The sequence below is a fragment of the Hesperophylax consimilis genome, chromosome 29 (genome assembly GCF_061612785.1).
Source record: "Hesperophylax consimilis isolate HC1 chromosome 29, BYU_Hcon_1.0, whole genome shotgun sequence".
Taxonomy (NCBI): Eukaryota; Metazoa; Arthropoda; class Insecta; order Trichoptera; family Limnephilidae; genus Hesperophylax; species Hesperophylax consimilis.
In genome coordinates this window covers 21,179,448-21,251,536 of record NC_142864.1, presented here as the reverse complement: position 1 = coordinate 21,251,536, position 72,089 = coordinate 21,179,448, and the positions used below count along the sequence as shown (strand labels likewise).

Genomic DNA, 72,089 nt, shown 5'->3' with positions numbered 1-72,089 from the left:
TTTCTCAGGCTTTATGGTACCAAATGGGCTAAAATATAGGAAAAGTGGTAAGAATCGTTGTACGAATCGAATGCAGTCACAAAATCTCCATAAAGTTTGATTCTTAGAAAAATCATCACTTTTTATGGACGCTCATTTCAGTCTTGGGTTCGAACTTTAGAAGCAGTTTTCTCAGGCTCTATGGTACCAAATGGGCTGAAATTTTCGAAAAATGGTAAGAATCGTGGTACAAATCGAATGCAGTCACAAAATCTCCATAAAGTATGATTCTTAGAAAAATAATGATTTTTATGAACGCTCATTTCAGACTTGGGTTCGAACTTTGGGAGCAGTTTTCTCAGGCTTTATGGTACCAAATGAGCTAAAATATAGGAAAAGTGGTAAGAATCGTTGTACGAATCGAATGCAGTCACAAATTCTCCATAAAGTTTGATTCTTAGAAAAATAATGATTTCAGACTTGGGATCGAACTTTGGAAGCAGTTTTGTCAGCCTCTATGGTACCAAATGGGCTGAAATAATGGAAAAGTCTAAAGAATCGTGGTATAAATCGAATTCAGTCATAAAATCTCCATAAAGTTTGATTCTTCGAAAAATAATGATTTTTATGGACGCTCATTTCAGACTTGGGTTCGAACTTTTGAAGCAGTTTTCTCAGGCTCTATGGTACCAAATGGGCTGAAATAATGTAAAAGTCTTAAGAATCGTGGTATAAATCGAATTCAGTCAAAAAATCTCCATCAAGTTTTATTCTTAGAAAAATCATCACTTTTTATGGACGCTTATTTCAGACTTGGGTTCGAACTTTTGAAGCAGTTTTCTCAGGCTCTATGGTACCAAATGGGCTAAAATAATGGAAAAGTCTTAAGAATCGTGGTATAAATCGAATTCAGTCACAAAATCTCCATAAAGTTTGATTCTTAGAAAAATCATGATTTTTATGGACGCTCATTTTTGACTTGGGTTCGAACTTTTAAAGCTGTTTTCTGAAAGCTCTATGGTACCAAATGGGCCGAAATTTTTGAAAAGTGGTAAGAATCGTTGTACGAATCGAATGCAGTCACAAATTCTCCATAAAATTTGATTCTTAGAAAAATAATGATTTTTATGGACGCTCATTTCAGACTTGGGTTCGAACTTTGGAAGCAGTTTTCTCAGGTTCTATGGTACCAAATGTGCTGAAATTTTGGAAAAGTGGTAAGAATCGTGGTATAAATCGAATTCAGTCATAAAATCTCCATAAAGTTTGATTCCTCGAAAAATAATGATTTTTATGGACCCTCATCCCAGACTTGGGTTCGAACTTTTGAAGCAGTTTTCTCAGGCTCTATGGTACCAAATGGGCTGAAATTTTTGAAAAATGGTAACAATCGTGGTACAAATCGAATGCAGTCACAAAATCTCCCCAAAGTTTGATTCTTAGAAAAATAATGATTTTTATGGACGCTCATTTCAGACTTGGGTTTGAACTTTTGAAGCAGTTTTCTAAGGCTCTGTGGTACCAAATGTGCTGAAATAATGGAAAAGTCTAAAAAATCGTGGTATAAATCGAATTCAGTCACAAAATCGATATAAAGTTTGATTCTTAGAAAAATCATCACTTTTTATAGACGCTCATTTCAGACTTGGGTTTGAACTTTTGAAGCAGTTTTCTCAGGCTCTATGATACCAAATAGGCTAAAATAATGAAAAAGTCTCAAGAATCGTGGTATAAATCTAATTCAGTCACAAAGTCTCTATAATGTTTGATTCTTAGAAAAATCATCACTTTTTATGGACGCTCATTTCAGACTTGGGTTTGAACTTTTGAAGCAGTTTTCTCAGGCTCTATGGTACCAAATGGGCTGAAATATTGGAAAAGTGGTAAGAATCTTGGTACGAATCGAATGCAGTCACAAATTCTCCATAAAGTTTGATCCTTAGAAAAATAATGATATTTATGGATGCTCATTTCAGACTTGGGTTCGAACTTTGGATGCAGTTTTCTCAGGCTCTATGGTACCAAATGGGCTGAAATAATGGAAAAGTCTTAAGAATCGTGGTATAAATCGAAATCAGTCACAAAATCTCAATTAAAATTGATTCTTAGAATAATCATCACTTTTTATGGACGCTCATTTCGGACTTGGGTTCGAACTTTTGAAGCTGTTTTCTCAAGCTCTATGGTACCAAATGGGCTGAAATTTTTGAAAAGTGGTAAGAATCGTGGTACGAATTGAATTCAGTCATAAAATCTCCCAATAGTTTGATTCTTAGAAAAATATTGATTTTTATGGACGCTCATTTCAGACTTGTGTTCGAACTTTTGAAGCAGTTTTCTCAGGCTCTATGGTACCAAATGGGCTGAAATAATGTAAAAGTCTAAAGAATCGTGGTATAAATCGAATTCAGTCCAAAAATCTCCAGAGAGTTTGATTCTTAGAAAAATCATCACTTTTTATGGACGCTCATTTCAGTCTTGGGTTCGAACTTTTGAAGCAGTTTTCTCAGGCTCTATGGTACCAAATGGGCTGAAATTTTCGAATAATGGTAAGAATCGTGGTACAAATCGAAAGCAGTCACAAAATCTCCATAAAGTTTGATTCTTAGAAAAATAATGATTTTTATGAACGCTCATTTCAGACTTGGGTTCGAACTTTGGGAGCAGTTTTCTCAGGCTTTATGGTACCAAATGGGCTAAAATATAGGAAAAGTGGTAAGAATCGTGGTACGAATCGAATGCAGTCACAAATTCTCCATAAAGTTTGATTCTTAGAAAAATAATGATTTTTATGAACGCTCATTTCAGACTTGGGATCTAACTTTGGAAGCAGTTTTGTCAGCCTCTATGGTACCAAATGGGCTGAAATAATGGAAAAGTCTAAAGAATCGTGGTATAAATCGAATTCAGTCATAAAATCTCCGTAAAGTTTGATTCTTCGAAAAATAATGATTTTTATGGACGCTCATTTCAGACTTGGGTTCGAACTTTTGAAGTAGTTTTCTCAGGCTCTATGGTACCAAATGGGCTGAAATAATGTAAAAGTCTTAAGAATCGTGGTATAAATCGAATTCAGTCATAAAATCTCCATCAAGTTTTATTCTTAGAAAAATCATCACTTTTTATGGACGCTTATTTCAGACTTGGGTTCGAACTTTTGAAGCAGTTTTCTCAGGCTCTATGGTACCAAATGGGCTAAAATAATGGAAAAGTCTTAAGAATCGTGGTATAAATCGAATTCAGTCACAAAATCTCCATAAAGTTTGATTCTTAGAAAAATAATGATTTTTAAGGACGCTCATTTCAGACTTGGGTTCGAACTTTTGAAGCAGTTTTCTCAGGCTCTATGGTACCAAATGGGCTTAAATAATGGAAAAGTCTTAAGAATCGTGGTATAAATCGAATTCAGTCACAAAATCTCCATAAAGTTTGATTCTTAGAAAAATAATGATTTTTATGGACGCTCATTTCAGACTTGGGTTCAAACTTTTGAAGCAGTTTTCTCAGGCTCTATGGTACCAAATGGGCTAAAATAATGTAAAAGTCTAAAGAATCGTGGTATAAATCGAATTCAGTCATAAAATCTCCATCAAGTTTTATTCTTAGAAAAATCATCACTTTTTATGGACGCTTATTTCAGACTTGGGTTCGAACTTTTGAAGCAGTTTTCTCAGGCTCTATGGTACCAAATGGGCTAAAATAATGTAAAAGTCTAAAGAATCGTGGTATAAATCGAATTCAGTCCAAAAATCTCCAGAGAGTTTGATTCTTAGAAAAATCATCACTTTTTATGGACGCTCATTTCAGTCTTGGGTTCGAACTTTTGAAGCAGTTTTCTCAGGCTCTATGGTACCAAATGGGCTGAAATTTTCGAAAAATGGTAAGAATCGTGGTACAAATCGAAAGCAGTCACAAAATCTCCATAAAGTTTGATTCTTAGAAAAATAATGATTTTTATGAACGCTCATTTCAGACTTGGGATCTAACTTTGGAAGCAGTTTTGTCAGCCTCTATGGTACCAAATGGGCTGAAATAATGGAAAAGTCTAAAGAATCGTGGTATAAATCGAATTCAGTCATAAAATCTCCGTAAAGTTTGATTCTTCGAAAAATAATGATTTTTATGGACGCTCATTTCAGACTTGGGTTCGAACTTTTGAAGCAGTTTTCTCAGGCTCTATGGTACCAAATGGGCTGAAATAATGTTAAAGTCTTAAGAATCGTGGTATAAATCGAATTCAGTCATAAAATCTCCATCAAGTTTTATTCTTAGAAAAATCATCACTTTTTATGGACGCTTATTTCAGACTTGGGTTCGAACTTTTGAAGCAGTTTTCTCAGGCTCTATGGTACCAAATGGGCCAAAATAATGGAAAAGTCTTAAGAATCGTGGTATAAATCGAATTCAGTCACAAAATCTCCATAAAGTTTGATTCTTAGAAAAATAATGATTTTTAAGGACGCTCATTTCAGACTTGGGTTCGAACTTTTGAAGCAGTTTTCTCAGGCTCTATGGTATCAAATGGGCTAAAATAATGGAAAAGTCTTAAGAATCGTGGTATAAATCGAATTCAGTCACAAAATCTTCATAAAGTTTGATTCTTAGAAAAATCATGATTTTTATGGACGCTCATTTCGGACTTGGGTTCGAACTTTTAAAGCTGTTTTCTGAAAGCTCTATGGTACCAAATGGGCTGAAATTTTTGAAAAGTTGTAAGAATCGTGGTACGAATCGAATGCAGTCACAAATTCTCCATAAAATTTGATTCTTAGAAAAATAATGATTTTTATGGACGCTCATTTCAGACTTGGGTTCGAACTTTGGAAGCAGTTTTCTCAGGCTCTATGGTACCAAATGGGCTGAAATAATGGAAAAGTCTTAAGAATCGTGGTATAAATCGAATTCAGTCACAAAATCTCCATAAAGTTTGATTCTTCGAAAAATAATGATTTTTATGGACGCTCATTTTAGACTTGGGTTCGAACTTTTGAAGCAATTTTCTCAGGCTCTATGGTACCAAATGGGCTGAAATAATGGAAAAATCTTAAGAATCGTGGTATAAATCGAATTCAGTCCAAAAATCTCCATAAAGTTTGATTCTTAGAAAAATCATCACTTTTTATGGACGCTCATTTCAGTCTTGGGTTTGAACTTTTGTAGCAGTTTTCTCAGGCTCTATGGTACAAAATGGGCTGAAATTTTGAAAAAGTGGTAAGAATCGTGGTAAAAATCGAATTCAGTCATAAAATCTCCATAAAGTTTGATTCTTCGAAAAATAATGATTTTTATGGACGCTCATCCCAGACTTGGGTTCGAACTTTTGAAGCAGTTTTCTCAGGCTCTATGGTACCAAATGGGCTGAAATTTTTGAAAAGTGGTAAGAATCGTGGTACAAATTGAATTCAGTCACAAAATCTCCCAATAAATTGATTCTTAGAAAAATATTGATTTTTATGGACGCTCATTTCAGACTTGGGTTCGAACTTTGGAAGCAGTTTTCTAAGGCTCTATGGTACCAAATGGGCTGAAATAATGGAAAAGTCTTAGGAATCGTGGTATAAATCGAATTCAGTCACAAAATCTCCATAAAGTTTGATTCTTAGAAAAATCATCACTTTTTATGGACGCTCATTTCAGACTTGGGTTTGAACTTTTGAAGCAGTTTTCTCAGGCTCTATGGTACCAAATGGGCTGAAATTTTGGAAAAGTGGTAAGAATCGTAGAACAAATCGAATTCAGTCACAAAATCTCCATAAAGTTTGATTCTTCGAAAAATAATGATTTTTATGGACTCTCATTTCAGACTTGGGTTCGAACTTTTGAAGCAGTTTTCTCAGGCTCTATGATACCAAACGGGCTGAAATAATGTAAAAGTCTTAAGAATCCTGGTATAAATTGAATTCAGTCAAAAAATCTCCATTAAGTTTGATTCTTAGAAAAATCATCACTTTTTATGTACGTCTATTTCAGACTTGGATTCGAACTTTTGAAGCAGTTATCTCAGGCTCTATGGTACCAAATGGGCTGAAATTTTCGAAAAGTGGTAACAATCGTGGTACAAATCGAATGCAGTCACAAAATCTCCCCAAAGTTTGATTCCTAGAAAAATAATGATTTTTATGGACGCTCATTTCAGACTTGGGTTCGAACTTTTGAAGCAGTTTTCTCAGGCTCTATGGTACCAAATGGGCTTTAATAATGGAAAAGTCTTAAGAATCGTGGTATAAATCGATTTCAGTCACAAAATCTCCATAAAGTTTGATTCTTCGAAAAATAATGATTTTTATGGACTCTCATTTCAGACTTGGGTTCGAACTTTTGAAGCAGTTTTCTCAGGCTCTATGGTACCAAATGGGCTGAAATAATGTTAAAGTCTTAAGAATCCTGGTATAAATCGAATTCAGTCAAAAAATTTCCATTAAGTTTGATTCTTAGAAAAATCATCACTTTTTATGTACTCTCATTTCAGACTTGGATTCGAACTTTTGAAGCAGTTTTCTCAGGCTCTATGGTACCAAATGGGCTAAAATAATAAAAAAAGTCTTAAGAATCGTGGTACAAATCGAATGCAGTCACAAAATCTCCATGAAATTTGAGAACTTTGGAAGCAGTTTTCTAAGGCTCTATGGTACCAAATGGGCTTAAATAATGGAAAAGTCTTAAGAATCGTTTTTATCAGGCTCTATGGTACCAAATGGGCTAAAATAATGAAAAAGTCTAAAGAATCGTGGTATAAATCTAATTCAGTCACAAAATCTCTATAATGTTTGATTCTTAGAAAAATCATCACTTTTTATGGACGCTTATTTCAGACTTGGGTTTGAACTTTTGAAGCAGTTTTCTCGGGCTCTATGGTACCAAATGGGCTGAAATATTGGAAAAGTGGTAAGAATCGTGGTACGAATCGAATGCAGTCACAAATTCTCCATAAAGTTTGATCCTTAGAAAAATAATGATTTTTATGGACGCTCATTTCAGACTTGGGTTCGAACTTTGGAAGCAGTTTTCTCAGGCTCTATGGTACCAAATGGGCTGAAATAATGGAAAAGTCTTAAGAATCGTGGTATTGATCGAATTCAGTCACAAAATCTCCATAAAGTTTGATTCTTAGAAAAATCATGATTTTTATGGACGCTCATTTCGGACTTGAGTTCGAAGCAGTTTTCTCAAGCTCTATGGTACCAAATGGGCTGAAATAATGGAAAAGTCTTTGGAATCGTGGTATAAATTGAATTCAGTCACAAAATCGACATTAAGTTTGATTTTTAGAAAAATCATCATATTTTACCAAAGTTCGAACCCAAGTCAAATGAGCGTCCATAAAAATCATTATTTTTCTAAGAATCAAACTTTATGGAGAATTTGTGACTGCATTCGATTCGTACCACGATTCTTACCACTTTTCCAATATTTCAGCCCATTTGTTACCATAGAGCCTGAGAAAACTGCTTCAAAAGTTCAAACCCAAGTCTGAAATGAGCGTCCATAAAAAGTGATGATTTTTCTAAGAATCAAACTTTATGGAGATTTTGTGACTGAATTCGATTTATACCACGATTCTTAAGACCTTTACATTATTTCAGCCCATTTGGTTCCATAGAGCCTGAGAAAACTGATTCAAAAGTTCGAACCCAAGTCCGAAATGAGCGTCCTGAAAAATCATCATTTTCTAAGAATCAAACTTGATGGAGATTTTGTGACTGAATTCGATTTATACCACGATTCTTAAGACTTTTCCATTATTTCAGCCCATGTGGTACCATAGAGCCTGAGAAAACTGCTTCCAAAGTTCGAACCCAAGTCCGAAATGAGCGTCCATAAAAATAATGATTTTTCTAAGAATCAAACTTTGTGGTGATTTTGTGACTGAATTCGATTTATACCACGATTCTTAAGACTTTTCCATTATTTCAGCCCATTTGGTACCATAGAGCCTTAGAAAACTGCTTCCAAAGTTCGAACCCAAGTCTGAAATGAGCATCCATAAAAATAATTTTTTTTCTAAGAATCAAACTTTATGGAGAATTTGTGACTGCATTCGATTTGTACCACGATTCTTACCACTTTTCCAAAATTTCAGCTCATTTGGTACCATAAAGCCTGAGAAAACTGCTTCCAAAGTTCGAACCCAAGTCTGAAATGAGCGTCCATAAAAATCATTATTTTTCTAAGAATCAAACTTTATGGAGATTTTGTGACTGCATTCGATTTTTTCAGCGATTCTTAAGAATTTTTTATTATTTTAGCCCATTTGGTACCATAGAGCCTGAGAAAACTGCTTCAAAAGTTCGAATCCAAGTCTGAAATGAGCGTACATAAAAAGTGATGATTTTTCTTAGAATCAAACTTTATTGTGATTTTGTGACTGAATTCGATTTATACCACGATTCTTAAGATTTTTCCATTATTTCAGCCCATTTGGTGCCATAGAGCCTGAGAAAACTGCTTCCAAAGTTCGAACCCAAGTCTGAAATGAGCGTCCATAAAAATCATTATTTTTTTAAGGATCAAACTTTATGGAGAATTTGTGACTGCATTCGATTCGTACCACGATTCTTACCACTTTTCCAATATTTCAGCCCATTTGGTACCATAGAGCCTGAGAAAACTGCTTCAAAAGTTCAAACCCAAGTCTGAAATGAGCGTCCATAAAAAGTGATGATTTTTCTAAGAATTAAACATTTAAGAGATTTTGTGACTGAATTAGATTTATACCACGATTCTTTAGACTTTTTCATTATTTTAGCCCATTTGGTACCATAGAGCCTGAGAAAACAGCTTCAAAACTTCAAACCCAAGTCTGAAATGAGCGTCTATAAAAAGTGATGATTTTTCTTAGAATCAAACTTCATATAGATTTTGTGACTGAATTCGATTTATACCACGATTCTTAAGACTTTTCCATTATTTCAGCCTATTTGGTACCATAGAGCCTTAGAAAACTGCTTCCAAAGTTCGAACCCAAGTCTGAAATGAGCGTCCATAAAAATAATTATTTTTCTAAGAATCAAACTTTATGGAGATTTTGTGACTGAATTCGATTTATACCACGATTCTTAAGACTTTTCCATTATTTTAGCCCATTTGGTACCATAGAGCCTGAGAAAACTGCTTCAAAAGTTCGAACCCAAGTCTGAAATGAGCGTCCATAAAAATCATTATTTTTCTAAGAATCAAACTTTGGGGAGATTTGAGACTGAATTCGATTTGTACTACGATTCTTACCACTTTTCCAAAATTTAAGCTCATTTGGTACCATAAAGCCTGAGAAAACTGCTTCCAAAGTTCGAACCCAAGTCTGAAATGAGCGTCCATAAAAATCATTATTTTTCTAAGAATCAAACTTTATGGAGAATTTGTGATTGCATTCGATTCGTAACACGATTCTTACCACTTTTCAAAAATTTCAGCCCATTTGGTACCATAGAGGTTTCAGAAAACAGCTTCAAAAGTTCGAACCCAAGCCCAAAATGAGCGTCCATAAAAATCATGATTTTTCTGAGAATCAAACTTTATGGAGATTTTGTGACTGAATTCGATTTATACCACGATTCTTAAGACTTTTCCATTATTTAAGCCCATTTGGTACCATAGAGCCTGAGAAAACTGCTTCAAAAGTTCGAACCCAAGTCTGAAATGAGCCTCCTTAAAAATTATTATTTTTCTAAGAATCAAACTTTATGGAGATTTTGTGACTGAATTCGATTTATACCACGATTCTTAAGACTTTTCCTACTAATATTTCAGCCCATTTGGTACCATAGAGCCTTAGAAAACTGCTTCCAAAGTTCGAACCCAAGTCTGAAATGAGCGTCCATAAAAGTCATTATTGTTCTAAGAATCAAACTTTATGGAGAATTTGTGACTGCATTCGATTCGTACCACGATTCTTACCCGTTTTCCAATATTTCAGCCCATTTGGTACCATAGAGCCTGAGAAAACTGCTTCAAAAGTTCAAACCCAATTCTGAAATGAGCGTCCATAAAAAGTGATGATTTTTCTAAGAATCAAACTTTATAGAGATTTTGTGACTGAATTCGATTTATACCACGATTCTTAAGACTTTTCCATTATTTCAGCCCATTTGGTACCATAGAGCCTGAGAAAACTGCTTCAAAAGTTCGAACCCAAGTCTGAAATGAGCGTCCATAAAAAATATTATTTTTCTAAGAATCAAACTTTGGGAGATTTTGTGACTGCATTCGATTTGTACCACGATTCTTACCACTTTTCGAAAATTTCAGCCCATTTGGTACCATAGAGCCTGAGAAAACTGCTTCAAAAAATCAAACCCAAGTCTGAAATGAGCGTCCATAAAAAGTGATGATTTTTCTAAGAATCAAACTTTATGGAGATTTTGTGACTGAATTCGATTTATACCACGATTCTTAAGACTTTTACATTATTTCAGCCCATTTGGTACCATAGAGCCTGAGAAAACTGCTTCAAAAGTTCGAATCCAAGTCTGAAATGAGCGTACATAAAAAGTGATGATTTTTCTAAGAATCAAATTTAATGGAAATTTTTTGACTGAATTCGATTTATACCAGGATTCTTAAGACTTTTACATTATTTCAGCCCATTTGGTACCATAGAGCCTGAGAAAACTGCTTCGAAAGTTCGAACCCAAGTCTGAAATGAGAGTCCATAAAAATCATTATTTTTCGAAGAATCAAACTTTATGGAGATTTTGTGACTGAATTCGATTTATACCACGATTCTTAAGACTTTTCCATTATTTCAGCTCATTTGGTACCATAGAACCTGAGAAAACTGCTACAAAATTTCGAACCCAAGTCTGAAATGAGCGTCCATAAAAATCATTATTTTTCTAAGAATAAAACTTTGGGGAGATTTTGAGACTGAATTCGATTTGTACTACGATTCTTACCACTTTTCCAATAATTCAGCCCATTTGGTACCATAGAGCCTGAGAAAACTGCTTCAAAAGTTCAAACCCAAGTCTAAAATGAGCATCCATAGAAAGTGATGATTTTTCTAAGAATCAAACTTAATGGAGATTTTGTGACTAAATTCGATTTATACCACGATTCTTAAGACTTTTCCATTATTTCAGCTCATTTGGTACCATAGAACCTGAGAAAACTGCTACAAAATTTCGAACCCAAGTCTGAAATGAGCGTCCATAAAAATCATGATTTTTCTAAGAATCAAACTTTATGGAGATTTTGTGACTGAATTCGATTTATACAACGATTCTTAAGACTTTTCCATTATTTCAGCCCATTTGGTACCATAGAGCCTTAGAAAACTGCTTCCAAAGTTCGAACCCAAGTCTGAAATGAGCGTCCATAAAAATCATTATTTTTCTAAGAATCAAACTTTATGGAGAATTTGTGACTGCATTCGATTCGTACCACGATTCTTACCACTTTTCCAATATTTCAGCCCATTTGGTACCATAGAGCCTGAGAAAACTGCTTCAAAAGTTCGAACCCAAGTCTGAAATGAGCGTCCATAAAAATCATTATTTTTCGAAGAGTCAAACTTCATGGAGATTTTGTGACTGAATTCGATTTATACCACGATTCTAAAGACTTTTCCATTATTTCAGCCCATTTGGTACCATAGAACCTGAGAAAACTGCTACAAAATTTCGAACCCAAGTCTGAAATGAGCGTCCATAAAAATCATTATTTTTCTAAGAATCAAACTTTGGGGAGATTTTGAGACTGAATTCGATTTGTACTACGATTCTTACCACTTTTCCAATATTTCAGCCCATTTGGTACCATAGAGTCTGAGAAAACAGCTTCAAAAGTTCAAACCCAAGTCTAAAATGAGCATCCATAGAAAGTGATGATTTTTCTAAGAATCAAACTTAATGGAGATTTTGTGACTAACTTCGATTTATACCACGATTCTTAAGACTTTTCCATTATTTCAGCCCATTTGGTACCATAGAGCCTGAGAAAACTGCTTCCAAAGTTCGAACCCAAGTCTGAAATGAGCGTCCATAAAAATCGTTATTTTTCTAAGAATCAAACTTTATGGAGAATTTGTGACTGCATTCGATTCGTACCAGGATTCTTACCACTTTTCAAAAATTTCAGCCCATTTGGTACCATAGAGCTTTCAAAAAACAGCTTCAAAAGTTCGAACCCAAGTCCGAAATGAGCGTCCATAAATATCATGATTTTTCTAAGAATCAAACTTTATGGAGATTTTGTGACTGAATTCGATTTATACCACGATTCTTAAGACTTTTCCATTATTAGCCCATTTGGTACCATAGAGCCTGAGAAAACTGCTTCAAAAGTTCAAACCCAATTCTGAAATGAGCGTCCATAAAAAGTGATGATTTTTCTAAGAATCAAACTTTATAGAGATTTTGTGACTGAATTCGATTTATACCACGATTCTTAAGACTTTTCCATTATTTCAGCCCATTTGGTACCATAGAGCCTTAGAAAACTGCTTCCAAAGTTCGAACCCAAGTCTGAAATGAGTACAAATCGAATTCAGTCTGAAAATCTCCCCAAAGTTTGATTCTTAGAAAAAAAATTATTTTTATGGACGCTCATTTCAGACTTGGGTTCGAACTTTTGAAGCAGTTTTCTCAGGCTCTATGGTACCAAATGGGCTAAAATAATGGAAAAGTCTTAAGAATCGTGGTATAAATCGAATTCAGTCACAAAATCTCCATAAAGTTTGATTCTTCGAAAAATAATGATTTTTATGGACTCTCATTTCAGACTTGGGTTCGAACTTTTGAAGCAGTTTTCTCAGGCTCTATGGTACCAAACGGGCTGAAATAATGTAAAAGTCTTAAGAATCCTGGTATAAATTGAATTCAGTCAAAAAATCTCCATTAAGTTTGATTCTTAGAAAAATCATCACTTTTTATGTACGTCTATTTCAGACTTGGATTCGAACTTTTGAAGCAGTTATCTCAGGCTCTATGGTACCAAATGGGCTGAAATTTTCGAAAAGTGGTAACAATCGTGGTACAAATCGAATGCAGTCACAAAATCTCCCCAAAGTTTGATTCCTAGAAAAATAATGATTTTTATGGACGCTCATTTCAGACTTGGGTTCGAACTTTTGAAGCAGTTTTCTCAGGCTCTATGGTACCAAATGGGCTTTAATAATGGAAAAGTCTTAAGAATCGTGGTATAAATCGATTTCAGTCACATAATCTCCATAAAGTTTGATTCTTCGAAAAATAATGATTTTTATGGACGCTCATCCCAGACTTGGGTTCGAACTTTTGAAGCAGTTTTCTCAGGCTCTATGGTACCAAATGGGCTTTAATAATGGAAAAGTCTTAAGAATCGTGGTATAAATCGATTTCAGTCACAAAATCTCCATAAAGTTTGATTCTTCGAAAAATAATGATTTTTATGGACGCTCATTTCAGACTTGGGTTCGAACTTTTGAAGCAGTTTTCTCAGGCTCTATGGTACCAAATGGGCTTTAATAATGGAAAAGTCTTAAGAATCGTGGTATAAATCGATTTCAGTCACAAAATCTCCATAAAGTTTGATTCTTCGAAAAATAATGATTTTTATGGACGCTCATTTCAGACTTGGGTTCGAACTTTTGAAGCAGTTTTCTCAGGCTCTACGGTACCAAATGGGCTAAAATAATGGAAAAGTCTTAAGAATCGTGGTATAAATCGAATTCAGTCACAAAATCTCCATAAAGTTTGATTCTTCGAAAAATACTGATTTTTATGGACTCTCATTTCAGACTTGGGTTCGAACTTTTGAAGCAGTTTTCTCAGGCTCTATGGTACCAAACGGGCTGAAATAATGTAAAAGTCTTAAGAATCCTGGTATAAATTGAATTCAGTCAAAAAATCTCCATTAAGTTTGATTCTTAGAAAAATCATCTCTTTTTATGTACGTATATTTCAGACTTGGATTCGAACTTTTGAAGCAGTTATCTCAGGGTCTATGGTACCAAATGGGCTGAAATTTTCGAAAAGTGGTAACAATCGTGGTACAAATCGAATGCAGTCACAAAATCTCCCCAAAGTTTGATTCCTAGAAAAATAATGATTTTTATGGACGCTCATTTCAGACTTGGGTTCGAACTTTTGAAGCAGTTTTCTCAGGCTCTATGGTACCAAATGGGCTTTAATAATGGAAAAGTCTTAAGAATCGTGGTATAAATCGATTTCAGTCACAAAATCTCCATAAAGTTTGATTCTTCGAAAAATAATGATTTTTATGGACTCTCATTTCAGACTTGGGTTCGAACTTTTGAAGCAGTTTTCTCAGGCTCTATGGTACCAAATGGGCTGAAATAATGTTAATGTCTTAAGAATCCTGGTATAAATCGAATTCAGTCAAAAAATTTCCATTAAGTTTGATTCTTAGAAAAATCATCACTTTTTATGTACTCTCATTTCAGACTTGGATTCGAACTTTTGAAGCAGTTTTCTCAGGCTCTATGGTACCAAATGGGCTAAAATAATAAAAAAAGTCTTAAGAATCGTGGTACAAATCGAATGCAGTCACAAAATCTCCATGAAATTTGAGAACTTTGGAAGCAGTTTTCTAAGGCTCTATGGTACCAAATGGGCTTAAATAATGGAAAAGTCTTAAGAATCGTTTTTATCAGGCTCTATGGTACCAAATGGGCTAAAATAATGAAAAAGTCTAAAGAATCGTGGTATAAATCTAATTCAGTCACAAAATCTCTATAATGTTTGATTCTTAGAAAAATCATCACTTTTTATGGACGCTTATTTCAGACTTGGGTTTGAACTTTTGAAGCAGTTTTCTCGGGCTCTATGGTACCAAATGGGCTGAAATATTGGAAAAGTGGTAAGAATCGTGGTACGAATCGAATGCAGTCACAAATTCTCCATAAAGTTTGATCCTTAGAAAAATAATGATTTTTATGGACGCTCATTTCAGACTTGGGTTCGAACTTTGGAAGCAGTTTTCTCAGGCTATATGGTACCAAATGGGCTGAAATAATGGAAAAGTCTTAAGAATCGTGGTTTAAATCGAATTCAGTCACAAAATCACCATTAAGTTTGATTCTTAGAAAAATCATGATTTTTATGGACTCTCATTTCGGACTTGGGTTCGAACTTTGGAAGCAGTTTTCTCAGGCTCTATGGTACCAAATGGGCTGAAATAATGGAAAAGTCTTAAGAATCGTGGTATTGATCGAATTCAGTCACAAAATCTCCATAAAGTTTGATTCTTAGAAAAATCATGATTTTTATGGACGCTCATTTCGGACTTGAGTTCGAAGCAGTTTTCTCAAGCTCTATGGTACCAAATGGGCTGAAATAATGGAAAAGTCTTTGGAATCGTGGTATAAATTGAATTCAGTCACAAAATCGACATTAAGTTTGATTTTTAGAAAAATCATCATAATTTACCAAAGTTCGAACCCAAGTCAAATGAGCGTCCATAAAAATCATTATTTTTCTAAGAATCAAACTTTATGGAGAATTTGTGACTGCATTCGATTCGTACCACGATTCTTACCACTTTTCCAATATTTCAGCCCATTTGGTACCATAGAGCCTGAGAAAACTGCTTCAAAAGTTCAAACCCAAGTCTGAAATGAGCGTCCATAAAAAGTGATGATTTTTCTAAGAATCAAACTTTATGGAGATTTTGTGACTGAATTCGATTTATACCACGATTCTTAAGACCTTTACATTATTTCAGCCCATTTGGTACCATAGAGCCTGAGAAAACTGATTCAAAAGTTCGAACCCAAGTCCGAAATGAGCGTCCTGAAAAATCATCATTTTCTAAGAATCAAACTTGATGGAGATTTTGTGACTGAATTCGATTTATACCACGATTCTTAAGACTTTTCCATTATTTCAGCCCATGTGGTACCATAGAGCCTGAGAAAACTGCTTCCAAAGTTCGAACCCAAGTCCGAAATGAGCGTCCATAAAAATCATGATTTTTCTAAGAATCAAACTTTATGGTGATTTTGTGACTGAATTCGATTTATACCACGATTCTTAAGACTTTTCCATTATTTCAGCCCATTTGGTACCATAGAGCCTTAGAAAACTGCTTCCAAAGTTCGAACCCAAGTCTGAAATGAGCATCCATAAAAATAATTTTTTTTCTAAGAATCAAACTTTATGGAGAATTTGTGACTGCATTCGATTTGTACCACGATTCTTACCACTTTTCCAAAATTTCAGCTCATTTGGTACCATAAAGCCTGAGAAAACTGCTTCCAAAGTTCGAACCCAAGTCTGAAATGAGCGTCCATAAAAATCATTATTTTTCTAAGAATCAAACTTTATGGAGATTTTGTGACTGCATTCGATTTTTTCAGCGATTCTTAAGAATTTTTTATTATTTTAGCCCATTTGGTACCATAGAGCCTGAGAAAACTGCTTCAAAAGTTCGAATCCAAGTCTGAAATGAGCGTACATAAAAAGTGATGATTTTTCTAAGAATCAAACTTTATTGTGATTTTGTGACTGAATTCGATTTATACCACGATTCTTAAGATTTTTCCATTATTTCAGCCCATTTGGTGCCATAGAGCCTGAGAAAACTGCTTCCAAAGTTCGAACCCAAGTCTGAAATGAGCGTCCATAAAAATCATTATTTTTTTAAGGATCAAACTTTATGGAGAATTTGTGACTGCATTCGATTCGTACCACGATTCTTACCACTTTTCCAATATTTCAGCCCATTTGGTACCATAGAGCCTGAGAAAACTGCTTCAAAAGTTCAAACCCAAGTCTGAAATGAGCGTCCATAAAAAGTGATGATTTTTCTAAGAATTAAACATTTAAGAGATTTTGTGACTGAATTAGATTTATACCACGATTCTTTAGACTTTTTCATTATTTTAGCCCATTTGGTACCATAGAGCCTGAGAAAACAGCTTCAAAACTTCAAACCCAAGTCTGAAATGAGCGTCTATAAAAAGTGATGATTTTTCTTAGAATCAAATTTCATATAGATTTTGTGACTGAATTCGATTTATACCACGATTCTTAAGACTTTTCCATTATTTCAGCCTATTTGGTACCATAGAGCCTTAGAAAACTGCTTCCAAAGTTCGAACCCAAGTCTGAAATGAGCGTCCATAAAAATAATTATTTTTCTAAGAATCAAACTTTATGGAGAATTTGTGACTGCATTCGATTCGTACCACGATTCTTACCACTTTTCCAATATTTCAGCCCATTTGTTACCATGGAGCCTGAGAAAACTGCTTCAAAAGTTCAAACCCAAGTCTGAAATGAGCGTCCATAAAAAGTGATGATTTTTCTAAGAATCAAACTTTATGGAGATTTTGTGACTGAATTCGATTTATACCACGATTCTTAAGACCTTTACATTATTTCAGCCCATTTGGTACCATAGAGCCTGAGAAAACTGATTCAAAAGTTCGAACCCAAGTCCGAAATGAGCGTCCTGAAAAATCATCATTTTCTAAGAATCAAACTTGATGGAGATTTTGTGACTGAATTCGATTTATACCACGATTCTTAAGACTTTTCCATTATTTCAGCCCATGTGGTACCATAGAGCCTGAGAAAACTGCTTCCAAAGTTCGAACCCAAGTCCGAAATGAGCGTCCATAAAAATCATGATTTTTCTAAGAATCAAACTTTATGGTGATTTTGTGACTGAATTCGATTTATACCACGATTCTTAAGACTTTTCCATTATTTCAGCCCATTTGGTACCATAGAGCCTTAGAAAACTGCTTCCAAAGTTCGAACCCAAGTCTGAAATGAGCATCCAAAAAAATAATTTTTTTTCTAAGAATCAAACTTTATGGAGAATTTGTGACTGCATTCGATTTGTACCACGATTCTTACCACTTTTCCAAAATTTCAGCTCATTTGGTACCATAAAGCCTGAGAAAACTGCTTCCAAAGTTCGAACCCAAGTCTGAAATGAGCGTCCATAAAAATCATTATTTTTCTAAGAATCAAACTTTATGGAGATTTTGTGACTGCATTCGATTTTTTCAGCGATTCTTAAGAATTTTTTATTATTTTAGCCCATTTGGTACCATAGAGCCTGAGAAAACTGCTTCAAAAGTTCGAATCCAAGTCTGAAATGAGCGTACATAAAAAGTGATGATTTTTCAAAGAATCAAACTTTATTGTGATTTTGTGACTGAATTCGATTTATACCACGATTCTTAAGATTTTTCCATTATTTCAGCCCATTTGGTGCCATAGAGCCTGAGAAAACTGCTTCCAAAGTTCGAACCCAAGTCTGAAATGAGCGTCCATAAAAATCATTATTTTTTTAAGGATCAAACTTTATGGAGAATTTGTGACTGCATTCGATTCGTACCACGATTCTTACCACTTTTCCAATATTTCAGCCCATTTGGTACCATAGAGCCTGAGAAAACTGCTTCAAAAGTTCAAACCCAAGTCTGAAATGAGCGTCCATAAAAAGTGATGATTTTTCTAAGAATTAAACATTTAAGAGATTTTGTGACTGAATTAGATTTATACCACGATTCTTTAGACTTTTTCATTATTTTAGCCCATTTGGTACCATAGAGCCTGAGAAAACAGCTTCAAAACTTCAAACCCAAGTCTGAAATGAGCGTCTATAAAAAGTGATGATTTTTCTTAGAATCAAACTTCATATAGATTTTGTGACTGAATTCGATTTATACCACGATTCTTAAGACTTTTCCATTATTTCAGCCTATTTGGTACCATAGAGCCTTAGAAAACTGCTTCCAAAGTTCGAACCCAAGTCTGAAATGAGCGTCCATAAAAATAATTATTTTTCTAAGAATCAAACTTTATGGAGATTTTGTGACTGAATTCGATTTATACCACGATTCTTAAGACTTTTCCATTATTTCAGCTCATTTGGTACCATAGAACCTGAGAAAACTGCTACAAAATTTCGAACCCAAGTCTGAAATGAGCGTCCATAAAAATCATTATTTTTCTAAGAATAAAACTTTGGGGAGATTTTGAGACTGAATTCGATTTGTACTACGATTCTTACCACTTTTCCAATAATTCAGCCCATTTGGTACCATAGAGCCTGAGAAAACTGCTTCAAAAGTTCAAACCCAAGTCTAAAATGAGCATCCATAGAAAGTGATGATTTTTCTAAGAATCAAACTTAATGGAGATTTTGTGACTAAATTCGATTTATACCACGATTCTTAAGACTTTTCCATTATTTCAGCTCATTTGGTACCATAGAACCTGAGAAAACTGCTACAAAATTTCGAACCCAAGTCTGAAATGAGCGTCCATAAAAATCATGATTTTTCTAAGAATCAAACTTTATGGAGATTTTGTGACTGAATTCGATTTATACAACGATTCTTAAGACTTTTCCATTATTTCAGCCCATTTGGTACCATAGAGCCTTAGAAAACTGCTTCCAAAGTTCGAACCCAAGTCTGAAATGAGCGTCCATAAAAATCATTATTTTTCTAAGAATCAAACTTTATGGAGAATTTGTGACTGCATTCGATTCGTACCACGATTCTTACCACTTTTCCAATATTTCAGCCCATTTGGTACCATAGAGCCTGAGAAAACTGCTTCAAAAGTTCGAACCCAAGTCTGAAATGAGCGTCCATAAAAATCATTATTTTTCGAAGAGTCAAACTTCATGGAGATTTTGTGACTGAATTCGATTTATACCACGATTCTAAAGACTTTTCCATTATTTCAGCCCATTTGGTACCATAGAACCTGAGAAAACTGCTACAAAATTTCGAACCCAAGTCTGAAATGAGCGTCCATAAAAATCATTATTTTTCTAAGAATCAAACTTTGGGGAGATTTTGAGACTGAATTCGATTTGTACTACGATTCTTACCACTTTTCCAATATTTCAGCCCATTTGGTACCATAGAGTCTGAGAAAACAGCTTCAAAAGTTCAAACCCAAGTCTAAAATGAGCATCCATAGAAAGTGATGATTTTTCTAAGAATCAAACTTAATGGAGATTTTGTGACTAACTTCGATTTATACCACGATTCTTAAGACTTTTCCATTATTTCAGCCCATTTGGTACCATAGAGCCTGAGAAAACTGCTTCCAAAGTTCGAACCCAAGTCTGAAATGAGCGTCCATAAAAATCGTTATTTTTCTAAGAATCAAACTTTATGGAGAATTTGTGACTGCATTCGATTCGTACCAGGATTCTTACCACTTTTCAAAAATTTCAGCCCATTTGGTACCATAGAGCTTTCAAAAAACAGCTTCAAAAGTTCGAACCCAAGTCCGAAATGAGCGTCCATAAATATCATGATTTTTCTAAGAATCAAACTTTATGGAGATTTTGTGACTGAATTCGATTTATACCACGATTCTTAAGACTTTTCCATTATTAGCCCATTTGGTACCATAGAGCCTGAGAAAACTGCTTCAAAAGTTCAAACCCAATTCTGAAATGAGCGTCCATAAAAAGTGATGATTTTTCTAAGAATCAAACTTTATAGAGATTTTGTGACTGAATTCGATTTATACCACGATTCTTAAGACTTTTCCATTATTTCAGCCCATTTGGTACCATAGAGCCTTAGAAAACTGCTTCCAAAGTTCGAACCCAAGTCTGAAATGAGTACAAATCGAATTCAGTCTGAAAATCTCCCCAAAGTTTGATTCTTAGAAAAAAAATTATTTTTATGGACGCTCATTTCAGACTTGGGTTCGAACTTTTGAAGCAGTTTTCTCAGGCTCTATGGTACCAAATGGGCTAAAATAATGGAAAAGTCTTAAGAATCGTGGTATAAATCGAATTCAGTCACAAAATCTCCATAAAGTTTGATTCTTCGAAAAATAATGATTTTTATGGACTCTCATTTCAGACTTGGGTTCGAACTTTTGAAGCAGTTTTCTCAGGCTCTATGGTACCAAACGGGCTGAAATAATGTAAAAGTCTTAAGAATCCTGGTATAAATTGAATTCAGTCAAAAAATCTCCATTAAGTTTGATTCTTAGAAAAATCATCACTTTTTATGTACGTCTATTTCAGACTTGGATTCGAACTTTTGAAGCAGTTATCTCAGGCTCTATGGTACCAAATGGGCTGAAATTTTCGAAAAGTGGTAACAATCGTGGTACAAATCGAATGCAGTCACAAAATCTCCCCAAAGTTTGATTCCTAGAAAAATAATGATTTTTATGGACGCTCATTTCAGACTTGGGTTCGAACTTTTGAAGCAGTTTTCTCAGGCTCTATGGTACCAAATGGGCTTTAATAATGGAAAAGTCTTAAGAATCGTGGTATAAATCGATTTCAGTCACATAATCTCCATAAAGTTTGATTCTTCGAAAAATAATGATTTTTATGGACGCTCATCCCAGACTTGGGTTCGAACTTTTGAAGCAGTTTTCTCAGGCTCTATGGTACCAAATGGGCTTTAATAATGGAAAAGTCTTAAGAATCGTGGTATAAATCGATTTCAGTCACAAAATCTCCATAAAGTTTGATTCTTCGAAAAATAATGATTTTTATGGACGCTCATTTCAGACTTGGGTTCGAACTTTTGAAGCAGTTTTCTCAGGCTCTATGGTACCAAATGGGCTTTAATAATGGAAAAGTCTTAAGAATCGTGGTATAAATCGATTTCAGTCACAAAATCTCCATAAAGTTTGATTCTTCGAAAAATAATGATTTTTATGGACGCTCATTTCAGACTTGGGTTCGAACTTTTGAAGCAGTTTTCTCAGGCTCTATGGTACCAAATGGGCTAAAATAATGGAAAAGTCTTAAGAATCGTGGTATAAATCGAATTCAGTCACAAAATCTCCATAAAGTTTGATTCTTCGAAAAATAATGATTTTTATGGACTCTCATTTCAGACTTGGGTTCGAACTTTTGAAGCAGTTTTCTCAGGCTCTATGGTACCAAACGGGCTGAAATAATGTAAAAGTCTTAAGAATCCTGGTATAAATTGAATTCAGTCAAAAAATCTCCATTAAGTTTGATTCTTAGAAAAATCATCTCTTTTTATGTACGTATATTTCAGACTTGGATTCGAACTTTTGAAGCAGTTATCTCAGGGTCTATGGTACCAAATGGGCTGAAATTTTCGAAAAGTGGTAACAATCGTGGTACAAATCGAATGCAGTCACAAAATCTCCCCAAAGTTTGATTCCTAGAAAAATAATGATTTTTATGGACGCTCATTTCAGACTTGGGTTCGAACTTTTGAAGCAGTTTTCTCAGGCTCTATGGTACCAAATGGGCTTTAATAATGGAAAAGTCTTAAGAATCGTGGTATAAATCGATTTCAGTCACAAAATCTCCATAAAGTTTGATTCTTCGAAAAATAATGATTTTTATGGACTCTCATTTCAGACTTGGGTTCGAACTTTTGAAGCAGTTTTCTCAGGCTCTATGGTACCAAATGGGCTGAAATAATGTTAATGTCTTAAGAATCCTGGTATAAATCGAATTCAGTCAAAAAATTTCCATTAAGTTTGATTCTTAGAAAAATCATCACTTTTTATGTACTCTCATTTCAGACTTGGATTCGAACTTTTGAAGCAGTTTTCTCAGGCTCTATGGTACCAAATGGGCTAAAATAATAAAAAAAGTCTTAAGAATCGTGGTACAAATCGAATGCAGTCACAAAATCTCCATGAAATTTGAGAACTTTGGAAGCAGTTTTCTAAGGCTCTATGGTACCAAATGGGCTTAAATAATGGAAAAGTCTTAAGAATCGTTTTTATCAGGCTCTATGGTACCAAATGGGCTAAAATAATGAAAAAGTCTAAAGAATCGTGGTATAAATCTAATTCAGTCACAAAATCTCTATAATGTTTGATTCTTAGAAAAATCATCACTTTTTATGGACGCTTATTTCAGACTTGGGTTTGAACTTTTGAAGCAGTTTTCTCGGGCTCTATGGTACCAAATGGGCTGAAATATTGGAAAAGTGGTAAGAATCGTGGTACGAATCGAATGCAGTCACAAATTCTCCATAAAGTTTGATCCTTAGAAAAATAATGATTTTTATGGACGCTCATTTCAGACTTGGGTTCGAACTTTGGAAGCAGTTTTCTCAGGCTATATGGTACCAAATGGGCTGAAATAATGGAAAAGTCTTAAGAATCGTGGTTTAAATCGAATTCAGTCACAAAATCACCATTAAGTTTGATTCTTAGAAAAATCATGATTTTTATGGACTCTCATTTCGGACTTGGGTTCGAACTTTGGAAGCAGTTTTCTCAGGCTCTATGGTACCAAATGGGCTGAAATAATGGAAAAGTCTTAAGAATCGTGGTATTGATCGAATTCAGTCACAAAATCTCCATAAAGTTTGATTCTTAGAAAAATCATGATTTTTATGGACGCTCATTTCGGACTTGAGTTCGAAGCAGTTTTCTCAAGCTCTATGGTACCAAATGGGCTGAAATAATGGAAAAGTCTTTGGAATCGTGGTATAAATTGAATTCAGTCACAAAATCGACATTAAGTTTGATTTTTAGAAAAATCATCATAATTTACCAAAGTTCGAACCCAAGTCAAATGAGCGTCCATAAAAATCATTATTTTTCTAAGAATCAAACTTTATGGAGAATTTGTGACTGCATTCGATTCGTACCACGATTCTTACCACTTTTCCAATATTTCAGCCCATTTGGTACCATAGAGCCTGAGAAAACTGCTTCAAAAGTTCAAACCCAAGTCTGAAATGAGCGTCCATAAAAAGTGATGATTTTTCTAAGAATCAAACTTTATGGAGATTTTGTGACTGAATTCGATTTATACCACGATTCTTAAGACCTTTACATTATTTCAGCCCATTTGGTACCATAGAGCCTGAGAAAACTGATTCAAAAGTTCGAACCCAAGTCCGAAATGAGCGTCCTGAAAAATCATCATTTTCTAAGAATCAAACTTGATGGAGATTTTGTGACTGAATTCGATTTATACCACGATTCTTAAGACTTTTCCATTATTTCAGCCCATGTGGTACCATAGAGCCTGAGAAAACTGCTTCCAAAGTTCGAACCCAAGTCCGAAATGAGCGTCCATAAAAATCATGATTTTTCTAAGAATCAAACTTTATGGTGATTTTGTGACTGAATTCGATTTATACCACGATTCTTAAGACTTTTCCATTATTTCAGCCCATTTAGTACCATAGAGCCTTAGAAAACTGCTTCCAAAGTTCGAACCCAAGTCTGAAATGAGCATCCATAAAAATAATTTTTTTTCTAAGAATCAAACTTTATGGAGAATTTGTGACTGCATTCGATTTGTACCACGATTCTTACCACTTTTCCAAAATTTCAGCTCATTTGGTACCATAAAGCCTGAGAAAACTGCTTCCAAAGTTCGAACCCAAGTCTGAAATGAGCGTCCATAAAAATCATTATTTTTCTAAGAATCAAACTTTATGGAGATTTTGTGACTGCATTCGATTTTTTCAGCGATTCTTAAGAATTTTTTATTATTTTAGCCCATTTGGTACCATAGAGCCTGAGAAAACTGCTTCAAAAGTTCGAATCCAAGTCTGAAATGAGCGTACATAAAAAGTGATGATTTTTCTAAGAATCAAACTTTATTGTGATTTTGTGACTGAATTCGATTTATACCACGATTCTTAAGATTTTTCCATTATTTCAGCCCATTTGGTGCCATAGAGCCTGAGAAAACTGCTTCCAAAGTTCGAACCCAAGTCTGAAATGAGCGTCCATAAAAATCATTATTTTTTTAAGGATCAAACTTTATGGAGAATTTGTGACTGCATTCGATTCGTACCACGATTCTTACCACTTTTCCAATATTTCAGCCCATTTGGTACCATAGAGCCTGAGAAAACTGCTTCAAAAGTTCAAACCCAAGTCTGAAATGAGCGTCCATAAAAAGTGATGATTTTTCTAAGAATTAAACATTTAAGAGATTTTGTGACTGAATTAGATTTATACCACGATTCTTTAGACTTTTTCATTATTTTAGCCCATTTGGTACCATAGAGCCTGAGAAAACAGCTTCAAAACTTCAAACCCAAGTCTGAAATGAGCGTCTATAAAAAGTGATGATTTTTCTTAGAATCAAATTTCATATAGATTTTGTGACTGAATTCGATTTATACCACGATTCTTAAGACTTTTCCATTATTTCAGCCTATTTGGTACCATAGAGCCTTAGAAAACTGCTTCCAAAGTTCGAACCCAAGTCTGAAATGAGCGTCCATAAAAATAATTATTTTTCTAAGAATCAAACTTTATGGAGAATTTGTGACTGCATTCGATTCGTACCACGATTCTTACCACTTTTCCAATATTTCAGCCCATTTGTTACCATGGAGCCTGAGAAAACTGCTTCAAAAGTTCAAACCCAAGTCTGAAATGAGCGTCCATAAAAAGTGATGATTTTTCTAAGAATCAAACTTTATGGAGATTTTGTGACTGAATTCGATTTATACCACGATTCTTAAGACCTTTACATTATTTCAGCCCATTTGGTACCATAGAGCCTGAGAAAACTGATTCAAAAGTTCGAACCCAAGTCCGAAATGAGCGTCCTGAAAAATCATCATTTTCTAAGAATCAAACTTGATGGAGATTTTGTGACTGAATTCGATTTATACCACGATTCTTAAGACTTTTCCATTATTTCAGCCCATGTGGTACCATAGAGCCTGAGAAAACTGCTTCCAAAGTTCGAACCCAAGTCCGAAATGAGCGTCCATAAAAATCATGATTTTTCTAAGAATCAAACTTTATGGTGATTTTGTGACTGAATTCGATTTATACCACGATTCTTAAGACTTTTCCATTATTTCAGCCCATTTGGTACCATAGAGCCTTAGAAAACTGCTTCCAAAGTTCGAACCCAAGTCTGAAATGAGCATCCAAAAAAATAATTTTTTTTCTAAGAATCAAACTTTATGGAGAATTTGTGACTGCATTCGATTTGTACCACGATTCTTACCACTTTTCCAAAATTTCAGCTCATTTGGTACCATAAAGCCTGAGAAAACTGCTTCCAAAGTTCGAACCCAAGTCTGAAATGAGCGTCCATAAAAATCATTATTTTTCTAAGAATCAAACTTTATGGAGATTTTGTGACTGCATTCGATTTTTTCAGCGATTCTTAAGAATTTTTTATTATTTTAGCCCATTTGGTACCATAGAGCCTGAGAAAACTGCTTCAAAAGTTCGAATCCAAGTCTGAAATGAGCGTACATAAAAAGTGATGATTTTTCAAAGAATCAAACTTTATTGTGCTTTTGTGACTGAATTCGATTTATACCACGATTCTTAAGATTTTTCCATTATTTCAGCCCATTTGGTGCCATAGAGCCTGAGAAAACTGCTTCCAAAGTTCGAACCCAAGTCTGAAATGAGCGTCCATAAAAATCATTATTTTTTTAAGGATCAAACTTTATGGAGAATTTGTGACTGCATTCGATTCGTACCACGATTCTTACCACTTTTCCAATATTTCAGCCCATTTGGTACCATAGAGCCTGAGAAAACTGCTTCAAAAGTTCAAACCCAAGTCTGAAATGAGCGTCCATAAAAAGTGATGATTTTTCTAAGAATTAAACATTTAAGAGATTTTGTGACTGAATTAGATTTATACCACGATTCTTTAGACTTTTTCATTATTTTAGCCCATTTGGTACCATAGAGCCTGAGAAAACAGCTTCAAAACTTCAAACCCAAGTCTGAAATGAGCGTCTATAAAAAGTGATGATTTTTCTTAGAATCAAACTTCATATAGATTTTGTGACTGAATTCGATTTATACCACGATTCTTAAGACTTTTCCATTATTTCAGCCTATTTGGTACCATAGAGCCTTAGAAAACTGCTTCCAAAGTTCGAACCCAAGTCTGAAATGAGCGTCCATAAAAATAATTATTTTTCTAAGAATCAAACTTTATGGAGATTTTGTGACTGAATTCGATTTATACCACGATTCTTAAGACTTTTCCATTATTTTAGCCCATTTGGTACCATAGAGCCTGAGAAAACTGCTTCAAAAGTTCGAACCCAAGTCTGAAATGAGCGTCCATAAAAATCATTATTTTTCTAAGAATCAAACTTTGGGGAGATTTGAGACTGAATTCGATTTGTACTACGATTCTTACCACTTTTCCAAAATTTCAGCTCATTTGGTACCATAAAGCCTGAGAAAACTGCTTCCAAAGTTCGAACCCAAGTCTGAAATGAGCGTCCATAAAAATCATTATTTTTCTAAGAATCAAACTTTATGGAGAATTTGTGATTGCATTCGATTCGTAACACGATTCTTACCACTTTTCAAAAATTTCAGCCCATTTGGTACCATAGAGGTTTCAGAAAACAGCTTCAAAAGTTCGAACCCAAGTCCAAAATGAGCGTCCATAAAAATCATGATTTTTCTAAGAATCAAACTTTATGGAGATTTTGTGACTGAATTCGATTTATACCACGATTCTTAAGACTTTTCCATTATTTAAGCCCATTTGGTACCATAGAGCCTGAGAAAACTGCTTCAAAAGTTCGAACCCAAGTCTGAAATGAGCCTCCTTAAAAATTATTATTTTTCTAAGAATCAAACTTTATGGAGATTTTGTGACTGAATTCGATTTATACCACGATTCTTAAGACTTTTCCATTATTTCAGCCCATTTGGTACCATAGAGCCTTAGAAAACTGCTTCCAAAGTTCGAACCCAAGTCTGAAATGAGCGTCCATAAAAGTCATTATTGTTCTAAGAATCAAACTTTATGGAGAATTTGTGACTGCATTCGATTCGTACCACGATTCTTACCCGTTTTCCAATATTTCAGCCCATTTGGTACCATAGAGCCTGAGAAAACTGCTTCAAAAGTTCAAACCCAATTCTGAAATGAGCGTCCATAAAAAGTGATGATTTTTCTAAGAATCAAACTTTATAGAGATTTTGTGACTGAATTCGATTTATACCACGATTCTTAAGACTTTTCCATTATTTCAGCCCATTTGGTACCATAGAGCCTGAGAAAACTGCTTCAAAAGTTCGAACCCAAGTCTGAAATGAGCGTCCATAAAAAATATTATTTTTCTAAGAATCAAACTTTGGGAGATTTTGTGACTGCATTCGATTTGTACCACGATTCTTACCAGTTTTCGAAAATTTCAGCCCATTTGGTACCATAGAGCCTGAGAAAACTGCTTCAAAAAATCAAACCCAAGTCTGAAATGAGCGTCCATAAAAAGTGATGATTTTTCTAAGAATCAAACTTTATGGAGATTTTGTGACTGAATTCGATTTATACCACGATTCTTAAGACTTTTACATTATTTCAGCCCATTTGGTACCATAGAGCCTGAGAAAACTGCTTCAAAATTTCGAATCCAAGTCTGAAATGAGCGTACATAAAAAGTGATGATTTTTCTAAGAATCAAATTTAATGGAAATTTTTTGACTGAATTCGATTTATACCAGGATTCTTAAGACTTTTACATTATTTCAGCCCATTTGGTACCATAGAGCCTGAGAAAACTGCTTCGAAAGTTCGAACCCAAGTCTGAAATGAGAGTCCATAAAAATCATTATTTTTCGAAGAATCAAACTTTATGGAGATTTTGTGACTGAATTCGATTTATACCACGATTCTTAAGACTTTTCCATTATTTCAGCTCATTTGGTACCATAGAACCTGAGAAAACTGCTACAAAATTTCGAACCCAAGTCTGAAATGAGCGTCCATAAAAATCATTATTTTTCTAAGAATAAAACTTTGGGGAGATTTCGAGACTGAATTCGATTTGTACTACGATTCTTACCACTTTTCCAATAATTCAGCCCATTTGGTACCATAGAGCCTGAGAAAACTGCTTCAAAAGTTCAAACCCAAGTCTAAAATGAGCATCCATAGAAAGTGATGATTTTTCTAAGAATCAAACTTAATGGAGATTTTGTGACTGAATTCGATTTATACCACGATTCTTAAGACTTTTCCATTATTTCAGCTCATTTGGTACCATAGAACCTGAGAAAACTGCTACAAAATTTCGAACCCAAGTCTGAAATGAGCGTCCATAAAAATCATGATTTTTCTAAGAATCAAACTTTATGGAGATTTTGTGACTGAATTCGATTTATACAACGATTCTTAAGACTTTTCCATTATTTCAGCCCATTTGGTACCATAGAGCCTTAGAAAACTGCTTCCAAAGTTCGAACCCAAGTCTGAAATGAGCGTCCATAAAAATCATTATTTTTCTAAGAATCAAACTTTATGGAGAATTTGTGACTGCATTCGATTCGTACCACGATTCTTACCACTTTTCCAATATTTCAGCCCATTTGGTAGCATAGAGCCTGAGAAAACTGCTTCAAAAGTTCGAACCCAAGTCTGAAATGAGCGTCCATAAAAATCATTATTTTTCGAAGAGTCAAACTTCATGGAGATTTTGTGACTGAATTCGATTTATACCACGATTCTAAAGACTTTTCCATTATTTCAGCCCATTTGGTACCATAGAACCTGAGAAAACTGCTACAAAATTTCGAACCCAAGTCTGAAATGAGCGTCCATAAAAATCATTATTTTTCTAAGAATCAAACTTTGGGGAGATTTTGAGACTGAATTCGATTTGTACTACGATTCTTACCACTTTTCCAATATTTCAGCCCATTTGGTACCATAGAGTCTGAGAAAACAGCTTCAAAAGTTCAAACCCAAGTCTAAAATGAGCATCCATAGAAAGTGATGATTTTTCTAAGAATCAAACTTAATGGAGATTTTGTGACTAAATTCGATTTATACCACGATTCTTAAGACTTTTCCATTATTTCAGCCCATTTGGTACCATAGAGCCTGAGAAAACTGCTTCCAAAGTTCGAACCCAAGTCTGAAATGAGCGTCCATAAAAATCGTTATTTTTCTAAGAATCAAACTTTATGGAGAATTTGTGACTGCATTCGATTCGTACCAGGATTCTTACCACTTTTCAAAAATTTCAGCCCATTTGGTACCATAGAGCTTTCAAAAAACAGCTTCAAAAGTTCGAACCCAAGTCCGAAATGAGCGTCCATAAATATCATGATTTTTCTAAGAATCAAACTTTATGGAGATTTTGTGACTGAATTCGATTTATACCACGATTCTTAAGACTTTTCCATTATTAGCCCATTTGGTACCATAGAGCCTGAGAAAACTGCTTCAAAAGTTCAAACCCAATTCTGAAATGAGCGTCCATAAAAAGTGATGATTTTTCTAAGAATCAAACTTTATAGAGATTTTGTGACTGAATTCGATTTATACCACGATTCTTAAGACTTTTCCATTATTTCAGCCCATTTGGTACCATAGAGCCTTAGAAAACTGCTTCCAAAGTTCGAACCCAAGTCTGAAATGAGTACAAATCGAATTCAGTCTGAAAATCTCCCCAAAGTTTGATTCTTAGAAAAAAAATTATTTTTATGGACGCTCATTTCAGACTTGGGTTCGAACTTTTGAAGCAGTTTTCTCAGGCTCTATGGTACCAAATGGGCTAAAATAATGGAAAAGTCTTAAGAATCGTGGTATAAATCGAATTCAGTCACAAAATCTCCATAAAGTTTGATTCTTCGAAAAATAATGATTTTTATGGACTCTCATTTCAGACTTGGGTTCGAACTTTTGAAGCAGTTTTCTCAGGCTCTATGGTACCAAACGGGCTGAAATAATGTAAAAGTCTTAAGAATCCTGGTATAAATTGAATTCAGTCAAAAAATCTCCATTAAGTTTGATTCTTAGAAAAATCATCACTTTTTATGTACGTCTATTTCAGACTTGGATTCGAACTTTTGAAGCAGTTATCTCAGGCTCTATGGTACCAAATGGGCTGAAATTTTCGAAAAGGGGTAACAATCGTGGTACAAATCGAATGCAGTCACAAAATCTCCCCAAAGTTTGATTCCTAGAAAAATAATGATTTTTATGGACGCTCATTTCAGACTTGGGTTCGAACTTTTGAAGCAGTTTTCTCAGGCTCTATGGTACCAAATGGGCTTTAATAATGGAAAAGTCTTAAGAATCGTGGTATAAATCGATTTCAGTCACATAATCTCCATAAAGTTTGATTCTTCGAAAAATAATGATTTTTATGGACGCTCATCCCAGACTTGGGTTCGAACTTTTGAAGCAGTTTTCTCAGGCTCTATGGTACCAAATGGGCTTTAATAATGGAAAAGTCTTAAGAATCGTGGTATAAATCGATTTCAGTCACAAAATCTCCATAAAGTTTGATTCTTCGAAAAATAATGATTTTTATGGACGCTCATTTCAGACTTGGGTTCGAACTTTTGAAGCAGTTTTCTCAGGCTCTATGGTACCAAATGGGCTTTAATAATGGAAAAGTCTTAAGAATCGTGGTATAAATCGATTTCAGTCACAAAATCTCCATAAAGTTTGATTCTTCGAAAAATAATGATTTTTATGGACGCTCATTTCAGACTTGGGTTCGAACTTTTGAAGCAGTTTTCTCAGGCTCTATGGTACCAAATGGGCTAAAATAATGGAAAAGTCTTAAGAATCGTGGTATAAATCGAATTCAGTCACAAAATCTCCATAAAGTTTGATTCTTCGAAAAATAATGATTTTTATGGACTCTCATTTCAGACTTGGGTTCGAACTTTTGAAGCAGTTTTCTCAGGCTCTATGGTACCAAACGGGCTGAAATAATGTAAAAGTCTTAAGAATCCTGGTATAAATTGAATTCAGTCAAAAAATCTCCATTAAGTTTGATTCTTAGAAAAATCATCTCTTTTTATGTACGTATATTTCAGACTTGGATTCGAACTTTTGAAGCAGTTATCTCAGGGTCTATGGTACCAAATGGGCTGAAATTTTCGAAAAGTGGTAACAATCGTGGTACAAATCGAATGCAGTCACAAAATCTCCCCAAAGTTTGATTCCTAGAAAAATAATGATTTTTATGGACGCTCATTTCAGACTTGGGTTCGAACTTTTGAAGCAGTTTTCTCAGGCTCTATGGTACCAAATGGGCTTTAATAATGGAAAAGTCTTAAGAATCGTGGTATAAATCGATTTCAGTCACAAAATCTCCATAAAGTTTGATTCTTCGAAAAATAATGATTTTTATGGACTCTCATTTCAGACTTGGGTTCGAACTTTTGAAGCAGTTTTCTCAGGCTCTATGGTACCAAATGGGCTGAAATAATGTTAAAGTCTTAAGAATCCTGGTATAAATCGAATTCAGTCAAAAAATTTCCATTAAGTTTGATTCTTAGAAAAATCATCACTTTTTATGTACTCTCATTTCAGACTTGGATTCGAACTTTTGAAGCAGTTTTCTCAGGCTCTATGGTACCAAATGGGCTAAAATAATAAAAAAAGTCTTAAGAATCGTGGTACAAATCGAATGCAGTCACAAAATCTCCATGAAATTTGAGAACTTTGGAAGCAGTTTTCTAAGGCTCTATGGTACCAAATGGGCTTAAATAATGGAAAAGTCTTAAGAATCGTTTTTATCAGGCTCTATGGTACCAAATGGGCTAAAATAATGAAAAAGTCTAAAGAATCGTGGTATAAATCTAATTCAGTCACAAAATCTCTATAATGTTTGATTCTTAGAAAAATCATCACTTTTTATGGACGCTTATTTCAGACTTGGGTTTGAACTTTTGAAGCAGTTTTCTCGGGCTCTATGGTACCAAATGGGCTGAAATATTGGAAAAGTGGTAAGAATCGTGGTACGAATCGAATGCAGTCACAAATTCTCCATAAAGTTTGATCCTTAGAAAAATAATGATTTTTATGGACGCTCATTTCAGACTTGGGTTCGAACTTTGGAAGCAGTTTTCTCAGGCTATATGGTACCAAATGGGCTGAAATAATGGAAAAGTCTTAAGAATCGTGGTTTAAATCGAATTCAGTCACAAAATCACCATTAAGTTTGATTCTTAGAAAAATCATGATTTTTATGGACTCTCATTTCGGACTTGGGTTCGAACTTTGGAAGCAGTTTTCTCAGGCTCTATGGTACCAAATGGGCTGAAATAATGGAAAAGTCTTAAGAATCGTGGTATTGATCGAATTCAGTCACAAAATCTCCATAAAGTTTGATTCTTAGAAAAATCATGATTTTTATGGACGCTCATTTCGGACTTGAGTTCGAAGCAGTTTTCTCAAGCTCTATGGTACCAAATGGGCTGAAATAATGGAAAAGTCTTTGGAATCGTGGTATAAATTGAATTCAGTCACAAAATCGACATTAAGTTTGATTTTTAGAAAAATCATCATATTTTACCAAAGTTCGAACCCAAGTCAAATGAGCGTCCATAAAAATCATTATTTTTCTAAGAATCAAACTTTATGGAGAATTTGTGACTGCATTCGATTCGTACCACGATTCTTACCACTTTTCCAATATTTCAGCCCATTTGGTACCATAGAGCCTGAGAAAACTGCTTCAAAAGTTCAAACCCAAGTCTGAAATGAGCGTCCATAAAAAGTGATGATTTTTCTAAGAATCAAACTTTATGGAGATTTTGTGACTGAATTCGATTTATACCACGATTCTTAAGACCTTTACATTATTTCAGCCCATTTGGTACCATAGAGCCTGAGAAAACTGATTCAAAAGTTCGAACCCATGTCCGAAATGAGCGTCCTGAAAAATCATCATTTTCTAAGAATCAAACTTGATGGAGATTTTGTGACTGAATTCGATTTATACCACGATTCTTAAGACTTTTCCATTATTTCAGCCCATGTGGTACCATAGAGCCTGAGAAAACTGCTTCCAAAGTTCGAACCCAAGTCCGAAATGAGCGTCCATAAAAATCATGATTTTTCTAAGAATCAAACTTTATGGTGATTTTGTGACTGAATTCGATTTATACCACGATTCTTAAGACTTTTCCATTATTTCAGCCCATTTGGTACCATAGAGCCTTAGAAAACTGCTTCCAAAGTTCGAACCCAAGTCTGAAATGAGCATCCATAAAAATAATTTTTTTTCTAAGAATCAAACTTTATGGAGAATTTGTGACTGCATTCGATTTGTACCACGATTCTTACCACTTTTCCAAAATTTCAGCTCATTTGGTACCATAAAGCCTGAGAAAACTGCTTCCAAAGTTCGAACCCAAGTCTGAAATGAGCGTCCATAAAAATCATTATTTTTCTAAGAATCAAACTTTATGGAGATTTTGTGACTGCATTCGATTTTTTCAGCGATTCTTAAGAATTTTTTATTATTTTAGCCCATTTGGTACCATAGAGCCTGAGAAAACTGCTTCAAAAGTTCGAATCCAAGTCTGAAATGAGCGTACATAAAAAGTGATGATTTTTCTAAGAATCAAACTTTATTGTGATTTTGTGACTGAATTCGATTTATACCACGATTCTTAAGATTTTTCCATTATTTCAGCCCATTTGGTGCCATAGAGCCTGAGAAAACTGCTTCCAAAGTTCGAACCCAAGTCTGAAATGAGCGTCCATAAAAATCATTATTTTTTTAAGGATCAAACTTTATGGAGAATTTGTGACTGCATTCGATTCGTACCACGATTCTTACCACTTTTCCAATATTTCAGCCCATTTGGTACCATAGAGCCTGAGAAAACTGCTTCAAAAGTTCAAACCCAAGTCTGAAATGAGCGTCCATAAAAAGTGATGATTTTTCTAAGAATTAAACATTTAAGAGATTTTGTGACTGAATTAGATTTATACCACGATTCTTTAGACTTTTTCATTATTTTAGCCCATTTGGTACCATAGAGCCTGAGAAAACAGCTTCAAAACTTCAAACCCAAGTCTGAAATGAGCGTCTATAAAAAGTGATGATTTTTCTTAGAATCAAACTTCATATAGATTTTGTGACTGAATTCGATTTATACCACGATTCTTAAGACTTTTCCATTATTTCAGCCTATTTGGTACCATAGAGCCTTAGAAAACTGCTTCCAAAGTTCGAACCCAAGTCTGAAATGAGCGTCCATAAAAATAATTATTTTTCTAAGAATCAAACTTTATGGAGATTTTGTGACTAAATTCGATTTATACCACGATTCTTAAGACTTTTCCATTATTTTAGCCCATTTGGTACCATAGAGCCTGAGAAAACTGCTTCAAAAGTTCGAACCCAAGTCTGAAATGAGCGTCCATAAAAATCATTATTTTTCTAAGAATCAAACTTTGGGGAGATTTGAGACTGAATTCGATTTGTACTTCGATTCTTACCACTTTTCCAAAATTTCAGCTCATTTGGTACCATAAAGCCTGAGAAAACTGCTTCCAAAGTTCGAACCCAAGTCTGAAATGAGCGTCCATAAAAATCATTATTTTTCTAAGAATCAAACTTTATGGAGAATTTGTGATTGCATTCGATTCGTAACACGATTCTTACCACTTTTCAAAAATTTCAGCCCATTTGGTACCATAAAGGTTTCAGAAAACAGCTTCAAAAGTTCGAACCCAAGTCCAAAATGAGCGTCCATAAAAATCATGATTTTTCTAAGAATCAAACTTTATGGAGATTTTGTGACTGAATTCGATTTATACCACGATTCTTAAGACTTTTCCATTATTTAAGCCCATTTGGTACCATAGAGCCTGAGAAAACTGCTTCAAAAGTTCGAACCCAAGTCTGAAATGAGCCTCCTTAAAAATTATTATTTTTCTAAGAATCAAACTTTATGGAGATTTTGTGACTGAATTCGATTTATACCACGATTCTTAAGACTTTTCCATTATTTCAGCCCATTTGGTACCATAGAGCCTTAGAAAACTGCTTCCAAAGTTCGAACCCAAGTCTGAAATGAGCGTCCATAAAAGTCATTATTGTTCTAAGAATCAAACTTTATGGAGAATTTGTGACTGCATTCGAATCGTACCACGATTCTTACCCGTTTTCCAATATTTCAGCCCATTTGGTACCATAGAGCCTGAGAAAACTGCTTCAAAAGTTCAAACCCAATTCTGAAATGAGCGTCCATAAAAAGTGATGATTTTTCTAAGAATCAAACTTTTTAGAGATTTTGTGACTGAATTCGATTTATACCACGATTCTTAAGACTTTTCCATTATTTCAGCCCATTTGGTACCATAGAGCCTGAGAAAACTGCTTCAAAAGTTCGAACCCAAGTCTGAAATGAGCGTCCATAAAAAATATTATTTTTCTAAGAATCAAACTTTGGGAGATTTTGTGACTGCATTCGATTTGTACCACGATTCTTACCACTTTTCGAAAATTTCAGCCCATTTGGTACCATAGAGCCTGAGAAAACTGCTTCAAAAAATCAAACCCAAGTCTGAAATGAGCGTCCATAAAAAGTGATGATTTTTCTAAGAATCAAACTTTATGGAGATTTTGTGACTGAATTCGATTTATACCACGATTCTTAAGACTTTTACATTATTTCAGCCCATTTGGTACCATAGAGCCTGAGAAAACTGCTTCAAAAGTTCGAATCCAAGTCTGAAATGAGCGTACATAAAAAGTGATGATTTTTCTAAGAATCAAATTTAATGGAAATTTTTTGACTGAATTCGATTTATACCAGGATTCTTAAGACTTTTACATTATTTCAGCCCATTTGGTACCATAGAGCCTGAGAAAACTGCTTCGAAAGTTCGAACCCAAGTCTGAAATGAGAGTCCATAAAAATCATTATTTTTCGAAGAATCAAACTTTATGGAGATTTTGTGACTGAATTCGATTTATACCACGATTCTTAAGACTTTTCCATTATTTCAGCTCATTTGGTACCATAGAACCTGAGAAAACTGCTACAAAATTTCGAACCCAAGTCTGAAATGAGCGTCCATAAAAATCATTATTTTTCTAAGAATAAAACTTTGGGGAGATTTTGAGACTGAATTCGATTTGTACTACGATTCTTACCACTTTTCCAATAATTCAGCCCATTTGGTACCATAGAGCCTGAGAAAACTGCTTCAAAAGTTCAAACCCAAGTCTAAAATGAGCATCCATAGAAAGTGATGATTTTTCTAAGAATCAAACTTAATGGAGATTTTGTGACTGAATTCGATTTATACCACGATTCTTAAGACTTTTCCATTATTTCAGCTCATTTGGTACCATAGAACCTGAGAAAACTGCTACAAAATTTCGAACCCAAGTCTGAAATGAGCGTCCATAAAAATCATGATTTTTCTAAGAATCAAACTTTATGGAGATTTTGTGACTGAATTCGATTTATACAACGATTCTTAAGACTTTTCCATTATTTCAGCCCATTTGGTACCATAGAGCCTTAGAAAACTGCTTCCAAAGTTCGAACCCAAGTCTGAAATGAGCGTCCATAAAAATCATTATTTTTCTAAGAATCAAACTTTATGGAGAATTTGTGACTGCATTCGATTCGTACCACGATTCTTACCACTTTTCCAATATTTCAGCCCATTTGGTACCATAGAGCCTGAGAAAACTGCTTCAAAAGTTCGAACCCAAGTCTGAAATGAGCGTCCATAAAAATCATTATTTTTCGAAGAGTCAAACTTCATGGAGATTTTGTGACTGAATTCGATTTATACCACGATTCTAAAGACTTTTCCATTATTTCAGCCCATTTGGTACCATAGAACCTGAGAAAACTGCTACAAAATTTCGAACCCAAGTCTGAAATGAGCGTCCATAAAAATCATTATTTTTCTAAGAATCAAACTTTGGGGAGATTTTGAGACTGAATTCGATTTGTACTACGATTCTTACCACTTTTCCAATATTTCAGCCCATTTGGTACCATAGAGTCTGAGAAAACAGCTTCAAAAGTTCAAACCCAAGTCTAAAATGAGCATCCATAGAAAGTGATGATTTTTCTAAGAATCAAACTTAATGGAGATTTTGTGACTAAATTCGATTTATACCACGATTCTTAAGATTTTTCCATTATTTCAGCTTATTTGGTACCATAGAACCTGAGAAAACTGCTACAAAATTTCGAACCCAAGTCTGAAATGAGCGTCCATAAAAATCATGATTTTTCTAAGAATCAAACTTTATGGAGATTTTGTGACTGAATTCGATTTGTACCACGATTCTTAAGACTTTTCCATTATTTCAGCCCATTTGGTACCATAGAGCCTGAGAAAACTGCTTCCAAAGTTCGAACCCAAGTCTGAAATGAGCGTCCATAAAAATCGTTATTTTTCTAAGAATCAAACTTTATGGAGAATTTGTGACTGCATTCGATTCGTACCAGGATTCTTACCACTTTTCAAAAATTTCAGCCCATTTGGTACCATAGAGCTTTCAAAAAACAGCTTCAAAAGTTCGAACCCAAGTCCGAAATGAGCGTCCATAAATATCATGATTTTTCTAAGAATCAAACTTTATGGAGATTTTGTGACTGAATTCGATTTATACCACGATTCTTAAGACTTTTCCATTATTAGCCCATTTGGTACCATAGAGCCTGAGAAAACTGCTTCAAAAGTTCAAACCCAATTCTGAAATGAGCGTCCATAAAAAGTGATGATTTTTCTAAGAATCAAACTTTATAGAGATTTTGTGACTGAATTCGATTTATACCACGATTCTTAAGACTTTTCCATTATTTCAGCCCATTTGGTACCATAGAGCCTTAGAAAACTGCTTCCAAAGTTCGAACCCAAGTCTGAAATGAGCGTCCATAAAAATCATTATTTTTCTAAGAAACAAACTTTATGGAGAATTTGTGACTGCATTCGATTCGTACCACGATTCTTACCACTTTTCCAATATTTCAGCCCATTTAGTACCATAGAGCCTGAGAAAACTGCTTCAAAAGTTCGAACCCAAGTCTGAAATGAGCGTCCATAAAAAATATTATTTTTCTAAGAATCAAACTTTGGGGAGATTTTGTGACTGCATTCGATTTATACCACGATTCTTAAGACTTTTCCATTATTTCAGCTTATTTGGTACCATAGAACCTGAGAAAACTGCTACAAAATTTCGAACCCAAGTCTGAAATGAGCGTCCATAAAAATCATTATTTTTCTAAGAATCAAACTTTGGGGAGATTTTGAGACTGAATTCGATTTGTACTACGATTCTTACCACTTTTCCAATATTTCAGCCCATTTGGTACCATAGAGCCTGAGAAAACTGCTTCAAAAGTTCAAACCCAAGTCTTAAATGAGCATCCATAGAAAGTGATGATTTTTCTAAGAATCAAACTTAATGGAGATTTTGTGACTGAATTCGATTTATACCACGATTCTTAAGACTTTTCCATTATTTCAGCTTATTTGGTACCATAGAACCTGAGAAAACTGCTACAAAATTTCGAACCCAAGTCTGAAATGAGCGTCCATAAAAATCATAATTTTTCTAAGAATCAAACTTTATGGAGATTTTGTGACTGAATTCGATTTGTACCACGATTCTTAAGACTTTTCCATTATTTCAGCCCATTTGGTACCATAGAGCTTTAGAAAACTGCTTCCAAAGTTCGAACCCAAGTCTGAAATGAGCGTCCATAAAAATCATTATTTTTCTAAGAATCAAACTTTATGGAGAATTTGTGAATGCATTCGATTCGTACCACGATTCTTACCACTTTTCCAATATTTCAGCCCATTTGGTACCATAGAGCCTGAGAAAACTTCTTCAAAAGTTCAAACCCAAGTCTGAAATGAGCGTCCATAAAAAGTGATGATTTTTCTAAGAATCAAACTTTATAGAGATTTTGTGACTGAATTCGATTTATACCACGATTCTAAAGACTTTTACATTATTTCAGCCCATTTGGTACCATAGAGCCTGAGAAAACTGCTTCAAAAGTTCGAACCCAAGTCTGAAATGAGCGTCCATAAAAATCAATATTTTTCTAAGAATCAATTTATTGGGAGATTTTGTGACTGAATTCAATTCGTACCACGATTCTTACCACTTTTCAAAAATTTCAGCCTATTTGGTACCATTGAGCCTGAGAAAACTGCTTCAAAAGTTCGAACCCAAGTCTGGGATGAGCGTCCATAAAAATCATTATTTTTCTAAGAATCAAACTTTATGGAGATTTTGTGACTGAATTCGATTTATACCACGATTCTTAAGACTTTTACATTATTTCAGCCCATTTGGTACCATAGAGCCTGAGAAAACTGCTACAAAAGTTCAAACCCAAGACTGAAATGAGCGTCCATAAAAAGTGATGATTTTTCTAAAAATCAAACTTTATGGAGATTTTTGGACTGAATTCGATTTATACCACGGTTTTTAAGATTTTTTCCATTATTTCAGCCCATTTGGTACCATAGAGCCTGAGAAAATTGCTTCAAAAGTTCGAACCCAAGTCTAAAATGAGCGTCCATAAAAATCATTATTTTTCGAAGAATCAAACTTTATGGAGATTGTTAGAAATTGGAGTTTGTTGGCTTTGCATAACATTCAATATGATAATTAACCAATGTATAATTTTGGATCCAGGTAGAAATTTAAAACCCACTTGTTTCGCCAGAAATGTTTATTGCAGAAGAGGAAGAAAATTATAAATCAACCTATTTATTGACTTTTAGCAGGGGAGCATTTATGGCGACATCTATTGAAAAAACTATCAACTTATTTATTAACTTCAGTCCGTTGGAAAGGCAGAGACATCTATGCAAAGCCAACAAACTCCAATTTCTAACATAAACTCCCCCCGAAAAAAGGATTGGAGGTCATTTTTTCTGAAACAAACCCCAAAACATAAGAATAAAAATTAAGCAGCTAAATATCTACATATATGCCAAAATTAATTTGGAAGAAACAAAAATAGTAATTATTTACTATTACTGTTAATACAAAAAAAATTGATTAACAATAAATATTTGAAATAATAGGTAACCTATTTCTAAGCATAAGTTTAAACATAAGACTACTCTAAAAAACGAAATGACAATTTCAAACTAACTAAAATTATACAAATTAATTATGAGATTAAAATTATTACTTTCGTTCAAATCAAATTCATGCAATTCACTAAGCTATTCTATACTATAATTTAACAACTAAGATAATTCCAATAACCTTGTTCTAACAGAAATCATAACAATAATCAAACATAAAACAAATAATATAGACAACACAACATGGAGCGCTGGTTTCCTGGTCATCCTTCTTAAGGGTTTGTGTTTTTCTATAGTTCATTACCACATTTATAATTAGTTTCTTCAGATGTATTTGTGTAGTTTGAAATTACATATAGCCAGCAGGCTATCTCGGTTTATAAGCGTTCATTTTTAAAGTGTTTTTTTTTTTTTCTTGGTATATACGGATCTACAATCCTTTTTTTATTTTGTACATTTTTTATCAAACTCGCAAGTTTTATTGTTATCCACTTTTTTATGCACTGTTTTTACCTTTTATTTATTATTATTTCTTCCTTATCTTCTTTTAATTTATTATTATTATTTTTTATTTTTATTTATGATAATACACAAAAATTTTATATTGTTTTTATCACGAAACTTTTTATATTGTTTTGCACAAAACCTTTTTTTATTTTGCGCTTACTCAGCGTCTGGTCCGTTGGGTGGGGGTGTCGACATTTTCAACTCCTCGTTGTCATCTATTGGCAACAGACAGATCTTTGATATGGCCCTCTGGATGATGCCTTTCGACGTGATGATGGTCGCCACGCGAACTCTTCCATCAGCGCCAGGATGAACGGCGCTCACACGTCCCAGCCTCCAGTAGCAAGAAGGGACGTTGTCCTCCTTTATTACGACCATGTCGCCAGACCGCATCTGCCTTTGATTCCTATTGGTCCATTTGCTTCTGGTTTGAAGTTCTGCTAAGTACTCCTTCCGCCACCTCGACCAGAAAAATTGTACAATCTGGATTAGTTTTTGGTAATTGTTTAATCGATTGAATGTGATATGTTCCAAATTTTGTTCTGGAATCGCCGCCAAACTAGTTCCTATTAGAAAGTGACCGGGAGTCAAGGGATTAAGGTCATAAGGATCATTTGATAAGGGAGACAGTGGCCTGGAGTTTAAGCAAGATTCAATTTGACACAACACCGTATTAATCTCTTCATAAGTTAATGAAGCGATACTGGTTATTCTTTTTAAGTGATGCTTAACTGACTTTATCCCAGCCTCCCAGAGCCCCCCAAAGTTCGGCGCACGAGCTGGTATAAATTGCCATTGTATTCCTAATGTGGATAAATAACTATCAATTTTATCATTAGACATATTTAAAAAATTATAAATTTCTCTTAGTTCATTATTAGCCGCTTTAAAATTGGTTGCATTATCCGAGAACATTTTGCTTGGTCTACCACGACGCGAGATAAACCGTTTCAAAGAGTTTAAAAAACTCTCTGCGCTCAAGGACAGCACAGCTTCTAAGTGCACGGCTTTAGTGACCATGCATACGAATAAGCAAATATATGATTTAACGCTATGTGATTTTCTGTGAATACCCGACTTTATTAATATTGGTCCACAGTAGTCCACTCCTGTTATCTGAAATGGCCTACATTCAGTTATTCTTTCAGCTGGCAGGTCGGCCATCAACTGCTGTTCGGATTTGGGATTACATCTATAACAAATTATACATTTTTTTATTATTTTTTTTTACAATATTCCTTCCCTTAATCGGCCAAAATTTCATTCTAATCAACGCCAATAATGACTGCGTTCCCGAGTGTAAGTTCAAGTAATGATAGTGTTTTACAATTAACTCTGTTAATTTATGATGCGAAGGTAACAAAATTGGGTGCTGCTGGCCTTCGGTTACCATTTTACCTTTGGAGAGCCTTCCCCCCACACGAATTAGATCCCTTTCAATGAAAGGATCTAATGACTTTAGTGCACTATTCCTAGGTATATTACCTCCATTATTTAAAACTCGAATTTCGTCTCTGAAACAGTATGATTGCGCCCGAGATATTAATTTGTTTACTGAATTTTCCAACTCACTAACTGTCAATTTACTATAGCGGCGCTGCGAAGGGTTTCTACAATTAAAAATAAATCTATTAAGGTATGCTGTTACTCTCTGTAATTTGGAAAAATTGGAATATCTATCAAAAATGTCCCAGTCCTGTTTCACAGCAGACAACAGTGCCGAGCTTGTTTTGATCTCTGGTGGATCAATACAAAATGAGTTGGAATTTGGCCAGCACGCTGAATCCAACGTCAGCCAACCTGGACCATGCCACCAAATGCTGGAAATTAATAACTGTGAAACGCTGATTCCTCTGGAAAGCACGTCTGCTGCATTGTCTTCCGACCGTACATGGTTCCATTGCTCCGGCTGACTTGTTTCCTGGATTTCCGCCACTCTATTAGCAACGAAAGTGTTCCATCTTACTGGCTGATCCCTGATCCAGCACAGTACTATTTGGGAATCACACCAGTATGTAGTAGGTATATCCGGAGTACATAGAGCATCTTTAATGTAATTCACTAGTCTTGTCAGTAATACGGCTCCACATAATTCTAACTTGGGTAGAGAAACACTTTTCAAAGGCGCTACCCGTGATTTGGACATTATCAAATTGGAGTACTTCTTACCCAATTTGTCAGTAGACACCATATAAACACAGGACGAATATGCCTTTTCTGAGGCGTCACAAAATCCATGTAGCTGTAAATTTACATGATCTTGACATATTATCTTTCTACCTATTCTTAAATTATTTAATTGAGGCAGTTCATTCACATATGCTTCCCATGTCTTCAACATATCATATGGAATAGGCTCATCCCATTGAAGCCTTGCCTGCCACAATTTTTGCATCAATAATTTAGCAATAACAGTAACAGGACCTATTAATCCTAACGGGTCAAATATGGACGCAATGCATGACAGTATTTGTCGTTTGCTATTAATTGGATTTTTTAATAACTTCACTGTGTATAGGAAATTATCCTGCTGATTGTTCCAAGACAGGCCTAATATTTTGTTGTCATTTGAATCTGTACTAATAATCATATCTGACATGTTTTCTTCCTTCGAACATAACGAGGGCAAATTCGACCGCCATTTCCTTAAGTTCATCCCAGCGGATGCCATGATGGATATTAGTTGTTCTTTAATTATTAAACAGTTTTCTTCAGTTTCATCTCCAGTAATTAAATCATCCACATAAAAATTATTCTTTATAATCTGACTGACCTTGTGGTTTGATGATATATTTTCATTTCCCAGCTGTTGGAGGCATCTAGTTGCCAAAAATGATGACGGCCCCAGACCGTAGGTAACGGTGTTAAGTCGATAATGCTGAATTTCCTCCTCCGGGAAATTTTTCCATACTATTCGCTGTAGATCTCTGTCTTCGGGTCGCACCAATATTTGCCTGTACATTTTCTCAATGTCGGCTGTTATCGCGTACTGGTGTTTTCTGAAACATATCAATTGTGCGGCTAAATCTTTCTGTAAAACAGGTCCTATCATGAGAGCATCGTTTAACGATATACCATTGGATGATTTTGCTGAACCGTCAAATACCACTCGAGTCTTAGTGGTAGTGCTCGATTCTTTCAATACTGCATGATGTGGCAAATAAAAATAACAATCTTCATTAGAAGGTGCTTCGCACTGGGTCATGTGACCCAAGTCTATATATTCCTGCATGAATTCTTTATATTTTTTCATCAGGTCAGGATTTGAAGAAAATTTCCTTTGCAAATTGCAAAGTCTTTTTTCCGCCATGGGCAGCGTTTCTCCCAACTGTTTAACACAGGGGCGCTGTGGTAAGCTTACCATGAAACGACCATTGTCATTCCTTTTATAAGTGTCCTTGAAAATCTCCTCGCACGCTCGCTCCTCATGGCTCCGGTGCTTCACCGGTTGGAATTCTTCTAATTTCCAGAAGTTTTCAATCTGTTTATGGATTATATTTAATGATAGTTGACAAGATTTTACTGGCCTTTTTATTTTTGTTGTGACGATGGGTCCTGACACCAGCCATCCGAATTCAGTTCTCTGTAATATGGGTCCTGAGTCTCCATTTCGAAGTTGATCTTGCTTCATAATTTCCCAAAAGATATCCGCTCCGAGTAGCATATCTATGGAGCTTGTTTCATAGAAGGCAGGATCCGCTAACTGAAGACCATCAGGTATGTTGGCATCCTTTCTCTGAAAAGAAATTTGCGGCAGATGACTTGTTACTTCTTTCAAAACGAGACATTCTATGTCTCTTTCATACGGTGAATAGTTCGAGAAAATTCTTAAATTTATGCTATTTTTAATATTCAATATTTTGTTTTGGATTCCGGTAATCGGTATGTTTGCCCTTTTGGGTTTTAATTGCAACCTTGTTGCAAATTCTTCTGTTATAAAATTGGATTGAGAACCACTATCCAATAAAACTCTAGCCTTAATCAAATTTCCGTTATTATTCAACACTTTAATAACGGCGGTAGATAACAAAACAAAACTATTAGATATTTTCGTAGAGTGATTTGTAACTAAAGGTTCATTATTTGATGTTGATGGTGAATCCTTATCCTGAGACTTCGAATTATCTGTTTCCTTTTTTAAATGCAACAAAGTATTGTGCGAGTTATTTTCGCATATACGACAATTGTATTTACTTTTACATTCTTTTAGCTTATGACCCAAGCACAAACATTTCAAACACGCATTTACTTGACGTATCTTTATAATTCTATCCTTAGTATTTAATATTAAAAATTTTTTACAATTATAAACCTTATGATCGCCTTTGCAAATAATACATTTTGTCATTTGAGGCGTTAAAGAAATCATAGCTTCTTTTCGGTATTTGAAAGGAAAAGTTTTATTTTGATTAAATTTTCCTTCAGTAATCCCAGCAAATTCTAAAATCTGAACTCGATCTGATAAATATTTTATAAACTCTTTATATGTGGGTAGATTCTCTTTTGTGGCAAATACTTCCCAATGATGTCGAGTTTCACTATCTAGTTTTCGCGACAATAAATATATTAACATGATATCCCAATTTTCGGTGGGTATATTTAACTTATTTAACGATTTTAAATGTAATTCGGATTCATCGATAAGATTCCTTAATGCTACGGAATTTTCAAATTTTATTTCAGGCAATTTAAATAATGCTTCAACGTGCTTATGTATAATAATTTTTATATTTTGATAGCGAGAAGTTAACATTTCCCATGCAGTATGATAGTTCTCCTGGTTATTTGGAAGTGAGGTTAATAATTTAGCTGCGTCACCTTCGAGGCATGATCGCAGATAATACAATTTTTGAATAACTTCTAAAGATGGATTATTTTCAACTAAAGCAACAAAGGTATCCCGAAAATTCAACCAATTTTCGTAACTCCCATTAAATTTTGGCAACTCAAGTATAGGCAAACGTATGTTATGTGATGTTGTATTCTGAACTTTATTTAACAATTTATCTTTAGCCTTAGCAACAAGATTATAATATAAATTTTCAAATGCTTGCCTTTCTGTTTTGGTTAATTCTTCCGGCGAAATTGCTTCTATGTTATCTTGTAATGAGTCGAAAGTGTCTAAAATTGGTTCAAGTTTCTTCAATCTGACTTCAATTTCAGATTGCGACAAATTATCACCGTTTATATATTCATTGAACCTAGTTAATTTCGCCTTGCAAATTCCACGCTGGTTAATCAAAGTTTTGAGATCCATTTTTAAATATCAAGAAAGGAGGTATTCACAGAACGTATTGTCAAATGATAATCACTTGTAATCAATCACTACACGTGCACTGTCCTTGATCACAGAACTTTACTAACTAACCGATAAACAATGAATTTTATCTGAATTTTATAAATGCAACAGCTCGATGGCTGTCAAAAAGAAAACAATTTGACACTATTGTTATTCTCTCCACAATCTCCACCGCGCATGCGTCAGCTTGCTTCGCGGCTGGGTTGGTGTTTTTACCGACTCGCGGTAACTTTCGAAATTTAAACTAACGGATTTTCAAATATAACCGCTCGTAATAAATCTTTTAAGAAATTTAAAATACTTGCTTTGTATTCTAACTTCTTTTTATATTGTTGTAACAATTATTATTGCTTACTACAATTTCGATGATGGGTATGAAATCAATTCAAACAACACTTGGTAACAATCAGCCCGATTCAATTTTAAAACAAACAAAGAAATACGGCTGTGTAATAAATCATGCTCTCCTGCCTGGGAAAATAAGGTAGGTATATGGGATATGGTCACTTGCCCGTTTTTCTGAAGATCCCCTCTGATGTTGGATGTTAAAGATGTTTGCTGGTTCTTTTATCATCCGCGATTCAATCGATAATACGGATGCGGCACGAAGGTCCAATGTATTGTAAGATGAAGAACCGAATACACCGAACTGGTATATTCATGTAACTTCATGTATCCAATGTATCCGGCTCGAAGGACCACAATGTATAATTTTGGATCCAGGTAGAAATTTAAACCCACTTGTTTCGCCAGAAATGTTTATTGCAGAAGAGGAAGAAAATTATAAATCAACCTATTTATTGACTTTTAGCAGGGGAGCATTTATGGCGACATCTATTGAAAAAACTATCAACTTATTTATTAACTTCAGTCCGTTGGAAAGGCAGAGACATCTATGCAAAGCCAACAAACTCCAATTTCTAACATAAACTCCCCCCGAAAAAAGGATTGGAGGTCATTTTTTCTGAAACAAACCCCAAAACATAAGAATAAAAATTAAGCAGCTAAATATCTACATATATGCCAAAATTAATTTGGAAGAAACAAAAATAGTAATTATTTACTATTACTGTTAATACAAAAAAAAAATTGATTAACAATAAATATTTGAAATAATAGGTAACCTATTTCTAAGCATAAGTTTAAACATAAGACTACTCTAAAAACGAAATGACAATTTCAAACTAACTAAAATTATACAAATTAATTATGAGATTAAAATTATTACTTTCGTTCAAATCAAATTCATGCAATTCACTAAGCTATTCTATACTATAATTTAACAACTAAGATAATTCCAATAACCTTGTTCTAACAGAAATCATAACAATAATCAAACATAAAACAAATAATATAGACAACACAACATGGAGCGCTGGTTTCCTGGTCATCCTTCTTAAGGGTTTGTGTTTTTCTATAGTTCATTACCACATTTATAATTAGTTTCTTCAGATGTATTTGTGTAGTTTGAAATTACATATAGCCAGCAGGCTATCTCGGTTTATAAGCGTTCATTTTTAAAGTGTTTTTTTTTTTTTTTCTTGGTATATACGGATCTACAATCCTTTTTTTATTTTGTACATTTTTTATCAAACTCGCAAGTTTTATTGTTATCCACTTTTTTATGCACTGTTTTTACCTTTTATTTATTATTATTTCTTCCTTATCTTCTTTTAATTTATTATTATTATTTTTTATTTTTATTTATGATAATACACAAAAAATTTATATTGTTTTTATCACGAAACTTTTTATATTGTTTTGCACAAAACCTTTTTTTATTTTGCGCTTACTCAGCGTCTGGTCCGTTGGGTGGGGGTGTCGACATTTTCAACTCCTCGTTGTCATCTATTGGCAACAGACAGATCTTTGATATGGCCCTCTGGATGATGCCTTTCGACGTGATGATGGTCGCCACGCGAACTCTTCCATCAGCGCCAGGATGAACGGCGCTCACACGTCCCAGCCTCCAGTAGCAAGAAGGGACGTTGTCCTCCTTTATTACGACCATGTCGCCAGACCGCATCTGCCTTTGATTCCTATTGGTCCATTTGCTTCTGGTTTGAAGTTCTGCTAAGTACTCCTTCCGCCACCTCGACCAGAAAAATTGTACAATCTGGATTAGTTTTTGGTAATTGTTTAATCGATTGAATGTGATATGTTCCAAATTTTGTTCTGGAATCGCCGCCAAACTAGTTCCTATTAGAAAGTGACCGGGAGTCAAGGGATTAAGGTCATAAGGATCATTTGATAAGGGAGACAGTGGCCTGGAGTTTAAGCAAGATTCAATTTGACACAACACCGTATTAATCTCTTCATAAGTTAATGAAGCGATACTGGTTATTCTTTTTAAGTGATGCTTAACTGACTTTATCCCAGCCTCCCAGAGCCCCCCAAAGTTCGGCGCACGAGCTGGTATAAATTGTCATTGTATTCCTAATGTGGATAAATAATTATCAATTTTATCATTAGACATATTTAAAAAATTATAAATTTCTCTTAGTTCATTATTAGCCGCTTTAAAATTGGTTGCATTGTCCGAGAACATTTTGCTTGGTCTACCACGACGCGAGATAAACCGTTTCAAAGAGTTTAAAAAACTCTCTGCGCTCAAGGACAGCACAGCTTCTAAGTGCATGGCTTTAGTGACCATGCATACGAATAAGCAAATATATGATTTAACGCTATGTGATTTTCTGTGAATACCCGACTTTATTAATATTGGTCCACAGTAGTCCACTCCTGTTATCTGAAATGGCCTACATTCAGTTATTCTTTCAGCTGGCAGGTCGGCCATCAACTGCTGTTCGGATTTGGGATTACATCTATAACAAATTATACATTTTTTTATTATTTTTTTTACAATATTCCTTCCCTTAATCGGCCAAAATTTCATTCTAATCAACGCCAATAATGACTGCGTTCCCGAGTGTAAGTTCAAGTAATGATAGTGTTTTACAATTAACTCTGTTAATTTATGATGCGAAGGTAACAAAATTGGGTGCTGCTGGCCTTCGGTTACCATTTTACCTTTGGAGAGCCTTCCCCTCTGATGTTGGATGTTGAAGATGTTTGCTGGTTCTTTTATCATCCGCGATTCAATCGATAATACGGATGCGGCACGAAGGTCCAATGTATAATTTTGGATCCAGGTAGAAATTTAAACCCACTTGTTTCGCCAGAAATGTTTATTGCAGAAGAGGAAGAAAATTATAAATCAACCTATTTATTGACTTTTAGCAGGGGAGCATTTATGGCGACATCTATTGAAAAAACTATCAACTTATTTATTAACTTCAGTCCGTTGGAAAGGCAGAGACATCTATGCAAAGCCAACAAACTCCAATTTCTAACATAAACTCCCCCCGAAAAAAGGATTGGAGGTCATTTTTTCTGAAACAAACCCCAAAACATAAGAATAAAAATTAAGCAGCTAAATATCTACATATATGCCAAAATTAATTTGGAAGAAACAAAAATAGTAATTATTTACTATTACTGTTAATACAAAAAAAATTGATTAACAATAAATATTTGAAATAATAGGTAACCTATTTCTAAGCATAAGTTTAAACATAAGACTACTCTAAAAACGAAATGACAATTTCAAACTAACTAAAATTATACAAATTAATTATGAGATTAAAATTATTACTTTCGTTCAAATCAAATTCATGCAATTCACTAAGCTATTCTATACTATAATTTAACAACTAAGATAATTCCAATAACCTTGTTCTAACAGAAATCATAACAATAATCAAACATAAAACAAATAATATAGACAACACAACATGGAGCGCTGGTTTCCTGGTCATCCTTCTTAAGGGTTTGTGTTTTTCTATAGTTCATTACCACATTTATAATTAGTTTCTTCAGATGTATTTGTGTAGTTTGAAATTACATATAGCCAGCAGGCTATCTCGGTTTATAAGCGTTCATTTTTAAAGTGTTTTTTTTTTTTTTTCTTGGTATATACGGATCTACAATCCTTTTTTTATTTTGTACATTTTTTATCAAACTCGCAAGTTTTATTGTTATCCACTTTTTTATGCACTGTTTTTACCTTTTATTTATTATTATTTCTTCCTTATCTTCTTTTAATTTATTATTATTATTTTTTATTTTTATTTATGATAATACACAAAAATTTTATATTGTTTTTGTCACGAAACTTTTTATATTGTTTTGCACAAAACCTTTTTTTATTTTGCGCTTACTCAGCGTCTGGTCCGTTGGGTGGGGGTGTCGACATTTTCAACTCCTCGTTGTCATCTATTGGCAACAGACAGATCTTTGATATGGCCCTCTGGATGATGCCTTTCGACGTGATGATGGTCGCCACGCGAACTCTTCCATCAGCGCCAGGATGAACGGCGCTCACACGTCCCAGCCTCCAGTAGCAAGAAGGGACGTTGTCCTCCTTTATTACGACCATGTCGCCAGACCGCATCTGCCTTTGATTCCTATTGGTCCATTTGCTTCTGGTTTGAAGTTCTGCTAAGTACTCCTTCCGCCACCTCGACCAGAAAAATTGTACAATCTGGATTAGTTTTTGGTAATTGTTTAATCGATTGAATGTGATATGTTCCAAATTTTGTTCTGGAATCGCCGCCAAACTAGTTCCTATTAGAAAGTGACCGGGAGTCAAGGGATTAAGGTCATAAGGATCATTTGATAAGGGAGACAGTGGCCTGGAGTTTAAGCAAGATTCAATTTGACACAACACCGTATTAATCTCTTCATAAGTTAATGAAGCGATACTGGTTATTCTTTTTAAGTGATGCTTAACTGACTTTATCCCAGCCTCCCAGAGCCCCCCAAAGTTCGGCGCACGAGCTGGTATAAATTGCCATTGTATTCCTAATGTGGATAAATAATTATCAATTTTATCATTAGACATATTTAAAAAATTATAAATTTCTCTTAGTTCATTATTAGCCGCTTTAAAATTGGTTGCATTGCCCGAGAACATTTTGCTTGGTCTACCATGACGCGAGATAAACCGTTTCAAAGAGTTTAAAAAACTCTCTGCGCTCAAGGACAGCACAGCTTCTAAGTGCACGGCTTTAGTGACCATGCATACGAATAAGCAAATATATGATTTAACGCTATGTGATTTTCTGTGAATACCCGACTTTATTAATATTGGTCCACAGTAGTCCACTCCTGTTATCTGAAATGGCCTACATTCAGTTATTCTTTCAGCTGGCAGGTCGGCCATCAACTGCTGTTCGGATTTGGGATTACATCTATAACAAATTATACATTTTTTTATTATTTTTTTTACAATATTCCTTCCCTTAATCGGCCAAAATTTCATTCTAATCAACGCCAATAATGACTGCGTTCCCGAGTGTAAGTTCAAGTAATGATAGTGTTTTACAATTAACTCTGTTAATTTATGATGCGAAGGTAACAAAATTGGGTGCTGCTGGCCTTCGGTTACCATTTTACCTTTGGAGAGCCTTCCCCCCACACGAATTAGATCCCTTTCAATAAAAGGATCTAATGACTTTAGTGCACTATTCCTAGGTATATTACCTCCATTATTTAAAGCTCGAATTTCGTCTCTGAAACAGTATGATTGCGCCCGAGATATTAATTTGTTTACTGAATTTTCCAACTCACTCACTGTCAATTTACTATAGCGGCGCTGCGAAGGGTTTCTACAATTAAAAATAAATCTATTAATGTATGCTGTTACTCTCTGTAATTTGGAAAAATTGGAATATCTATCAAAAATGTCCCAGTCCTGTTTCACAGCAGACAACAGTGCCGAGCTTGTTTTGATCTCTGGTGGATCAATACAAAATGAGTTGGAATTTGGCCAGCACGCTGAATCCAACGTCAGCCAACCTGGACCATGCCACCAAATGCTGGAAATTAATAACTGTGAAACGCTGATTCCTCTGGAAAGCACGTCTGCTGCATTGTCTTCCGACCTTACATGGTTCCATTGCTCCGGCTGACTAGTTTCCTGGATTTCCGCCACTCTATTAGCAACGAAAGTGTTCCATCTTACTGGCTGATCCCTGATCCAGCACAGTACTATTTGGGAATCACACCAGTATGTAGTAGGTATATCCGGAGTACATAGAGCATCTTTAATGTAGTTCACTAGTCTTGTCAGTAATACGGCTCCACATAATTCTAACTTGGGTAGAGATACACTTTTCAAAGGCGCTACCCGTGATTTGGACATTATCAAATTGGAGTACTTCTTACCCAATTTGTCAGTAGACACCATATAAACACAGGACGAATATGCCTTTTCTGAGGCGTCACAAAATCCATGTAGCTGTAAATTTACATGATCTTGACATATTATCTTTCTACCTATTCTTAAATTATTTAATTGAGGCAGTTCATTCACATATACTTCCCATGTCTTCAACATATTATATGGAATGGGCTCATCCCATTGAAGCTTTGCCTGCCACAATTTTTGCATCAATAATTTAGCAATAACAGTAACAGGACCTATTAATCCTAACGGGTCAAATATGGACGCAATGCATGACAGTATTTGTCGTTTGCTATTAATTGGATTTTTTAATAACTTCACTGTGTATAGGAAATTATCCTGCTGATTGTTCCAAGACAGGCCTAATATTTTGTTGTCATTTGAATCTGTACTAATAATCATATCTGACATGTTTTCTTCCTTCGAACATAACGAGGGCAAATTCGACCGCCATTTCCTTAAGTTCATCCCAGCGGATGCCATGATAGATATTAGTTGTTCTTTAATTATTAAACAGTTTTCTTCAGTTTCATCTCCAGTAATTAAATCATCCACATAAAAATTATTCTTTATAATCTGACTGACCTTGTGGTTTGATGATATATTTTCATTTCCCAGCTGCTGGAGGCATCTAGTTGCCAAAAATGATGACGGCCCCAGACCGTAGGTAACGGTGTTAAGTCGATAATGCTGAATTTCCTCCTCCGGGAAATTTTTCCATACTATTCGCTGTAGATCTCTGTCTTCGGGTCGCACCAATACTTGCCTGTACATTTTCTCAATGTCGGCTGTTATCGCGTACTGGTGTTTTCTGAAACATATCAATTGTGCGGCTAAATCTTTCTGTAAAACAGGTCCTATCATGAGAGCATCGTTTAACGATATACCATTGGATGATTTTGCTGAACCGTCAAATACCACTCGAGTCTTAGTGGTAGTGCTCGATTCTTTCAATACTGCATGATGTGGCAAATAAAAATAACAATCTTCATTAGAAGGTGCTTCGCACTGGGTCATGTGACCCAAGTCTATATATTCCTGCATGAATTCTTTATATTTTTTCATCAGGTCAGGATTTGAAGAAAATTTCCTTTGCAAATTGCAAAGTCTTTTTTCCGCCATGGGCAGCGTTTCTCCCAACTGTTTAACACAGGGGCGCTGTGGTAAGCTTACCATGAAACGACCATTGTCATTCCTTTTATAAGTGTCCTTGAAAATCTCCTCGCACGCTCGCTCCTCATGGCTCCGGTGTTTCACCGGTTGGAATTCTTCTAATTTCCAGAAGTTTTCAATCTGTTTATGGATTATATTTAATGATAGTTGACAAGATTTTACTGGCCTTTTTATTTTTGTTGTGACGATGGGTCCTGACACCAGCCATCCGAATTCAGTTCTCTGTAATATGGGTCCTGAGTCTCCATTTCGAAGTTGATCTTGCTTCATAATTTCCCAAAAGATTTCCGCTCCGAGTAGCATCTCTATGGAGCTTGTTTCATAGAAGGCAGGATCCGCTAACTGAAGACCATCAGGTATGTTGGCATCCTTTTTCTGTAAAGAAATTTGCGGCAGATGACTTGTTACTTCTTTCAAAACGAGACATTCTATGTCTCTTTCATACGGTGAATAGTTCGAGAAAATTCTTAAATTTATGCTATTTTTAATATTCAATATTTTGTTTTGGATTCCGGTAATCGGTATGTTTGCCCTTTTGGGTTTTAATTGCAACCTTGTTGCAGATTCTTCTGTTATAAAATTGGACTGAGAACCACTATCCAATAAAACTCTAGCCTTAATCAAATTTCCGTTATTATTCAACACTTTAATAACGGCGGTAGATAACAAAACAAAACTATTAGATATTTTCGTAGAGTGATTTGTAACTAAAGGTTCATTATTTGATGTTGATGGTGAATCCTTATCCTGAGACTTCGAATTATCTGTTTCCTTTTTTAAATGCAACAAAGTATTGTGCGAGTTATTTTCGCATATACGACAATTGTATTTACTTTTACATTCTTTTAGCTTATGACCCAAGCACAAACATTTCAATCACGCATTTACTTGACGTATCTTTATAATTCTATCCTTAGTATTTAATATTAAAAATTTTTTACAATTATAAACCTTATGATCGCCTTTGCAAATAATACATTTTGTCATTTGAGGCGTTAAAGAAATCATAGCTTCTTTTCGGTATTTGAAAGGAAAAGTTTTATTTTGATTAAATTTTCCTTCAGTAATCCCAGCAAATTCTAAAATCTGAACTCGATCTGATAAATATTTTATAAACTCTTTATATGTGGGTAGATTCTCTTTTGTGGCAAATACTTCCCAATGATGTCGAGTTTCACTATCTAGTTTTCGCGACAATAAATATATTAACATGATATCCCAATTTTCGGTGGGTATATTTAACTTATTTAACGATTTTAAATGTAATTCGGATTCATCGATAAGATTCCTTAATGCTACGGAATTTTCAAATTTTATTTCAGGCAATTTAAATAATGCTTCAACGTGCTTATGTATAATAATTTTTATATTTTGATAGCGAGAAGTTAACATTTCCCATGCAGTATGATAGTTTTCCTGGTTATTTGGAAGTGAGGTTAATAATTTAGCTGCGTCACCTTCGAGGCATGATCGCAGATAATACAATTTTTGAATAACTTCTAAAGATGGATTATTTTCAACTAAAGCAACAAAGGTATCCCGAAAATTCAACCAATTTTCGTAACTCCCATTAAATTTTGGCAACTCAAGTATAGGCAAACGTATGTTATGTGATGTTGTATTCTGAACTTTATTTAACAATTTATCTTTAGCCTTAGCAACAAGATTATAATATAAATTTTCAAATGCTTGCCTTTCTGTTTTGGTTAATTCTTCCGGCGAAATTGCTTCTATGTTATCTTGTAATGAGTCGAAAGTGTCTAAAATTGGTTCAAGTTTCTTCAATCTGACTTCAATTTCAGATTGCGACAAATTATCACCGTTTATATATTCATTGAACCTAGTTAATTTCGCCTTGCAAATTCCACGCTGGTTAATCAAAGTTTTGAGATCCATTTTTAAATATCAAGAAAGGAGGTATTCACAGAACGTATTGTCAAATGATAATCACTTGTAATCAATCACTACACGTGCACTGTCCTTGATCACAGAACTTTACTAACTAACCGATAAACAATGAATTTTATCTGAATTTTATAAATGCAACAGCTCGATGGCTGTCAAAAAGAAAACAATTTGACACTATTGTTATTCTCTCCACAATCTCCACCGCGCATGCGTCAGCTTGCTTCGCGGCTGGGTTGGTGTTTTTACCGACTCGCGGTAACTTTCGAAATTTAAACTAACGGATTTTCAAATATAACCGCTCGTAATAAATCTTTTAAGAAATTTAAAATACTTGCTTTGTATTCTAACTTCTTTTTATATTGTTGTAACAATTATTATTGCTTACTACAATTTCGATGATGGGTATGAAATCAATTCAAACAACACTTGGTAACAATCAGCCCGATTCAATTTTAAAACAAACAAAGAAATACGGCTGTGTAATAAATCATGCTCTCCTGCCTGGGAAAATAAGGTAGGTATATGGGATATGGTCACTTGCCCGTTTTTCTGAAGATCCCCTCTGATGTTGGATGTTGAAGATGTTTGCTGGTTCTTTTATCATCCGCGATTCAATCGATAATACGGATGCGGCACGAAGGTCCAATGTATAATTTTGGATCCAGGTAGAAATTTAAACCACTTATTTCGCCAGAAATGTTTATTGCAGAAGAGGAAGAAAATTATAAATCAACCTATTTATTGACTTTTAGCAGGGGAGCATTTATGGCGACATCTATTGAAAAAACTATCAACTTATTTATTAACTTCAGTCCGTTGGAAAGGCAAGCATCTACACACAGAGACATCTATGCAAAGCCAACAAACTCCAATTTCTAACAGAGATTATGTGACTGAATTCGATTTATACCACGATTCTTAAGACTTTTCCATTATTTCAGCCCATTTGGTACCATAGAGCTTCAGAAAACAGCCTCAAAAAATCGAACCCAAGTCCGAAATGAGCGTCCATAAAAAGTGATGATTTTTCGAAGAATCACACTTAATGGAGATTTTGTGACTGAATTCGATTTATATCACGATTCTTAAGATTTTTCCATTATTTCAGCCCATTTAGTACCATAGAGCCTGAGAAAACTGCTTCCAAAGTTCGAACACAAGTCTGAAATGAGCGTCTATAAAAATCATTATTTTTCTAAGAATCAACTTTTTTGGAGAATTTGTGACTGCATTCGATTCGTACCACGATTCTTACCACTTTTCCAATATTTCAGCCCATTTGGTACCATAGAGCCTGAGAAAACTGCTTCAAAAGTTCAAACCCAAGTCTGAAATGAGCGTCCATAAAAAGTGATGATTTTTCTAAGAATCAAACTTAATGGAGATTTTGTAACTGAATTCGATTTATACCACGATTCTTAAGACTTTTACATTATTTCAGCCCATTTGGTACATTCTTAAGCCTGAGAAAACTGATTCAAAAGTTCGAACCCAAGTCCGAAATGAGCGTCCATAAAAATCATGATTTTTCTAAGAATCAAACTTTATGGAGATTTTGTGACTGAATTCGATTTATACCACGATTCTTAAGACTTTTACATTATTTCAGCCCATTTGGTACCATAGAGCCTGAGAAAACTGATTCAAAAGTTCGAACCCAAGTCTGAAATGAGCGTCCATAAAAAGTGATGATTTTTCTAAGAATCAAACTTGATGGAGATTTTGTGACTGAATTCGATTTATACCACGATTCTTAAGACTTTTCCATTATTTCAGCCCATTTGGTACCATAGAGCCTTAGAAAACTGCTTCCAAAGTTCGAACCCAAGTCTGAAATGAGCGTCCATAAAAATCATTATTTTTCTAAGAATCAAACTTTATGGAGAATTTGTGAATGCATTCGATTCGTACCACGATTCTTATCACTTTTCCAATATTTCAGCCCATTTGGTACCATAGAGCCTGAGAAAACTGCTTCAAAAGTTCAAACCCAAGTCTGAAATGAGCGTCCATAAAAAGTGATGATTTTTCTAAGAATCAAACTTTATAGAGATTTTGTGACTGAATTCGATTTATACCACGATTCTTAAGACTTTTACATTATTTCAGCCCATTTGGTACCGTAGAGCCTGAGAAAACTGCTTCAAAAGATCGAACCCAAGTCTGAAATGAGCGTCCATAAAAATCAATATTTTTCTAAGAATCAATTTATTGGGAGATTTTGTGACTTAATTCAATTCGTACCACGATTCTTACCACTTTTCAAAAATTTCAGCCCATTTAGTACCATAGAGCCTGAGAAAACTGCTTCAAAAGTTCGAACCCAAGTCTGGGATGAGCGTCCATAAAAATCATTATTTTTCGAAGAATCAAACTTTATGGAGATTTTATGACTGAATTCGATTTGTACCACGATTCTTACCACTTTTCCAAAATTTCAGCTCATTTGGTACCATAAAGCCTGAGAAAACTTCTTCCAAAATTCGAACCTAAGTCTGAAATGAGCGTCCATAAAAATCATTATTTTTCTAAGAATCAAACTTTATGGAGATTTTTTGACTGAATTCGATTTATACCACGATTCTTAAGACTTTAACATTATTTCAGCCCATTTGGTACCATAGAGCCTGAGAAAACTGCTAAAAAAGTTCAAACCCAAGACTGAAATGAGCGTCTATAAAAAGTGATGATTTTTCTAAGAATCAAACTTAATGGAGATTTTTGACTGAATTCGATTTATACCTGAATTCTTAAGACTTTTACATTATTTCAGCCCGTTTGGTACCATAGAGCCTGAGAAAACTGCTTCAAAAGTTCGAACCCAAGTCTGAAATGAGAGTCCATAAAAATCATTATTTTTCGAAGAATCAAACTTTATGGAGATTTTGTGACTGAATTCGATTTATAACACGATTCTTAAGACTTTTCCATTATTTCAGCACATTTGGTACCATAGAGCCTGAGAAAACTGCTTCAAAAGTTCAAACCCAAGTCTGAAATGAGCGTCCATAAAAAGTGATGATTTTTCTAAGAATCAAACTTTATGGAGATTTTGTGACTGAATTCGATTTATACCACGATTTTTAAGACTTTTCTATTATTTTAGCCCATTTGGTACCATAGAGCCTTAGAAAACTGCTTCCAAAGTTCGAACCCAAGTCTGAAATGAGCGTCCATAAAAATCATTATTTTTCTAAGAATCAAACTTTATGGAGAATTTGTGACTGCATTCGATTCGTACCACGATTCTTACCACTTTTCCAATATTTCAGCCCATTTGGTACCAAGGAGCCTGAGAAAAATGCTTCAAAATTCAAACCCAAGTCTGAAATGAGCTTCCATAAAAAGTTATGATTTTTCTAAGAATCAAACTTAATAGAGATTTTGTGACTGAATTCGATTTATACCACGATTCTTAAGACTTTTACATTATTTCAGCCCATTTGGTACCATAGAGCCTGAGAAAACTGCTTCAAAAGTTCGAACCCAAGTCTGAAATGAGCGTCCATAAAAATCAATATTTTTCTAAGAATCAATTTATTGGGAGATTTTGTGACTGAATTCAATTCGTACCACGATTCTTACCACTTTTCAAAAATTTCAGCCCATTTTGTACCAAGGAGCCTGGGAAAACTGCTTCAAAATTCAAACCCAAGTCTGAAATGAGCGTCCATAAAAATTGATGATTTTTCTAAGAATCAAACTTTATAGAGATTTTGTGACTGAATTTGATTTATACCACGATTCTTAAGACTTTTACATTATTTCAGCCCATTTGGTACCATAGAGCCTGAGAAAACTGCTTCAAAAGTTCGAACCCAAGTCTGAAATGAGCGTCCATAAAAAGTGATGATTTTTCTAAGAATCAAACTTTATAGAGATTTTGTGACTGAATTCGATTTATACCACGATTCTTAAGACTTTTCCATTATTTCAGCCCATTTGGTACCATAGAGCTTCAGAAAACAGCCTCAAAAAATCGAACCCAAGTCCGAAATGAGCGTCCATAAAAAGTGATCATTTTTCGAAGAATCACACTTAATGGAGATTTTGTGACTGAATTCGATTTATACCACGATTCTTAAGATTTTTCCATTATTTCAGCCCATTTAGTACCATAGAGCCTGAGAAAACTGCTTCCAAAGTTCGAACCCATGTCTGAAATGAGCGTCTATAAAAATCATTATTTTTCTAAGAATCAAACTTTATGTAGATTTTGTGACTGAATTCGATTTATACCACGATTCTTAAGACTTTTACATTATTTCAGCCCGTTTGGTACCATAGAGCCTGAGAAAACTGCTTCAAAAGTTCGAACCCAAGTCTGAAATGAGAGTCAATAAAAATCATTATTTTTCGAAGAATCAAACTTTATGGAGATTTTCTGACTGAATTCGATTTATAACACGATTCTTAAGACTTTTCCATTATTTTAGCCCATTTGGTACCATAGAGCCTGAGAAAACTGCTTCAAAAGTTCGAACCCAAGTCTGAAATGAGCGTCCATAAAAATCATTATTTTTCTAAGAATCAAACTTTGGGGAGATTTTGTGACTGCATTCGATTTGTACCACGATTCTTACCACTTTTCGAAAATTTCAGCCCATTTGGTACCATAGAGCCTGAGAAAACTGCTTCAAAAGTTCAAACCCAAGTCTGAAATTAGCGTCCATAAAAAGTGATGATTTTTCTAAAAATCAAACTTTATGGAGTTTTCTGGACTGAATTCGATTTATTCCACGATTCTTAAGATTTTTCCATTATTTCAGCCCATTTGGTACCATAGAGCCTGAGAAAATTGCTTCAAAAGTTCGAACCCAAGTCTAAAATGAGCGTCCATAAAAATCATTATTTTTCGAAGAATCAAACTTTATGGAGATTTTCTGACTGAATTCGATTTATAACACGATTCTTAAGACTTTTCCATTATTTTAGCCCATTTGGTACCATAGAGCCTGAGAAAACTGCTTCAAAAGTTCGAACCCAAGTCTGAAATGAGCGTCCATAAAAATCAATATTTTTCTAAGAATCAATTTATTGGGAGATTTTGTGACTGAATTCAATTCGTACCACGATTCTTACCACTTTTCAAAAATTTCAGCCCATTTTGTACCAAGGAGCCTGGGAAAACTGCTTCAAAATTCAAACCCAAGTCTGAAATGAGCGTCCATAAAAAGTGATGATTTTTCTAAGAATCAAACTTTATAGAGATTTTGTGACTGAATTTGATTTATACCACGATTCTTAAGACTTTTACATTATTTCAGCCCATTTGGTACCATAGAGCCTGAGAAAACTGCTTCAAAAGTTCGAACCCAAGTCTGAAATGAGCGTCCATAAAAAGTGATGATTTTTCTAAGAATCAAACTTTATAGAGATTTTGTGACTGAATTCGATTTATACCACGATTCTTAAGACTTTTCCATTATTTCAGCCCATTTGGTACCATAGAGCTTCAGAAAACAGCCTCAAAAAATCGAACCCAAGTCCGAAATGAGCGTCCATAAAAAGTGATCATCTTTCGAAGAATCACACTTAATGGAGATTTTGTGACTGAATTCGATTTATACCACGATTCTTAAGATTTTTCCATTATTTCAGCCCATTTAGTACCATAGAGCCTGAGAAAACTGCTTCCAAAGTTCGAACCCATGTCTGAAATGAGCGTCTATAAAAATCATTATTTTTCTAAGAATCAAACTTTATGTAGATTTTGTGACTGAATTCGATTTATACCACGATTCTTAAGACTTTTACATTATTTCAGCCCGTTTGGTACCATAGAGCCTGAGAAAACTGCTTCAAAAGTTCGAACCCAAGTCTGAAATGAGAGTCAATAAAAATCATTATTTTTCGAAGAATCAAACTTTATGGAGATTTTCTGACTGAATTCGATTTATAACACGATTCTTAAGACTTTTCCATTATTTTAGCCCATTTGGTACCATAGAGCCTGAGAAAACTGCTTCAAAAGTTCGAACCCAAGTCTGAAATGAGCGTCCATAAAAATCATTATTTTTCTAAGAATCAAACTTTGGGGAGATTTTGTGACTGCATTCGATTTGTACCACGATTTTTACCACTTTTCGAAAATTTCAGCCCATTTGGTACCATAGAGCCTGAGAAAACTGCTTCAAAAGTTCAAACCCAAGTCTGAAATTAGCGTCCATAAAAAGTGATGATTTTTCTAAAAATCAAACTTTATGGAGTTTTCTGGACTGAATTCGATTTATTCCACGATTCTTAAGATTTTTCCATTATTTCAGCCCATTTGGTACCATAGAGCCTGAGAAAATTGCTTCAAAAGTTCGAACCCAAGTCTAAAATGAGCGTCCATAAAAATCATTATTTTTCGAAGAATCAAACTTTATGGAGATTTTGTGACTGAATTCGATTTATACCACGATTCTTAAGACTTTAACATTATTTCAGCCCATTTGGTACCATAGAGCCTGAGAAAACTGCTAAAAAAGTTCAAACCCAAGACTGAAATGAGCGTCTATAAAAAGTGATGATTTTTCTAAGAATCAAACTTAATGGAGATTTTTGACTGAATTCGATTTATACCTGAATTCTTAAGACTTTTACATTATTTCAGCCCGTTTGGTACCATAGAGCCTGAGAAAACTGCTTCAAAAGTTCGAACCCAAGTCTGAAATGAGAGTCCATAAAAATCATTATTTTTCGAAGAATCAAACTTTATGGAGATTTTGTGACTGAATTCGATTTATAACACGATTCTTAAGACTTTTCCACTATTTCAGCACATTTGGTACCATAGAGCCTGAGAAAACTGCTTCAAAAGTTCAAACCCAAGTCTGAAATGAGCGTGCATAAAAAGTGATGATTTTTCTAAGAATCAAACTTTATGGAGATTTTGTGACTGAATTCGATTTATACCACGATTTTTAAGACTTTTCTATTATTTTAGCCCATTTGGTACCATAGAGCCTTAGAAAACTGCTTCCAAAGTTCGAACCCAAGTCTGAAATGAGCGTCCATAAAAATCATTATTTTTCTAAGAATCAAACTTTATGGAGAATTTGTGACTGCATTCGATTCGTACCACGATTCTTACCACTTTTCCAATATTTCAGCCCATTTGGTACCAAGGAGCCTGAGAAAAATGCTTCAAAATTCAAACCCAAGTCTGAAATGAGCTTCCATAAAAAGTTATGATTTTTCTAAGAATCAAACTTAATAGAGATTTTGTGACTGAATTCGATTTATACCACGATTCTTAAGACTTTTACATTATTTCAGCCCATTTGGTACCATAGAGCCTGAGAAAACTGCTTCAAAAGTTCGAACCCAAGTCTGAAATGAGCGTCCATAAAAATCAATATTTTTCTAAGAATCAATTTATTGGGAGATTTTGTGACTGAATTCAATTCGTACCACGATTCTTACCACTTTTCAAAAATTTCAGCCCATTTTGTACCAAGGAGCCTGGGAAAACTGCTTCAAAATTCAAACCCAAGTCTGAAATGAGCGTCCATAAAAAGTGATGATTTTTCTAAGAATCAAACTTTATAGAGATTTTGTGACTGAATTTGATTTATACCACGATTCTTAAGACTTTTACATTATTTCAGCCCATTTGGTACCATAGAGCCAGAGAAAACTGCTTCAAAAGTTCAAACCCAAGTCTGAAATTAGCGTCCATAAAAAGTGATGATTTTTCTAAAAATCAAACTTTATGGAGTTTTCTGGACTGAATTCGATTTATTCCACGATTCTTAAGATTTTTCCATTATTTCAGCCCATTTGGTACCATAGAGCCTGAGAAAATTGCTTCAAAAGTTCGAACCCAAGTCTAAAATGAGCGTCCATAAAAATCATTATTTTTCGAAGAATCAAACTTTATGGAGATTTTGTGACTGAATTCGATTTATACCACGATTCTTAAGACTTTTCCATTATTTCAGCTCATTTGGTACCATAGAACCTGAGAAAACTGCTACAAAATTTCGAACCCAAGTCTGAAATGAGCGTCCATAAAAATCATGATTTTTCTAAGAATCAAACTTTATGGAGATTTTGTGACTGAATTCGATTTATACCACGATTCTTAAGACTTTTCCATTATTTCAGCCCATTTGGTACCATAGAGCCTGAGAAAACTGCTTCCAAAGTTCGAACCCAAGTCTGAAATGAGAGTCCATAAAAATCATTATTTTTCGAAGAATCAAACTTTATGGAGATTTTGTGACTGAATTCGATTTATAACACGATTCATAAGACTTTTCCATTATTTTAGCCCATTTGGTACCATAGAGCCTGAGAAAACTGCTTCAAAAGTTCGTACCCAAGTCTGAAATGAGCGTCCATAAAAATCATTATTTTTCTAAGAATCAAACTTTGGGGAGATTTTGTAACTGCATTCGATTTGTACCACGATTCTTAAGACTTTAACATTATTTCAGCCCATTCGGTTCCATAGAGCCTGAGAAATCTGCTTCAAAAATTCGAACCCAAGTCTGAAATGAGCGTCCATAAAAATCATGATTTTTCTACGAATCAAACTTTATGGACATTTTGTGACTGAATTGGATTTATACCACGATTCTTAAGACTTTTACATTTTTTCAGCCCATTTGGTACCATAGAGCCTGAGAAAACTGCTACAAAAGTTCAAACCCAAGACTGAAATGAGCGTTTATAAAAATCATTATTTTTCTAAGAATCAAACTTTATGGAGAATTTGTGACTGCATTCGATTCGTACCACGATTCTTACCACTTTTCCAATATTTCAGCCCATTTGGTACCATAGAGCCTGAGAAAACTGCTTCAAAAGTTCAAACCCAAGTCTGAAATGAGCGTCCATAAAAAGTGATGATTTTTCTAAGAAACAAACTTTATAGAGATTTTGTGACTGAATTTGATTTATACCACGATTCTAAAGACTTTTACATTATTTCAGCCCATTTGGTACCATAGAGCCTGAGAAAACTGCTTCAAAAGTTCGAACCCAAGTCTGAAATGAGCGTCCATAAAAATCATTATTTTTCTAAGAATCAAACTTTATGGAGATTTTGTGACTGAATTCGATTTATACCACGATTCTTAAGACTTTGACATTATTTCAGCCCATTTGGTACCATAGAGCTTCAGAAAACAGCCTCAAAAAATCGAACCCAAGTCCGAAATGAGCGTCCATAAAAAGTGATAATTTTTCGAAGAATCACACTTAATGGAGATTTTGTGACTGAATTCGATTTATACCACGATTCTTAAGATTTTTCCATTATTCCAGCCCATTTAGTACCATAGAGCCTGAGAAAACTGCTTCCAAAGTTCGAACCCAAGTCTGAAATGAGCGTCTATAAAAATCATTATTTTTCTAAGAATCAAACTTTATGGAGAATTTATGACTGCATTCGATTCGTACCACGATTCTTACCACTTTTCCAATATTTCAGCCCATTTGGTACCATAGAGCCTGAGAAAACTGCTTCAAAAGTTCAAACCCAAGTCTGAAATGAGCGTCCATAAAAAGTGATGATTTTTCTAAGAATCAAACTTAATGGAGATTTTGTGACTGAATTCGATTTATACCACGATTCTTAAGACTTTAACATTATTTCAGCCAATTTGGTACATTCTTAAGCCTGAGAAAACTGATTCAAAAGTTCGAACCCAAGTCCGAAATGAGCGTCCATAAAAATCATGATTTTTCTAAGAATCAAACTTTATGGAGATTTTGTGACTGAATTCGATTTATACCACGATTCTTAAGACTTTTACATTATTTCAGCCCATTTGGTACCATAGAGCCTGAGAAAACTGATTCAAAAGTTCGAACCCAAGTCTGAAATGAGAGTCCATAAAAATCATTTTTTTTCGAAGAATCAAACTTTATGGAGATTTTGTGACTGAATTCGCTTGATAACACGATTCTTAAGACTTTTCCATTATTTTAGCCCATTTGGTACCATAGAGCCTGAGAAAACTGCTTCAAAAGTTCAAACCCAAGTCTGAAATGAGCGTCCATAAAAATCATTATTTTTCTAAGAATCAAACTTTATGGAGAATTTGTGAATGCATTCGATTCGTACCACGATTCTTACCACTTTTCCAATATTTAAGCCCATTTGGTACCATAGAGCCTGAGAAAACTGCTTCAAAAGTTCAAACCCAAGTCTGAAATGAGCGTCCATAAAAATCATTATTTTTCTAAGAATCAAACTTTATGGAGAATTTGTGAATGCATTCGATTCGTACCACGATTCTTACCACTTTTCCAATATTTCAGCCCATTTGGTACCATAGAGCCTGAGAAAACTGCTTCAAAAGTTCGAACCCAAGTCTGAAATGAGCGTCCATAAAAATCAATATTTTTCTAAGAATCAATTTATTGGGAGATTTTGTGACTGAATTCAATTCGTACCACGATTCTTACCACTTTTCAAAAATTTCAGCCTATTTGGTACCATTGAGCCTGAGAAAACTGCTTCAAAAGTTCGAACCCAAGTCTGGGATGAGCGTCCATAAAAATCATTATTTTTCTAAGAATCAAACTTTATGGAGATTTTGTGACTGAATTCGATTTATACCACGATTCTTAAGACTTTTACATTATTTCAGCCCATTTGGTACCATAGAGCCTGAGAAAACTGCTACAAAAGTTCAAACCCAAGACTGAAATGAGCGTCCATAAAAAGTGATGATTTTTCTAAAAATCAAACTTTATGGAGATTTTTGGACTGAATTCGATTTATACCACGGTTTTTAAGATTTTTTCCATTATTTCAGCCCATTTGGTACCATAGAGCCTGAGAAAATTGCTTCAAAAGTTCGAACCCAAGTCTAAAATGAGCGTCCATAAAAATCATTATTTTTCGAAGAATCAAACTTTATGGAGATTATGTGACTGAATTCGATTTATACCACGATTCTTAAGACTTTTCCATTATTTCAGCCCATTTGGTACCATAGAGCTTCAGAAAACAGCCTCAAAAAATCGAACCCAAGTCCGAAATGAGCGTCCATAAAAAGTGATGATTTTTCGAAGAATCACACTTAATGGAGATTTTGTGACTGAATTCGATTTATATCACGATTCTTAAGATTTTTCCATTATTTCAGCCCATTTAGTACCATAGAGCCTGAGAAAACTGCTTCCAAAGTTCGAACACAAGTCTGAAATGAGCGTCTATAAAAATCATTATTTTTCTAAGAATCAACCTTTTTGGAGAATTTGTGACTGCATTCGATTCGTACCACGATTCTTACCACTTTTCCAATATTTCAGCCCATTTGGTACCATAGAGCCTGAGAAAACTGCTTCAAAAGTTCAAACCCAAGTCTGAAATGAGCGTCCATAAAAAGTGATGATTTTTCTAAGAATCAAACTTAATGGAGATTTTGTAACTGAATTCGATTTATACCACGATTCTTAAGACTTTTACATTATTTCAGCCCATTTGGTACATTCTTAAGCCTGAGAAAACTGATTCAAAAGTTCGAACCCAAGTCCGAAATGAGCGTCCATAAAAATCATGATTTTTCTAAGAATCAAACTTTATGGAGATTTTGTGACTGAATTCGATTTATACCACGATTCTTAAGACTTTTACATTATTTCAGCCCATTTGGTACCATAGAGCCTGAGAAAACTGATTCAAAAGTTCGAACCCAAGTCTGAAATGAGCGTCCATAAAAATCATTATTTTTCTAAGAATCAAACTTTATGGAGATTTTGTGACTGCATTCGATTTGTACCACGATTCTTATCACTTTTCTAAAATTTCAGCCCATTTGGTACCATAGAGCCTGAGAAAACTGCTTCAAAAGTTCAAACCCATGTCTGAAATGAGCGTCCATAAAAAGTGATGATTTTTCTAAGAATCAAACTTAATGGAGATTTTGTGACTGAATTCGATTTATACCACGATTCTTAAGACTTTAACATTATTTCAGCCCATTTGGTACCATAGAGCCTGAGAAAACTGATTCAAAAGTTCGAACCCAAGTCTGAAATGAGCGTCCATAAAAAGTGATGATTTTTCTAAGAATCAAACTTGATGGAGATTTTGTGACTGAATTCGATTTATACCACGATTCTTAAGACTTTTACATTATTTCAGCGCATTTGGTACATTCTTAAGCCTGAGAAAACTGATTCAAAAGTTCGAACCCAAGTCCGAAATGAGCGTCCATAAAAATCAAGATTTTTCTAAGAATCAAACTTTATGGAGATTTTGTGACTGAATTCGATTTATACCACGATTCTTAAGACTTTTACATTATTTCAGCCCATTTGGTACCATAGAGCCTTAGAAAACTGCTTCCAAAGTTCGAACCCAAGTCTGAAATGAGCGTCCATAAAAATCATTATTTTTCTAAGAATCAAACTTTATGGAGAATTTGTGAATGCATTCGATTCGTACCACGATTCTTACCACTTTTCCAATATTTCAGCCCATTTGGTACCATAGAGCCTGAGAAAAATGCTTCAAAAGTTCAAACCCAAGTCTGAAATGAGCGTCCATAAAAAGTGATGATTTTTCTAAGAATCAAACTTAATAGAGATTTTGTGACTGAATTCGATTTATAACACGATTCTTAAGACTTTTCCATTATTTCAGCCCATTTGGTACCATAGAGCCTTAGAAAACTGCTTCCAAAGTTCGAACCCAAGTCTGAAATGAGCGTCCATAAAAATCATTATTTTTCTAAGAATCAAACTTTATGGAGAATTTGTGAATGCATTCGATTCGTACCACGATTCTTACCACTTTTCCAATATTTCAGCCCATTTGGTACCATAGAGCCTGAGAAAAATGCTTCAAAAGTTCAAACCCAAGTCTGAAATGAGCGTCCATAAAAAGTGATGATTTTTCTAAGAATCAAACTTAATAGAGATTTTGTGACTGAATTCGATTTATACCACGATTCTTAAGACTTTTCCATTATTTCAGCCCATTTGGTACCATAGAGCCTGAGAAAATTGATTCAAAAGTTCGAACCCAAGTCTGAAATGAGCGTCCATAAAAAGTGATGATTTTTCTAAGAATCAAACTTGATGGAGATTTTGTGACTGAATTCGATTTATACCACGATTCTTAAGACTTTTACATTATTTCAGCCCGTTTGGTACATTCTTTAGCCTGAGAAAACTGATTCAAAAGTTCGAACCCAAGTCCGAAATGAGCGTCCATAAAAATCATGATTTTTCTAAGAATCAAACTTTATGGAGATTTTGTGACTGAATTCGATTTATACCACGATTCTTAAGACTTTTACATTATTTCAGCCCATTTGGTACCATAGAGCCTGAGAAAACTGATTCAAAAGTTCGAACCCAAGTCTGAAATGAGCGTCCATAAAAATCATTATTTTTCTAAGAATCAAACTTTATGGAGATTTTGTGACTGCATTCGATTTGTACCACGATTCTTATCACTTTTCTAAAATTTCAGCCCATTTGGTACCATAGAGCCTGAGAAAACTGCTTCAAAAGTTCAAACCCATGACTGAAATGAGCGTCCATAAAAAGTGATGATTTTTCTAAGAATCAAACTTAATGGAGATTTTGTGACTGAATTCGATTTATACCACGATTCTTAAGACTTTTACATTATTTCAGCCCATTTGGTACATTCTTAAGCCTGAGAAAACTGATTCAAAAGTTCGAACCCAAGTCCGAAATGAGCGTCCATAAAAATCATGATTTTTCTAAGAATCAAACTTTATGGGGATTTTGTGACTGAATTCGATTTATACCACGATTCTTAAGACTTTAACATTATTTCAGCCCATTTGGTACCATAGAGCCTGAGAAAACTGATTCAAAAGTTCGAACCCAAGTCTGAAATGAGCGTCCATAAAAAGTGATGATTTTTCTAAGAATCAAACTTGATGGAGATTTTGTGACTGAATTCGATTTATACCACGATTCTTAAGACTTTTACATTATTTCAGCGCATTTGGTACATTCTTAAGCCTGAGAAAACTGATTCAAAAGTTCGAACCCAAGTCCGAAATGAGCGTCCATAAAAATCAAGATTTTTCTAAGAATCAAACTTTATGGAGATTTTGTGACTGAATTCGATTTATACCACGATTCTTAAGACTTTTACATTATTTCAGCCCATTTGGTACCATAGAGCCTTAGAAAACTGCTTCCAAAGTTCGAACCCAAGTCTGAAATGAGCGTCCATAAAAATCATTATTTTTCTAAGAATCAAACTTTATGGAGAATTTGTGAATGCATTCGATTCGTACCACGATTCTTACCACTTTTCCAATATTTCAGCCCATTTGGTACCATAGAGCCTGAGAAAAATGCTTCAAAAGTTCAAACCCAAGTCTGAAATGAGCGTCCATAAAAAGTGATGATTTTTCTAAGAATCAAACTTAATAGAGATTTTGTGACTGAATTCGATTTATAACACGATTCTTAAGACTTTTCCATTATTTCAGCCCATTTGGTACCATAAAGCCTTAGAAAACTGCTTCCAAAGTTCGAACCCAAGTCTGAAATGAGCGTCCATAAAAATCATTATTTTTCTAAGAATCAAACTTTATGGAGAATTTGTGAATGCATTCGATTCGTACCACGATTCTTACCACTTTTCCAATATTTCAGCCCATTTGGTACCATAGAGCCTGAGAAAAATGCTTCAAAAGTTCAAACCCAAGTCTGAAATGAGCGTCCATAAAAAGTGATGATTTTTCTAAGAATCAAACTTAATAGAGATTTTGTGACTGAATTCGATTTATACCACGATTCTTAAGACTTTTCCATTATTTCAGCCCATTTGATACCATAGAGCCTGAGAAAATTGATTCAAAAGTTCGAACCCAAGTCTGAAATGAGCGTCCATAAAAAGTGATGATTTTTCTAAGAATCAAACTTGATGGAGATTTTGTGACTGAATTCGATTTATACCACGATTCTTAAGACTTTTACATTATTTCAGCCCGTTTGGTACATTCTTTAGCCTGAGAAAACTGATTCAAAAGTTCGAACCCAAGTCCGAAATGAGCGTCCATAAAAATCATGATTTTTCTAAGAATCAAACTTTATGGAGATTTTGTGACTGAATTCGATTTATACCACGATTCTTAAGACTTTTACATTATTTCAGCCCATTTGGTACCATAGAGCCTGAGAAAACTGCTTCAAAAGTTCAAACCCATGTCTGAAATGAGCGTCCATAAAAAGTGATGATTTTTCTAAGAATCAAACTTTTTGGAGATTTTTTGACTGAATTCGATTTATACCACGATTCTTAAGACTTTAACATTATTTCAGCCCATTTGGTACCATAGAGCCTGAGAAAACTGCTAAAAAAGTTCAAACCCAAGACTGAAATGAGCGTCCATAAAAATCATTATTTTTCTAAGAATCAAACTTTATGGAGAATTTGTGAATGCATTCGATTCGTACCACGATTCTTACCACTTTTCCAATATTTCAGCCCATTTGGTACCATAGAGCCTGAGAAAAATGCTTCAAAAGTTCAAACCCAAGTCTGAAATGAGCGTCCATAAAAAGTGATGATTTTTCTAAGAATCAAACTTAATAGAGATTTTGTGACTGAATTCGATTTATAACACGATTCTTAAGACTTTTCCATTATTTCAGCCCATTTGGTACCATAGAGCCTTAGAAAACTGCTTCCAAAGTTCGAACCCAAGTCTGAAATGAGCGTCCATAAAAATCATTATTTTTCTAAGAATCAAACTTTATGGAGAATTTGTGAATGCATTCGATTCGTACCACGATTCTTACCACTTTTCCAATATTTCAGCCCATTTGGTACCATAGAGCCTGAGAAAAATGCTTCAAAAGTTCAAACCCAAGTCTGAAATGAGCGTCCATAAAAAGTGATGATTTTTCTAAGAATCAAACTTAATAGAGATTTTGTGACTGAATTCGATTTATACCACGATTCTTAAGACTTTTCCATTATTTCAGCCCATTTGGTACCATAGAGCCTGAGAAAATTGATTCAAAAGTTCGAACCCAAGTCTGAAATGAGCGTCCATAAAAAGTGATGATTTTTCTAAGAATCAAACTTGATGGAGATTTTGTGACTGAATTCGATTTATACCACGATTCTTAAGACTTTTACATTATTTCAGCCCGTTTGGTACATTCTTTAGCCTGAGAAAACTGATTCAAAAGTTCGAACCCAAGTCCGAAATGAGCGTCCATAAAAATCATGATTTTTCTAAGAATCAAACTTTATGGAGATTTTGTGACTGAATTCGATTTATACCACGATTCTTAAGACTTTTACATTATTTCAGCCCA

At 34.6% G+C, this 72,089-nt stretch overlaps 1 protein-coding gene and 1 long non-coding RNA gene across 3 annotated transcripts; both read right to left on the bottom strand.

Moving 5' to 3' along the window:
* Positions 1 to 40,834: 40,834 nt before the first annotated feature.
* LOC149409983 (uncharacterized) lies at positions 40,835 to 47,031 on the bottom strand. 2 transcript variants are annotated; one of them, XM_089649137.1, is made up of 3 exons: positions 46,248 to 47,031; positions 43,967 to 44,929; positions 40,835 to 42,385 (listed from the first exon to the last, which is right to left on the bottom strand). In XM_089649137.1, the coding sequence occupies exons 2-3, from the start codon at positions 43,990 to 43,992 to the stop codon at positions 41,350 to 41,352; spliced, it is 1,062 nt and encodes a 353-aa protein (XP_089505263.1). In that variant the 5' UTR covers positions 43,993 to 44,929; positions 46,248 to 47,031; the 3' UTR covers positions 40,835 to 41,349. The 2 variants fall into 2 exon arrangements, with proteins under 2 accessions (XP_089505263.1, XP_089505262.1); XM_089649136.1 differs by lacking the exon at positions 43,967 to 44,929.
* A 4,461-nt stretch (positions 47,032 to 51,492) lies between these two features.
* Positions 51,493 to 56,685, bottom strand: LOC149409982 (uncharacterized). The gene is made up of 3 exons (XR_016305107.1): positions 56,616 to 56,685; positions 55,606 to 56,554; positions 51,493 to 54,287 (listed from the first exon to the last, which is right to left on the bottom strand). It is a non-coding gene; the product is annotated as an uncharacterized LOC149409982 (long non-coding RNA).
* Between the last annotated feature and the right edge of the window lie 15,404 nt (positions 56,686 to 72,089).

Bases quoted from the DNA above. Each gene is read 5' to 3' on its own strand.
- LOC149409983 (XM_089649136.1), bottom strand. From the start codon at position 46,450: ATGGATCTCAAAACTTTGATTAACCAGCGTGGAATTTGCAAGGCGAAA. The intron at 42,386-46,247 runs GCAAGCATTTGA...AATTTGTTATAG, and splicing joins GAATTAACCAAAACAGAAAG to ATGTAATCCCAAATCCGAAC.